This window comes from Notamacropus eugenii, chromosome 3 (assembly GCF_028372415.1).
Source record: "Notamacropus eugenii isolate mMacEug1 chromosome 3, mMacEug1.pri_v2, whole genome shotgun sequence".
NCBI classification, from domain to species: Eukaryota; Metazoa; Chordata; class Mammalia; order Diprotodontia; family Macropodidae; genus Notamacropus; species Notamacropus eugenii.
In genome coordinates this window covers 455266509-455338597 of record NC_092874.1, presented here as the reverse complement: position 1 = coordinate 455338597, position 72089 = coordinate 455266509, and positions in this window count along the sequence as shown.

Genomic DNA, 72089 nt, shown 5'->3' with positions numbered 1-72089 from the left:
CAAATTCAGACCAGAATTGAATGGGAGGAAGAGAATAGCCTGGGTTACAACTGGGAAATTGTCCAGTGTGATTAATGATCCCAAGTTTCCCCTTAAAACAAATACTCATCTTTTTAATCCCAAAGTTCTCCTAGTAATGTTTTGTTATTTCAAGTCTCAGAATACCAAAATTTCTGAAAAATCAACACTGTGGGTGACCCAAAGGGCTACGAAGAAATACCCTGTGGGAATGAGTAGGCTGCAGCTGATTTCCTATGAGTAATGTATGGGATATAACTTGAAAAAGTGAGCCACACATGTAGGAAGAGATAGATGGGCACACAAGTGCTTCATTGACAACCACAAGACATAAAATTATCAAAGAAAAAAATCTCTTCCATAGAGAATAGAACCTTCATGGAGAGTCTATGGGAAAGCATAAATTGAGAAGGTCTGGTTAGGTTGGGAATCTCATTTAATGAAGGAAACACCCACATTTCATGATATATTGTATACATTGAAGTATAGCAGTACAATGAATTGTAGAGTTAATGTTGTAAAATGAGGATGAGAAGAGGACAAATGATGATATTCTTTCATTTTCTATCTTACAACATAATATTCTTATATGTAAATTTCAACGGATTTTAGATGTGTGTACATCCTGTCATCAATAATGTGATTTCTGGTGGCAGTGTGATGACAAATATATGTGTGTGTATCTATGTATACATATACAATATATATGGATAGAGAGAGAGAAAGAGAGAGAGGGAGGGACAGAGAGAGAGAGAGAGAGAGAGAGAGAGAGAGAGAGAGAGAGAGAGAGAGAGAGAGAGAGAGAGAGAGAGAATCATTATCTAGTATGTAATGCTTATCATTATCATCACAGCCCATAAAGAAGTATGTAGCACAATGGATAGAGTACTGGTCTTGAAGGCAGGAAGACCCACATTCAAGTACAATATATGACACACATTATCTCTGTGCTCCTAGGAAAGTCATTTAAACTACGAGTGTACTTGGGAATTCTGTAAGGCTCCATGCTACAGAGAAGATTTCCATCTTTATTGATGGAGGGAGTTTCCTCACCTGAGAATTCCCTATGCTGGTGAAATCACCATGGTCCTCCCTATGCCTACTGTTCTGTAGAGAAAGTGATTGGGATAAACTTCCACCATATTTGGAACTTTTGTAGGAACTGACTTGTATTGTCCCATTCCATTAAATAAGTTCATTGATGGATAGACCAATAGTAACACAAATTATTAAATATACAATTATAGATTCCTTGCTTAGTGTTCATGGCATGATAATAGAAAAGTAGTTTACATTACTTGGGATCCTTGTAAGGACAGATGCATTTTAGCTACCACAGTTCCGTTATTGTTCATAACCTGCAATAAAGCAAATCTTTCCATAACCTTCATGGGATGGGTCTTCTCTACCTGATGTCTCATGAAAAGATGTATGTAAATCTGTTGTGTTTTAACTGTTTACCTTCAAAGATTTTCTTCCCATAAACTTATCACGCACTTTCGGCCCGAGATCATGTATGCTCCAAACTCTCAGCTCCATTCTTCTGCTCCCGCTGAACACTGTCTTCCTAAACAAGATTAGAAAGAGTTCAGAGAATTCCGGATTGAGATATGGAGTATGAAAGCAATCCTGATGAACAGACTGTCATGGGATAGAGGGATACTCTGATGCAGACTCCAGCCCATAATCCCTCTTTGTGTCACATATCTCAGTGCAGAGTTGAGCTTGGACAGCTTGGTGCTTGATGTGTTAGTTAACCCCAGTTACCCCTACCTCCCCCTCACTCACTGTCCTCCAAAAGCACTCCCTCTCACTCACATGGTCATCCACTCTTTGCATCCACCCAGCTCTCAAGCACCAAACACAAATGCTCTCTCTGGCACTCAAGCCTTCTGAATACACCCCACCACATCTCTCATTCTCTCTTCAAGATTCCTTCACCAAAACACTAGCACACCATTCCCACCCCTTTCTTCCCAGCACCTGCTTCAGTCTTGCCATTCCATGACAAGCCCCAGACCCATGGCTTATTTTCCTCTCAACCCTTAATATCGATCATTCTCTTCTCTTTCCATAACTCCTACTTCCCCTGTTTTAAGCCACAAAGCAATATCTATTCTATTTTTTTCTTTAAGGTTGAAAAATGTGTTATGATGTAATGGCTGGAGGGTTGATTTTGGATCCAGGAACATCTGCGTTCATCTCTGACTTACACAAAAGCGTGACTCCCCCAAATCTCCTCAATGCATTAACTAAGACTTTGAGTCAATTTCACTTTGAGTTAATTTGTCAAATTAACTGGTGGAAGGAATTTCCATATAGTTATACATTCATACATTACCCCAAATCCTGGCCCAAAAAAAGGAGGTACAAGAGTCTGACTGCCTGTGTGACCTTAGGTAAGTCACTTCTTTTCCAGGATCTTCAGTTTCCTCTTCTGTAAAATGAGAGAATTAGACAAGAGAGACTTTGAGGTCTCTTCCAGCCCTAGTCTATGAGCCTGGGATAGATCTCTTTTCTTTCTGGGTGCCAGAAACATTTCACTATATACAGTGTATCCCAAAAATCTTAGTATGGTTTAAGACAAATTGCATACATACACACATTTGTGTTTATATGTGTTTGCATGCATGTATAAATATTCCTATGTATATATATATGCATATGTACAAATACACATCTATTCATATATACACATAGATATAGCATCTATATTATACATGTAATATACATGTATACACATGCACGTGTATATTTGCATAGATAATAGCCCTTCCTAGGATAACTTCACTTCCAGGGGACAAATAGTCTTCAATTCAGGTCACAGAATCAATAAAAGCCTACAGTAAGAAGAGCCACTCAGAGCAATTTAGTCCAAATTCTTTTTGTGACATAGGAGTGAACAGGCCCAGGCGGGCCATGTAATGGGCTCAGGGTCACTCAATGAGTGCGAGGTGGAGTTGGGGCCAGAGTTCAGGTCTCCTAACTCTCTGTGCATGACCTTTAACACATTGCATGGAGCTGTGATCCAAATAGAATACAACTAGCTCTAATTTGTCCTTATTGGATTAGAGGTCATATCAACTTATTGAAAATCTAAACTATAGAATCCCCTGAAAGAATGTGATGTGTCAATAATGCATTATCCTAAGGAAAATGGATCAAGGATGCAGAGATGGAAGAGAACTCAGGGACCATCTAATCCAACCCATTCATTTTATAAATAAGGAAACTGAGGCAATTGGAGGACAAGTGACATGACTAGCATCCTAAGATGACAAGATCATAGATTCACTAAGAGAATTCAGAATAGAAATAATGGAATGTTAGAAGCTGTAGAGCATAAGTCTCTCATTTTATAAATGAGGAAACTGAGGCTCCCCAGGGAAGTTGTGATTGGCCCCAAAGCTATAAAAGTAGTAAATATCAGAGTTACGGGGGGAATTGCAGTATTCCCGATAGAGTGTTTATTTTTGAAAATAGAAGGGGAAAATATCTGTTCTCATTTTGATGAGGAGGCTCAGCCTTGTGTGAACGATTAATTTGCTTCACACAAGTCCATATACTTTTATTTTCGTGATATGTACCAAGTGTAAAACTACCCAGCACATCTAAAATATTTCAATTTCCTAATTAATAGAATCAAACCTTAATGAGGTTTAACCATGTTGATGAAGAGCTAATCAAAAGGAAATAACAGGTGGCTAAAGCATTTTCTAACATGCTTTTTTCCCCATCAGATGCACATAACAACCCTATAGTCTGCATCATATGAGTATTTGTATTGCCATTTCACAGATAAGGGATCTGAAATTCGGAGCAGATGTGTGACTTGCTCAAGGTCACACAGCTAGGAAATATCAGAGCCAGAATTTGAAGATAAGTCCCTTGGCTCCCAATGCAAGGCTCCTTCCACTATGCTCCATCTCCTCAATGACAAAAGTTTTGATTTGCCCTAGCATCATAAAGCAGGATGGAGTCATATTTGTGGTTTGTAAAAGGCACCTTTTATGTGAAAGCAGTCCCTCAATCTACCTGAGGTCACCTCCTGTTTATAATGTGCACAGCTGTATAACTTTCAAAACATTTACAGCTATTCCTGCCCCCAGATTAATGGTTATGCATCTTTCTGTAAGGGTGAGTCAATTAAGTCAAAGGAACTGTTCGTGGTGCTAGAAGCTGAGGTTGAGTTGTTTTGATTGGGTTTTTCTTTTCAGAAAAGTCCCCACTGCTATAATGTAGCAATGTGGGAGAGGCTGGTGAGGGGGAAATGCGGATCAAACTGATTCAGCATAAGCATTAGTAGTAGAGGTGAAACTAGCTGGTTTTGCTCCAGAGTAATGTAGCAAAATCATGCTTGGGGCTAGCAGCAGGGAAGGGTGCTATAAGTGTTGCTGGGGTAGCTATAGGGGGTTAAAAGTGATTGCCACAGGGTTGGCCTCATTGGAAAAGGTTTCACCCTGGAGCGGTGGGAAGTATTAGCCTTCTGAGAACGTCCTCACTTAAGTAACTAATATTATTAACTGTCTGCTAAACCCAATTGTTTCTGTATTACTGGAAAACTATAAATACTTAACTCCAGAATCCTGGAGAAAACCCCCATCTGTGTGGTCACCTTAGCAACAGAACTGGTTTACAGTATTTTCATTATTGAGTCACCACTGATACCCGGAAGAAATCATTGGATTTAGTAGAGAGTTGGAGTTGGAAGGGAACTTAGCAATCATCAACTCCAACCACTTCCTTTAATAGATGAAATAACTGAGGTGCAGAGAAGTGACAGTCACATAGGCAACAACTGGCAAAGATGAGGTTCAAATTCACATCTCTCTAACTCCAAATCCTGAGCCTTGTTTACGGTATAAATTTCATATACAGTGTGTCCCACAAGTCTTAGTGCCATTTTAAGCTTTACTGAGAAAGTATGCCAGGTTCCAGAGGGAAAAAGGTTAAAAATAAAACAGACCTTCCTCTCAAGGAGCCAACGTTCTGCTGGATGGGTGAATGTGAGATGAGTAAACACATTTGATCTTGAGCTCAGAATCAGACCTCCTGAATCCAAGAGCCCTGTTTTCACGAGTACAGACATCTTCGAAGGGGAGAGTCCCAACCTCAGCTGTAATCTTCCCTGAGCACCATTGCCTTTCCAGGGTATCCATCCAGCCACTTTATTAGTGTCTGACTTGTTCCAAAGCTTTTTGAAATTAAAAATAGATGACCTACTTGTAGTACTAGAAGAGATTTAATGAGATAAACGGAGATGGATCACAGAAAAAGTAATGACTTCATGTGAAAAGCCTGTTACCTAGAAAGGGAAAGATAGTGTCATCTCTACACATAAAGGACAGCATGTTCTATCAGAGTATTCTTATTGGGAGGGTCATTATTTGGTCCAAACTCTACATTTCTCACCAGCTGCTCTGTTTGCTTCCCCCACCCCCACCTCCTTTCCAGCTTCCTTTTGCTTATTGTCTTCCCCATTTGATGATAAGCTTCTTGAGGACAAGTGCTGTTTTTTTTTTCTTTTTTTTTTTCTGATTATATGCATAGCACTTGACATAGTATCTGGCACATAGTGAGCATTTAATAAATGTTTGTTGACTATTTACCTTAATAGACCTGTGTTTCGTCAGTGTAGAAGTCTATCAATAACAATCAACTACTCCTACATAACTTAATCTTAGGGGGTTAGGTGGCACAGTAGATGGCACACTGGGCCTGGAATCAAAAAGACCTGGGTTCAAATCTGGCCTCAGCCACTAGCTGTGTGACTCTGGGCAAGTCATTTACCCCTCTTTGCCTCAGTTCCTCATCTGTAAAATGAGCTGGAGAAGGAAATGACAAACCACTCCAGTATCTTTGTGAAGAAAATCCCAAATGGGATCATGAAAAGTCAAATGTGACTGAAACAACTGAATGGCAAGAAGGTTAAGAGACTTGCTCTTGGTTACATTGCTGCTTTGTGCCAAAAGCAGGTCTAGGACCCGTCTTTTCAACTCCAAGGATGGGTCTCCATCCACTCTAGTGCACTGGCTACTATTGCAGTTATTTAAAGGAAAATGCTCTAGTTTTCACCTGGAGTCTATCATCAGCGACCTTGGCTTGGAGAGAATGTCTGAAATTTTTAAATAAAGGCTCATTGAGTGATTATAGTCTGGAAAACTGAGGCTCTGCCCTTGATGTGCCAACCTAGCCCAGCTCTAAGAAGTTCCTCACCTCTACCTCTCTCTCAGGTCAGTTGAGGATGCCAGAAGAGCCAGTAAAAAAATATGGTCTTTGCCATCTGCTTGTGCAAAAGGAACAGCTGGAACTGAAGAACTCCCTACATGAAAGAACCAAATCCATCTCACTCCTTCTTTGGAAGCTCATATCCATTGCCCAAATGAAATGAAGTCTGGATTCTTACCAGTTGAGGCAGATCAGTAGGTTGTGCATTCAGTAGTAAACAAAAAGAGAACTGAGAGGCACCATGCACTAACAGCCAAGAGAGCTGGATTCAAGTCCTGGTTTGGTTGGCCATGTCATCTGTCTACCTGTGCTTTCTTCATCTGTAAAATGAGCTTTTCCAGCTTTGATATCCTATCTTATAAAAAGTAATACTAACAACATTAATAAATGAGCACATTTGGGACTTAAAATGAGGCCCTAGAACAACTGCTTTGATATTTCTTGCTATTCTGCATGTCCAGATTGAGATCTTGTTTTCCAGAATAGCTGATCCTAGGATGCACTGAGAAGCATCTGTGGTTGTTGTTAATTCATTTCGGTCCTACCCCACTCTTCATGACTCCATTTGGGCTTTTCTTGACCAAGATACAGGAGTGGTTTGTCATCTCCTTCCATATTTCATTGTACAAATGAGGAAACTGAGGCCAAAAGGATGAAGGGACTTGCCCAGGGTCACACAGCTAGTGATTGTCTGAGGCTAGATCTGAACTCCGGAAGATGATTCTTCCTGACTCCATGCCTGGTACTCTATCCATTGCTCCACCTCTCTGTTCTACTGACAGCCACTGCTTCTAGAAATAAGATGATAGATAGTGCCACTGTCTTCCACCCCAATCAGAATATATCTAGAGCACTGCATTCCCCTGATTATACATTTCAGGAATAATATTTATAAGATGGAGAGGATCCAGACAAGGGCAACCCAAGATGTCAAAGACATAAAGTTTATGCTACATGATGACTGTTTGAAGGAAGTGAGGTTGTTTATCCTGAAGAAGGGAAGACTCATGGGAAACAAAGAGGACAGAATCCTTCTTGAAGCTGAAAGTAATCTTGGAGGCCTCATTTTGTAGATAAGGAAACACAACTCAGAGACTAGCTCAAGATCATACACAGTAGTTAAGAGACAACTGGAATCTAAATCTCTGTCCTTTGTCTCCAAACCCAGTGCTCTTTCTAACATGCCATGACAATATTTTGAAGTATTTGGGAAAGGGATTCAACTAATGCTGCTTGGCCCTAGAGGGAAGAACCAGGAGTAGTGGACAAAAATATTTCAGAGGCAAACTGAGGCTTGAGGACAAAAATCTTCCTAGCTTTGTGATCAGGGTACCCATGTATATTTTATATGTACATAATTAATCGTGTGTTGTGTTTCTCATCAGAATATGTGCTCCTTGAGGGCAGAGACCATGTTTTTGGCTCTCCCTGTCACCCCAATGTTTAGTCACTGCCTGACCTATAGTAAACATTTAATAATTGCTCATTGACTGAGTGATATAGGAGTTAGTTGGTTCTCTCCCACCATACAGGGACTTCAAGCAAGGGTTGACTGATGACTTGTTGTATCTGGGTTGGATCAGATCTCCCCTGAGGCCCCTTTGCATCTTGAGATTTGATAATTCAGTGACCTGGGTGGGTTTAGGATTTAATGAATGGCATGCTTCTCCAAGAAATATCAGTTTGTGAAGGGAGTTTTGTGTTGGCCAGGCTAACCAAGTAGAAGCCGGAAAGTTGTGGGCTCATGAGGTTGTGATCACAGCTCTATTGCATGGAGGACAGGCTTCTCCCTGTTCTCAATCCATCACCTGAGAACTTGGAGAAGCTCCTCTGATTGCTGTGTTTCTCTCCCTGTCTGTGGTTCTGCCTCTGACCTGGTTGGTTCTCCTTTCATTTGCAGTGCGGCCCATTTGGATTTTCATTTCCTTCCCTGTGCATAGCAATCACAGTGAGAGGAAAGTGATGGTCCCCCTCTCCTCTCTTTGTTTTCCAGAGACATTCAATGCTGCTTTTGCCCTTTTTTTCTAAATAAAAGAACAAGCTAACCACGAAGCCTGGAAAACCATCCTCTCATGCTGTTCTGAGTAAGGAATTTGTCTCTATCAGACTTTCATTCAAAATGGTTTTAAAAGTGCCTCCTAGTGTTTCGTTATACATGTTAAATGTTTTAAAAATGGTATGGGGGAAGGGTAGGAAATGACTTTAATAGAAGACATTCTAGGCCAGTGTAGCTGGCTATGTAAACTTTCAATTAAGACTATTTATCCCTGCCCCTTCTGTACCTGGAAGAGAGCCCGGTCATGAAATCCAATTACGCCGGCTTATTAGATGGCAATGAAAGACACTTTGAGACCTTTCACTCGGCAGGCTGCTGATGTCTGGAGTTTTTCCTTCCCCTCTGAGGACCCTGAAGCCATCTGAGTTCCTATTGCTACCAATTCTCCTCCTATGATATCCAAGGGTCAGTAGCGATTGATTACCTTGCAACTCCAGAGTGGCATAGTGGAGAGAGGCCATGATCAGAGCCAGGAAGACTTGGGTTTGGAAGTGCACCTCACACACTTCCTGGCTGTGTGACTCAGGTTTAGTCGCTCACCCTCTTGGAGATGTGAAATAGAATAAGAATGAACACCTACAGTACAGATTTCATGATGTTATTTGGCTAGAGAGAGATGATGCACATAAAGCATTTTGCAAACCTTAAAAGGCTATGCAAATATAACTTGCTATTGTCAACCTCTCTGAACCTTAGACAACTCTGAGAGCATAAGACCTGAAGGCAGAAGTGGTGGTGGTGGTGTTCAGTCTTTTCAGTCATGTTCACCTCTCTGTGACCCCATTTAAGGTTCTCTTGGCAAAGATACTGGAGTGGTTTGTCATTTCTTTCTCCAGCTCAATTTATAGCTGAGAAACTGAGGCAAACAGGGTTAATTGACTTGCCCAGGGTCACATAGCTAATAAGTGTCTAAGGACAGATTAGAACTCAGGTCTTCCTGACTCCAGGGCCAACAGTTCTGTCCACTGCACCACCTAGGTGCCCCATAGATCAGGAAGACCTGAGTTCAAATCTAACATCAGACACTTACTGGTTGTGTGATCTGGAGCAAGTCACTCCGTCTGTTTGCTGCAATTTCCCCACCCATAAAATGATAATAATCTCACCTAAATGAAATGAAACACCAGAGTTATTGTGAGGAGCAAATGAGATGGCCATTTTAAGCACCTAACACAGCGCCTGGAGCACAGGAAGTGCTACAGAAATGTTAGTTTACTACTACTGCTGCTGCTGCTGCTGCTGCTGCTGCTGCTACAACTAACTACTTTCATGGAAGGAGACCCCAGACTTTCCAAATCTCTTCTTTTATCCTTCTTCATTCAGTGAACATTTTTAAATGATTGCGATGAGCCAGGCACTATGCTAATTGTGGATAATAAGAAGAAAAAAGTGAAACAGTTCCTACCCTCAAGTCCCCTTAGCAAGTCACTTAATGTCTCAGTTCCTCAGTGTCCTCATCTGTAAAATGAGGTCTTTAAGCTCTATCTTCTAAGCTCAACAATCTCATCCTTGGTTCCTCATGTGTATAAAAGTGAATGTTCAAATACAGGATAATGGAGGGGGGTCAGGAAAGGCTCCATGGGGAAGGGAAGGCTTCAGTTGAGTTTTGAGGGAAGTTAGGAATTCTACAAGGAGAAAGTAGAAGGAAAAGTCATAAGAAAATAATTAATAATAATAAGTCACATTCTCTAGTGGTTTTACCTTACATATATTATCTCACATGATCCTCACAACAACTTTATGAGGTTACATGATTATGTGATGACTATTTTCTCCATTTACAAATGAGGAAAGCTGAGGCTGAGGGAGGTTACCATTGTTACAAATTCAAGGTCAGGTGGCTGATAACAGTCAGGGGCAGGATTTGAACTCAGGTCTTCCTCATGCTGATTGCTTCCCTCTGTTTACTGTACCACACCACCTTCCTCTGTCTCCTTCCTTGGTTCTTGAGGTCCTTGCTCCGCGAATTTCCACTGCCTTTCTTTCCATCCATGGATTCCATAGCTCTATCATCATCTCTAATCCACAGCTCACAAAGGTAGAAACAGAGGCAGGAAAAAGTCTCTCCTTAAGAAGTGTGTGTGTGAGAGAGAGACACACAGACACACAGAGACAGGCACACAGAAAGAGACATAGGAGGGAGAGGGGAGGGGAGGGAAATTGAGTGGGGGAGACAGAAAGATGAAAGGAAAGAAAGGAAGGAAGGAAGGAAGGAAGGAAGGAAGGAAGGAAGGAAGGAAGGAAGGAAGGAAGGAAGGAAGGAAGGAAGGAAGGAGAAACAGGTAAAGGAAGAGAGATGGAAGGAAGAGGGAGAGAAAGAGGAAGAGAGAGAGAGAGAGAGTAAAGAAAAAGAGAGATGCCAGTTCCGTAACTATCTCCAGCATATGCTCCTGCTCACTTCTCTCCATGTGAAGATAATTGTGGTTGGAGGCACACAACACAGTCCCTTACATTGCCATAGGCACCGAATGAGCATTTTTCATTTGAGCAGCTTTTGCTGAGCCATAGCTACCCTTGGGCTCCTGTTTCTGTTGAAGCCAGAGGGAGTGAGGGAAGCAAAAGCCAGACATAAACGAGGTAGGCTAACTTGAATGAGGCATTGGATTTGTTGGCTCTACTAATTGGCATCCACAATCAGAAGGTTTGCCACTGTTTGTGGAAGAGGAAAATGGCTTTTTTTCTGGTCTTTCCTAGGCCGCATGTTTAATAAGGCTGCTTTCCCACTGTTCATCATGGCTAGGATGGAGTTGTGCCCCATCTGGTCTGTGTCATTCACATCTAGACCCAAGGTTTTAGGAAAAGGACTAGTATATTACCTTCCAATGAACTTCCATTCATTCTATATGTGCTTTTATGCGCACATGTTATCTCCCCCATAGAATATAAGATCTCTGAGGCCAAAGCATGTTTTACTTTTGTCTTTGTATATCCAATGCCTACTAGCACAGTTGGTGGACAATAGGTACTTAATAAATCCTTTTACTTGACCAATGAATGGATTGGAATGGATCAACTCTGACTGATAAGCTGGGAAGCATCTAGAGAAAGTTGACTGTAATAATGAAGGTCCTCAGGATCATACAAGTCATAAAGGAAAGAATGATAGACTTGGAATCAGAAAGATGAGTTCGAACCTCTGCCTCAAATACTTGCTAGCTGTGTGCCCTTGGGCAAGTCATTTAACTTCAGTTTCCTTATCTGTAAAGTGAGAGGAATAGCAGCACTTACCTCACAAGGTTGTTGTTTGGATCAGATGATATGATATATGTAAAATACTTCATGAACCTTAAAGTTCCATGCAAATATTAGCTATCATCATTATACTGTATGAGGAATAAAGAAAGGAACTAGAGATTTTTAGCATATGGGAGGGATAAAAAGACTTTGACCACAGAAGGTGGGATTATGAAGGACTGGGGGAGGTGGGGAGCTGTATGAAGAGGATGGGAACTTGATATGTCTTTAAAATTTTGAAATTTACATCAAAGAGGGCTTAGATTTCTTCCGTTGGTTCCAGCAGGCCAAATCCAGTTGTTATGGAGTTACAACTGCCAAGAGACAAATTTAGGCTTCTTATCAGGAAAAACTCCATAACACTTAGAACTGTCCCAAAGTAGAATGAACCATCTCTGAAAGCTGCAGATTTTCCCTCAAAGAAGGTCTTAAGTATGATGGATAACCATTTGCTACGCATGCTACAGAGGGCATGGGATAGGGGAAAGGTGATTTTCTTTTCAAGTACTGCTTGAACTAATAGGGTGAGGTCATTTCCAACTATTATTCACTGAGTATTTTTTTCTTCTTGTCTTTCTTAGATGCTTATTTCTTTTCACAATTTTTTAAATCAAATGAAATATGCTACTTAGAATATTAATGCTACTAGTTCTTTAATAGTTGTTTATTTATCTTGTGTAGAGTGTGATAGTGAACCCTCCATCCAGATCAATTACCCACTGTATGGACAAATTCAATGACTTATTAATGAGTACTTGGTGTTAATTGAGAGTATAGGATTAGATAATTCTCCAGCCTTTGCTCTAAAATTTCCTATTCATCATCGCCTACAAGGATATAAATGAAATATATTCTGCATAATGAGTACCTTATGTTAGGAGAAAACTTGCCTATCTGTAAAAATTAGACATGGAATGAGATGATTTTTAAGGTCATTTTCAACTTTAAATCAAAGGATACCATTAGCCAAGATTGTATCTTTCATTCTCAAAAAATAGAGCCATAACTGGAAGCTTTGGTGCCTGGGGAAATCATGAAACATTCCCTAAAGTTAATTCTTAAAGATAAATTTAGTTGGAATGGGAGGGAGATAGGTGTTAGAACCCAAGGTTCTGTTAGGGAGATACCCTGAGCCACAAGGTCCCACTGATAGAAAAGGTACGTGTCTTCTTACAGTTCTTCCTCGGAATAAACCTTGATGATTTACATTTGACCACATTCAGTTTTGATTATTTTGCATTTACATCATTAATGATTGCTTAGTTCTGCTTACTTCACTTTGCATCTGTTCATATAAGTCTTTCCATGCTTGTCGCTATTTATCATGCTCATCAGTTCTTACAGCACGACAATATTCTACTGCATTCCAGTACCATAATTTATTTAGCCAATCCCCAGTTGATAAGTATCTATGTTATTTCCAGTTCTTTGCTACCACAAAAATGCACCTATGAATAATTTGGTGTCTGCCACATAGTAAAGCTGTCAATTAATATTTAACTTAATAATGGGACACTTTTTGTCATTGATATCCTTGGGGTATATTCCAAGAGGTGGAATCTGTGGTTCATAATGTATGGACATTTCAGTCGCACTTTGCAATAAATTGAAATTGCTTTCCACAATGGATAAATCAATTCACAGTTCCACCAACAACACATTAGCACACCCATCTTTCCATACTCCCTCCAATATTAACCATAGTGGATCATCTTTGCCAGTTTGCTGGGGGTGAGGTGAAACCTGAGGAAATGATTTGGCATGTTCTTTCATGTGCTTATTAACAACTTGCAATTGTTCTGAAAACAATTTGGTTCCTGTCCATTGACCACTTGTTGACTGGGGGAATGACTTTTGACTTTATGTATATTGCTCATGTATTTCTGTGCTTCTGAAGTAATATAAGTATTGCCAGTGCCCTCTAAATTTCAGTTTCCTGGTCCAAAACCCTAGCCATTTAGCCCTCGGATGCCATCTATTTCAAAAATAAGAGGTTCTGGGTGTCAGCTAGTGAGCATTGGCTCTTCTAGGCAAGACTGGCAGAAATATCCACCCCAAGGGATGGGTTAAGTTGGCATTGAACTTATTAATTCATTAATGCCATAGAATGGCATGGGATCATAAAGTTAGAGCTATGGTTAGAGAAGACTTAAACAATCCCTCTAATCCACTCCTCTCCTGTCCATTCCACCAAGATTTAATCCCAATGGGGGGAAAATTCAGCAGGCAACCAGTGGACAGAAATCAGGGGGCCCCAGGGGTTCAAGGTCAGTTAGAGATGGAGTACTATCTGAGATATCTGTTAAGGTAAATTTAATAAAATGAAGTTGAAGTGTGTCCATAGGTCTAAGTTAGGATCAGTGAGGGAAGAGGCAGAGGCAGCTGCATGGTGTAGCATTTAGAGTACTAAATATGGGCTGGAAGAATTCAGTTCAAATCCTATCTTAGACATTTCCAAACTGTATGATCTTAGGGCAAGTCACTTAACTTATCATTTTATTCATCTATAAAATGAAGAGATTGGATTTCATTGTTTCCAAAATCCCATCTAGCTCTGGATCTATACTCTTTGGAAATGTAACAGAGAAAAAGTCAATTATTTGTTCCAGGCCAATAGGAACACTTCACGTGGCTCCCTTCTCCTGTTCACCCTCTCTCCTCCCAGTAGAATATAAGCTCCCTAAATTGGAACACTAATGCATTGTTGGTGGCCAATCATTGTGGAAATCAATTTGGAACTATGCCCAAAGGGCTATAAAATGGTGTCTACCTTCCATCTACCAATACCGCTACTAGGTCTACATCCCAAAGAGATCATCAAAAAAGGAAAAGGACCCACATGCACAAAAGCATTTATAGTAGATCTTTTTTTGTGGTGGCAAAGAATTAGAAACTGAGGGGATGCCCATGAATTGGGGAGTAGATGAACAAGTTGTGGCATATGAATGTAATGGGATACTATCATGCTATAACAAAGGATGAGCAGGTAGACTTCAGAAAAACCTAGAAAGACTCACATGAACTGATGTCGAGTGAAGTGAGAAGAAAGGAGAACATTGTACACAGTAAGAGCCACACTGTGCAACAGAGCAACTCAGACTTACCTCTTCTGAACAATGCAATGATCTAAGATAATTCTTAAAGATTCATGTGGAAAATGCTACCCACCTCAAAAGAAAGAACTATAGAGTTTGAATGCAAATTGGAGCACACTATTTTCTCCTTTTTTTCTTTTTCTTTTTCTTGGTTTTTCCTTTTGTTCTGGTTCTTTTTTCACAATATGACTAATGTGGAAATAGGTTGAATATGGTTGTACATGTATAGCCTACGTCCAATTGCTTGCCATCTTAGGAAGGGGGAAAGGGAAGAGAAAAGGAAATTTTAGAACTCAAAATCATATAAAAATGAATGTTGAAAACTATCTTTGCATGTAATTGGAAAATATAAAATACTATTGGGGCAGCGGGGGTGGGGGGGGGGGGAGAATATAAGCTCCCAGAGGGCAGAGACTGGTTTGTGGTCAACAAGTAAATAAATAATCACCGATTGCTTGCTGTACGCATCTGTGACCAACTAAAGAGCTAAATGATTTGTCCCATGTTCTATCAGCATCTGACACCATGTCATTACCACGAACATTGGCTGGTCGCACCAGGTGACATTTTTATATTTCCTTGCCCTGGAAGGATTGCACCCAGCACCTAAATCAGCAAACATTATTTTTGCTCAGACTCTTTATTTCTCCAGACTTCTGTGAAGCCACAAGGTCTTTTATCTGCCCTTTCTCAAGGGCAATTCCCCAGTGCCATAATAATTGAAAATTAAGAATTTACAGTGTCATAATTAAGTTGTCCCCTTTGAACCTTTGTCGACTGAAGCTGCATATTAACCACAGCCCATTCAGACCAGGAATAGCAAGGAATATTCTCAACACCAACTGCTATGAGATAACATAACAGGCTTTGACAGCTTCCTAATTACCCTGCTAGTCAGTAGTTAAAAGCTCTTTAATATTAAAGCAATTCTCTCCTTTGCACATAAGTCAAAAGGTATAACTAATTTGTTATTTAATTGATATCTATATTGCTGTTATTTTTTTAAAGACTGAACACTCCCTTAATTTGTTTAACTATGAATTTATAACCTTTGTTCTCTGCGTGGGAAATTATTAGAAAAAAGGATTAGTCATCTTATCAACTGCTGTGATGGCAAGAATGGCTAAATGAAAAAATGGTTACTTTGACTGTGATTTAACCTTTATCATTTTCTACTCATTCTTTAGTGTCTAACTTTAATCCTACTTTTGTCTTTGTGGTTCTTTCCTTGAATGTCGCTACAAACTTCATCCTTTTCTTTCCCAACTCCTCTAGCACCATGCTCCACATAAAGCAACTAAAGGGAGAGCAGGAGGATTTGATGCTAGCAGATATGCATAATAAAGGCATATGTGTGGTAGGAGAGGTGAGAGGTGAGATCTGAGGGTGAGAGGACTATGTCCTGGTTTTTGCTCGGTCAAGTGGTTTCATTTGCATCCTAATCAAATATCTTAAGAGTGAGGTCAACCTCTAACTCAGGTCCTATATTTTCCTCCTTTCTTTCCTCCTCTCCTTCCCCCTTTTCCTCCTTTTTCTTCTTTCCTCTCTCCATTCCTTCTTCTTTCCTTCCCTCTTTCTTTCTTCCCCTCATTTCTTCCTTCCCTTATTCCTTTCTTACTTCCCTCATTCCTTCCTCCTTTCCTTCATTTCCTCCTTTTTCCATGAATAGAGTGTCCAGCCTGGAGTCAAGTCTTCCTTAGTTCGAATCTGTCCTCAAATACTTAATAGCTACATGACTCTGAGCAAGTCACTTAACTCTGTTTGCCTCAGTTCCTTTATCTGCAAAATGACCTGGAGAAGGAAACAGCAAACTGTTCCAGTGTCTTTGTCAAGAAAACCCCAAATGGGGTCACAAAGAGTTGGATACAACTGAAATGACTGGACAACAGTTTAGTCTAACGTCTCATGTTACAAAAGAAGAAAGTAAAGAGATTAAATGACTTTCTAAAATGAGTGGGAGAGGAGGAGGAAGAAGAGGAGGAGGAGGAGAGAGAGAGAGACAGAGACAAAGAGACAGAGAGAGAGACAGAGACAGAAGGAGAGAGAGAGAGGAGAGAGAGAGAGAGAGAGAGAGAGAGAGAGGAGAAAGAGAGAGACAGAGACAGAGAGACAGAGACAGAGATGGAGAGAGAGAGGAGAGAAAGAGAAGAGAGAGAGAGAGAGAGAGAGAGAGAGAGAGAGAGAGAGAGAGAGAGGGAGAGAATATTTAGTTAGCATTTACTATGTTCCAGACACTGTCCTAGACACAGGAGGAAGAGGGCACACAAAGGTGAGATGGAAGGGATTGGGGAGGAAAGAAGAAGTCTAACATAGCAGGCAAAGAGGAGAAACGTTGCAGAGGTACAGAGATAATGCACATATGAGTGAAATAAAGCATGACTGGGGTCCTTAACAAAATGGTAGAAGGGACTCAAACCTAGCTCCTCAATTCCAAGTCTAAAAGGCAACATAAGTAGAAAGAATCAGAGCGATGCAGGAGACAACATGGAGGCAAGTAAGGTAAGACAATGCCTGATTATTAATAGGTGGGCTGGGAAGAGGAAGGCAAAGGAAAATGCCTGGGAAGAGTCTGAAACTATAAACCTTGGTCACTGGCAGAATGGACCGACTGCCTTGGAGACGTTTCATGCCCTTCCTTCATTTGCAGCTTTGTAAGAGCAATTCTAACCATCATTCTCACAAGAATTTCAAGGAGGGGGATTACCCTTTTAAGTCCTTAGATATACTTTCTATATATTCAAACAAATGTCATTTTGATTTTCACTTGTGTTGGGTGCTTGGAGAGTTTCTCTGCAATCTTAGTAACATTATCTGTCTCATCCAAAATCAACTGAAGGCTGGGTTTTTTCACATAGTGAATTAAATTAAGTGTTCTGTTCTTTAAATATCTAATTAAACACATTTAGACCACATTTACTTTGTCTATGAATATATAATCCTCGCTAGCTACATTGCAATCAGTCAGAATTCTCCCTACCCAAGGACTTGAAGACAAGCACATCTGTCTAAGTTTTCTTTTCCCACATCTCTTATGATTTTGTTTGTTTGTATTTCCAGTCCCTTTTTTCTCGTTCACTAGAATCTGAGGGAAAGCTTTGTGACATGGAAGTCTAAGAGTAGTCTTTTCCCCCCAAAATTCTTGTGGAAATGATAGTTAGGAGCAAGCTGTGTTTCTGAACCTTTAAGAATCTAAGTCAGATTTAGTCGGCACCATTGAAATAGTCTCACTGGTTTTCTCTCTCAGTCCAGCCTTGCCAGGACTACCCTAGAATTTAAATCCATGTTCTCATCAGATAGTTGCCAAAGGAGGCAATTGGTTCTTTCTCCTTAGCTCCTACCTGAATCCTTCAGTAACATGTGAATTTCATGTACCCCTTCTATATTCTTTTGTCTTTTCAAAACCCCTCAAATGGAAAATGACCAGAAAATACCAGAACACCTGAAGAATCTCTAATTTGGTTGAGGATTCTCGACGTAGGAACTCCCTCCTTCAAAGAAGAATGACCTCTGTCTTTGACAAGCAGATAAATACTAGGGAACGTACTGGGGTAAAGAGAGTTTAAGCAACGAAAAGACTCATATAGCTAGAAAGTCTTACAAGTGTGATTTGAACCCAATATTCCTGACTTCAAGCCCAGTACTCAATCCTGTATCATTATGCCACAGTGACTCCTATCATGAGAAATTAAATGTCAAATGGGTCTGAAAATGTGTTAATAGTCTCATACTCCATACAGTTACATTGACATAATGGTACGGGTGGGGGGAATAATGATATTTCATGTAACAGTTGCATCATCATTAGCTACCCGTTCAGCAACCACATGAAACCATTACCAGATTGTCAGCGTACAATGACATGTTTCTTTGAGTAGGGGGAGAAAGACATGTGTACACACACACACACACACACACACACATACACACATACACACACACACACATACACACGTATATATTTATGTGTGTATATATGTATATATATACACACGTATATATTTATGTGTGTATATATGTATATATAATCACCCAACCTTGTTTCCCCTCTGTTTCCCCATCTGTAATATGAGGGATTGGCACTGTGGCCTCTAAATTTAGTTGCAGCTCTAAATCTGTGAAGCTTGCTCTTTCAATTTTTAGTAAAAATCTGCAGCATTTAAAAATGGCTGCTAGAGTTCTTCTGAAGATGATTTTCTCTCCAGTCCTAACTCTCCCCCTCTTTATCTTGATCTAGTCATTCAGGTTTCTTTAGTGAGACTATGTTTTCCTAGGTGAGGTTTGGGAATTCTGAATTGTTCAAAGGAGATGGAATAGAGAACTAAGAAACAGGCCTGTATAAGGGCTCCTTAGGGATTTCAAGAGCAAGGTGAAGGTCAAGGGACTCTGCTGGAGAGAGGGCATTGGCTTGCTTCCCATCCGTCAGCTCTCATGGGAGTGCTCCCAGCTGGCCTTTTATGCATGAGGTCAGGGAGGAAAGAAACCCCTGTCAAATAATACAGAGAAGGAAGGCATGATCAAAGCTTAGGAAATCTTCCTAGAAAAGACAGCGATTAAGCTGTAAGATTTTCCCCCTCTATTTCTCTTAAAGTACCAAAAGAAATATTGCTGAGGTGCAATCTTATCAGGAGAGAGCAGGTCTTTGGTTTGCTTCTGTCTCAGGTCTACAGGACCTTGAGCAAGTATCTTACCCTCCCTCAGCTTCAGTTTCTTCCTCTATAAAATTGGGGGTGACTAGCTTATAGCCAAGTTCCCTTTCCTGGTAATTATTTTTGGCCATTAAATTTAATGAAGTAGTCCTTGTTTGAAGGATCTGGCAGGCCAGAAATTTTGGTGACCTTCAGGAGACATGTTGTATAGATAAGATTTTGGTCAACCTTATTTCTCTAGCCCCAGGTCTGACCTTCCCAAATGAAAGAGGAGAGGACTTGTAGGACCACTGTCCTTCATGCATTCACAAAAGTACATTATTAAGACTTTTGTATTCAAAAGTGGCAAATACAAGCTGACGATTAGTGGTGGATAAAAATGGCAAAAAAAAAAAAAAGTCCTCTCTTCCACATACTGACCAAACTACTGAGATGAGGTCCCTTCTAGTTCTAAATTCACAGTCCTAAGATGCTGGGAAAGAGATGGACTGTCATCTCCTACAGGTGAACGTGGGAAGGAAAGAGGTGCTCATTAGCTCCCTGGACATCTCCACTGAGACACGATAGCAACGTTCTGGCAGTGATCTGGCAGTGCTCTAGTAATGTTCTAGTGATGTACTGGCAATGTTCTGATGGGGGTCTGGGAGTGATCTGGGAATGTTCTGGCAGGGATCTGGTGATGTTATGGAAGATATTTTGGCAATGTTCTAGGGAACTGGAATAAAATTCAAAGTACAGAAAAGTGGTTCCCTTGCTGGCTTTTGATCCCACAATGGCAAATCTTTTTTTTTTTCAATTACTAAAAGAACTAGCTACCTTCTTGGCTCTACTTAATAACTACTGTTCTAATAAACTAAAAGTTCTTTAATAGACATGGAGATGTATATACACATGTATCCATATAAACATGCATATGGATGATAGTTATATACATACACATATGCATATATGTGTATATACATACATACATATATATATACTGCCAAAATGCTTGAAAATATTAGTAGGAAAGTGAAATTCACCACAATAATGAACACTATAAATTGTCAGGCAAAGCTATTGCAAGTGGCAGAAATTTGTGAAATATGAAAAAGTGGAAATGTCCACAAATACCCAGAAGTATTATCACAATGGTTCCATGATTATAGCATTTAGTGTGTACTTAGATAGAGAAGAGTGCTCAAGATAAGTGACTGAAGTTGAAATACTTCCTTGAACTCATCAATGTCATATTTCTTCCATGTTGAAGATCATCACTCATCACCCATACTTTGTTAACCTATGCATTCCTTATCTACTTTCTCATTACTCATCCACAACAACCTTCTTATCCATGGTGGTCTTCCCCAGTGCATTCTCTGGAAGGCATCTGCTAGGCATTTGAAGATTTTTTGAAGCACAGGGCAACAGTGGAGCTGTCTCTTTACTTAAGTTGATAAAAAATAACTTTCTGTTATAAATTTGAAGTTCTCATTTTGAGGATCGGGGTGTACTGAAATACACAGCATGGTCCTGATTATACTCTTACCTTCTTAATTTTTGAAGTGTTTTAGTTTTGACTTTTAAAATTTTGAGTTTTTTGTAGTTTTATAAATATATTACTACATTATTATATTTGAGGTACATGATGTCTCTGTGTGATTATTACTCCTAGTAGTATTATTAACCCCATTTTCCAGATGAGGAAAGAGCCTTTCAGAAAAGTTAAATAATTTGCTCAGTGTGAAACAGCCAGTGACTCCCCCAGACCAAATACAAATCTTTGTCCCTTGCTTACTAATACTTCAAACTGTCTTGAGGAAAAACTGCTATATTCTTAAGTCATACCCATGACCTTGAAAAACAACATGGCCTAGTAGATAGGGAACTAATCCTGAAATCATAAAGACTTGGGTTCAGATCCTGCCCCTGATCTCCACTGACTGTATGACTTTGAGAAAGTAATTCAGCCCTTTCAGTACCTCTAAGCAATTCTCTGAGATTCAGCACTTAACAGTATACATTGATGTAAGGAATTTTCACACAGGAAGATCCCAATACTAATGAAATCAGAGATCTGAACTTTAAAACAAAAGAAATGAGAAAGTTTTTCAATGAGTAGTCTATATTGTATCACTTGGGAGTATACGTTATTTGGGGACTGATGTTCTACACAGCTAGAATTTTGGGGATACTAGGTTGTCTTTCCAGGCTCATTTTTCTTATTGCACTTCATGTGTTCTATGTTACAGCCAGCCTGAGCTATGTACTTTCCAACCTTTGCATTTCCGTTCATACTCATTTTACCTGGAAGGTCTTCCCCATTGTCACTAGCTTCCAATATGTGGTTTATCCTTCAAGGCACCAATACAATGCCACTTTACCAAATCAAAGAAATTCTGAGTTTTTGGACTAGATGACCTCTATGGTCATACCTAAATAAGGCTCTTCTGGACAACATTCCCAATAAGAATTCATCCAACCTTGGCATGGAAATCTCTAATAATAGGGAGCCCACAACCTCCTGAGGTGGCCCATTCAATTTTGGAATAGCTCTGTTAAAAAGCTTTTGCCATATGGCAAGCCAAAATCTCTTGCTTGGCAAATGTTACACATTTTTCCAAATTTTGCCTTCTGCCCATTTGCACCTCTAACTCATTTTGAACTTCCTTTTCTACTAAGTCCCCCAAAATGCTTTTTTTTCTTTGTTTTGATTTCTGGAGACAATCAAGGTTAAATGATTTGCCCAGGGTCACACAGCTGCTAAGTGTCTGAGTCTCCATTTGAGCTCAAGTCCTTCTGACTCCAGTGTTCTATCCACTGCGCCACCTAGTTGCCCATCCCCCAAATACTTTTTAGACAATCTAAATGCCTCCTTCAGTTTGTAGTGTGGATATTCAGAATCTTAGATAATGCCTCAGTTTTATATATCTATAGCACATTGCATTTTATTAGAATAAGTTCAACATTCTGTTTAAAGCCTTTTGGATTCTGAATCTGTCATCTCACATGTTAACTATCCTCAGTTTTGTGGTATCTGCACATTTGATAAGCATGTCTTGTAGAATGGAATAAAAACTACTTATTCAATTGAACAGGTAAGATTTTCCCAGAGTTTTATTTAACAGTTGGTCAACTGAGGAAAAACTACATTCTTTATGAAATAGTTTCCACCCTTTCAATGACTCAAAGTAGCTTTTATACCTCAGTGAGCAGGGAGAGGGAGTTTTCTGAACTAGAACACTCAGGATATTTGCTATTATATCTGCATTTAAATATCCTGTCATAAAATGCCAAATGATGAAACTCATAAATTTAAGGGTTATCTATATTCATTTAAATTGGGCTAGTTTTAGCAGCTGGACAATTTCTTCCTGGTCACTAGAGTGTATAAAGGAAAAAGGCGAGAGAACAGATGACTAGGTTTTTTTTTTTTTCTCCTGACCTCATCACATAAAAAATATAGTTTTCTAATACTAGAGCCAAGCAGGCTTCCGCACATATATGCCTTTAACTATGTCATTGATAAAAAAAAAAGTAACATCAGAGCACCAAAGAAATGTTTCCTTAAATTCCACTAGACGTCCCCTTTTGGGTTTAAATGGAATCACTAAGGACTATTTAAGGGGATCTATCCAGCCCACCAATTTGAAATTCACCCAATGCCAATGTCCCCTTTTTAATTTTCATATCCCCCTCCTATCAGAAAGAATAGTACTAGACTTGGACAACTACTTTGATTTCTGCCACGAAATCTTTTTTGATCACTCCAATGGACTTCAATCTTTCTTTCCTCTCTCTCTGACGGCTTTGAAATCTGAATCTACATGCTGGGGCACTTTGACTAAGTTCAGTTTAAATCAACAGACATTTATTGAATTCACCAAAACAATTAGTTTACTGGGTGTGTTTTTTCTTCTTTTTTTTCATCTGTGGGATGTCAAATACTGAGTTTCAAAGATTTTTTTTTAGGTTTGGCATTGTCTAATCACAACTGGAAGGGTATTGGCATGAACTGTCAGACTATGACTGTGTGTGAAACGGGCAGATGGGAGCCTCATTTATATAGGAGAACCAAATGAATTTAGAGTGTTTGTTCAATACTGGAGTTTCCAGTCTGGATGAATGTGCTTGATGGAAGCCACAGATACTTCTGGGTATGTTGTCTCCCCTGAAACAGATCTATCACTTGGGAGCTTCATTGCCCCATTGATGGGCTGTCACCTAGAAGAAGCAAATATTCTTATCCTCCAGGGCTGCAGAAAGTAGAAATAGAAGCAATGGGAATAAATTGTAAATAAGCAAATTTAGGCTTAATGTGTGAAAACCACCTTCTTAACAATCAACTACCCAAGAATGAAATGGGTTGCTTTGGAAAGAAGTGGGTCCCCCTCACTCCTTATCGCAAGTCTCCTGGTAAAACTGAATAATGCTTATTAGATATATTATAGAGGGGTTATCACTCAAGCACAAGTTGAACTAGGTGGTTATTGGGGCTCCTTCCAACTCTGGTGTTTTCTGATTCTATGATTCCTCATTCAGTCTTTTTCTGTTGAATATTTTCGTTCTTTTACGTCAAATATTTCAGGCTAATCTATTTCATTTTCTCCCTCTCCATTGTATAATTGCCACAGCCAAATCACAATTATGAAAACAAGCATGAATAACAGTGGTTAACGATTGGATGGTTTGGTTAATGATGGTTAGGGCTTTTGTTGTTTTGTTGTGCTTTGGTCCCCCATGATTAATAGTAAAAGGGGCCATTAGTGAGACACAATCACAGCCTCTCAGACCTGAAAAAAAGCAAAATAAGGTGGTCCATTGAGAATATTTATCTCCCACTTCCAAGTCGGGTGAACAACTCAGCATGAAGTCAACCAGAGGAGAAGGAAAGAATATTTGCAAGCACGTTAAAGTCACTTCTGCAGAGCAGCTCATACACAGCCCAGCTGGGGATGAAATTTGAGTTTCAGAATTTGTCAGGTGGCTATATTCATTCCTTAGACTTGTACTGCTTTATTCCTGAGTAGAACATTTTATCACATTCCATCCTCTCCAGATGTATGCCTGGCCTATTTCATATCAGCCTTTTTTATAATAAACTTTCTTTTGGTTCTCCTTGAAACAGTTCAAATCATTTAGCTCTCTTCTGTGACCAGTACTTTTCCTTCACTGAATAGAATGGCGTCTCATACTAAGAGGGAGGAATCAAAGATGGGAATTGTTTCCCCAACCTGAGAACAGGATTGTACACAGATACTTTAAAGATGCATGATCGAGAAGTCTGAGAGACTGAACGATCTAAAGAGGTGATGACCTCGTTGTGAGAGGGAGAGCCTATATTGGGTCAGAGTTAATTATATATTAAAAATCATAATAAGGAGTTAATCCTCACCTTCCCCCCCCAAAAAAACATACAGTTATCACTTACTTAGCTCTATATCTACCTTAACTCTACTTGCAAATACTCTTCAATATTTTTCCTCAAAAAAAATGAGATCCATTTCTATTTCTACTGCATCCATTCTTCAGAAGCCTGCATTCACACTCTCCTAATCTGCCCATTTGAATAAAGACTAGATGATAAAAGAGTAAACTCTCATTTTGGAAGACAACCAGCAAAAGAGTGGAAATTCATTCATTCAGCAAACATTTATTAGAATCCTTCCATGGATCAGGCACCGTGCTACAGTCTGGGATGCACAAACCAAAAATAAAATAAAAGTTCCAAGAGCTTTTATTGTATCAGGGGTAAACAAGTACATCCAAGATGTATGCAAAATAAACACAAATAATGTTGGCAGGAGAAGAATATCAGCCACCCAAAGAGTCAAGAAAGGCTTCATGTAGGAGGTAGTACTTAGATACAGCTGTGAAGGAAGTAGATATTCTATGAGGTAGAGCAGAAGAGGGAGGGCATTCCAGGCAGGTGACTAAAGTCCTGGAGGTAAAGAGTAAGCAAACATCTAGGTGGTATAAGAGAAAGAAGGTAAGCTCCAGGAGGGCAATCACTGCTTCATGTTTGTGTTTATTTTCTTCTGTTTTTTCCCCCCTTGTCTAAATCAGTACACACCACATAATATGTGCCTAACAAATGCATGTTGATTCATTGACCAAAAAGTCCCTTGCACAATAAAATTCTCTCTCACCCCATGATACACATTATTAACACTTAATTTCTTTAGTTTAAAGTTTTGATGCCTGTTGAAATAGGAGAGGATTGGCTAGTGTATTTAGAGGCAACTAGATGGCTCAGTGCATAGAGTGCTGGACCTGGAGTTAGGATGACCTGAATTCAAATGTGGGCTCCTACACGTACGAGCTATGTGACCCAGGGCAAGTCACTTAACTTCTGTTTGCTTTAGTCCACTGGAGAAGGAAAAGACAAACCACTCCAGTATCTTTGTCATGAAAATCCAGCGGTTAACCTTGGTGTGCTATGGTCCACAGGACCCCAAAAAGTCAGACACAACTGAGTGACTAAACCACAACAAAGCTAGCATGTTAAGCTTCTGTTGGCTTGTGAATCTGTGTGAATGAAGCATATGGCCACGTTTCCCAAGTGACTATAACGTGGACTTTTATCAAAGGGAGGCAAGACCAAACAAGGCCATTGAATCCCTACTGCAATAATGGTATCTCTTTACAGATATTCTCTCATTTGATTGTCACAAGAACCTGCGATAGATATCCTTGGATTGTTCTCATTTCTCAGATGAGAAAACAAGATACAGTAATGAAAGGCTCCCACTAGTAAAGTCCCAGATTTCCTTGTCTCAAAGTTCAACACTAAGTCCACAACAATACACCTTTAGCACACTGGGAGGTTAAAAATGTCACAGACTAAGGAAGCAGGGGGCTCCAAAGATGTCCTTCCCTTATTTCCTAGTTTTCTGTCTCGATATCTAAACATAACACTGACTAGCAGAGGATTCATTTTACTCATAGTGAGTTTAATTAAAAAGAGATATTTAATTATTTAAGTGGAATTTAATCAAATTTTTGTCAAAAGTATTTCACAGAATCAAAGAACTGGAGAGGTTTCAGCAGCCATTTAATTCAACATCTACACATGAAAGGAATCCTCTGGATACCACAGGGATAGTCTTCTAGTTCCCAGGGACCTGACCAAGAATCCCTCCTACAACATAATCATCAAAGACTTCCAGCCTTTGCTCCAAGACATCCAGTGATATCTACAAACCTACTTCCACCTGGAGCAGCCTATCCGACTTTTGGACAGATCTCATTGTTACAAAAATTGTTTCCCCTGACATCAAACCTCTTTGCAACCCAGGGTTGTAACTCAGCTTTCCCAAACTTGTTTCTCCAATACCTGGACCTTCTTGGAGCCCAATAGAACAAATCTAACCCTTATTCCATAGGAAATCCCTCCAAATATTTGAATGCAGTCCTCATGTCCTCTCCTAAATCCCCTGTTTCCTTCTGCCAGCTAAGCTTCCACAACTTTGTCCTGAACCATCACATTTTCAGATCGGACATCTTGGTTGAAGAAAACATGGCAGCAACCCATGCACAAAGAATCACATAACTCATCACAGTGGTGAATCACATTTACATGCTACTTTAGAATTCTAAACTGTGAAGAACTTCCGGACAACCCTAGAATGCTTCAGCAAGTCCATGTTATGGATGCAGGAGAACAGGGCTCAGAGAGCTTAGGAAATTTGGCCCAGGATCACAAAGCTAATATCTAGCATTTATACAGGACTTCAGAGTGTGGAAAGCATTTTCCATATGCTATATTATTGAATCCTTAGAGAAACCATATGATACAATATGATACAATACATATGATGTAATAATTCTCCCCATTTTACAGATGAGAAAACTAAAGCTGAAAAGTTATATCAAGGGTCACACAACTAAGAAGTGTCTAAGGTAGGATTAGACCTCAGGTCTTCCTAATTCCAAGTCCAACATTTAATCACTTGTGCCACCTACCTACCAAAGTGACTTAGTATCAGGTATGGTTCTCAAACCAGGTGCTTTTCCCATCAGGCCATACTTGTAAAGGTTGTTTCCTGAGGTATCCTGTGAAAGATTTCTGGTTTTATGCCTTCCTTTTGAATACATGACTCTAAAAGACACAGTACAGGATTAGATGGTGATTGTTGACACATAGGTGAGTAGGCAAGTGCCTTTTCCTTTACAACATTCAAATGAGGAACATCTGTGCCTGCCTACAGAGCAGGGGAGGAGTTCCTATGTTCACAGCTGGCCTTTACTTGGGTATTTATTTTAAAATAAATACAGATTTTGCAGCATGATTATAGCTAAGTTCAGAGGATTGACTCATGATCATCTTGGACACATTCTCCATGCTCAGCATTCCCATCTTCCTCTATTAATGTCCCATCAGTGCTTGTCTACAAATATATCTTCCTACAACCAAAAACACATGGTTTAATGAAATGAAAATATTGGGCAAATATTTCCTTGGAAAGGAGTTCTCTTGAAAGAGACAACATTTTGAATCTTAAAGGAAAATCACTCCTCTGTGCAGTGATGGTTGCTCAATTAAAATAAAGGAGGAACACATTTATTGATCTCCTACTATGTGCCAGGGCCTGGGGATACAAACACAGAAATCAGAGTCTGTGTATTTAAGGAGCTTATGTTTTGTGTGTCTACTGGGTGTCCCAACATCTTTGGTTCAAGTTTAAGCTGAATTTTAAATTGAATTAATTTTACTTTATTTTACTTTAAATAAATACAAAATAATTTGAAGAGAGAGAGAGAGATCACTAATGAGTGAGAGTGTCAAGAGAACCCTTGTATAGGTAGTGCCTGAACTGTGTTTTGAAGGGAAACTATGAGACAGAAGTGGGGAGGTGTTATATTTTTAGGTTCCTAGATCTAGAGAAGCAAAAGATACCATTGAGTGCAGCTCCCTCAATTTATAGATAAAGAACTGAGACCCAAGATCACAGGGCAACTGAGGTAGTAGATGAACCCTGGCCTTCTGAGTCTAGATCCAGGGTTCCTTCCACCATACTAGGTACAAAAAGTCTCAGAGACAGAGGATAGAAAGTCACACCAAGGTGGCCAGTGGGCCAGTCTGATCAGAACAAAGAGTACAGGGGAGTCACATGGGACAAGACCAGAAAGCTAAGTGACAGCCAGCTTATGAAGAGTGTTAAAATACTTGGGATGGTAAAACTATGGAGGAAGAATGAAATTATCTGCCTGTGACAGACTTAGGCAATCATCACATTCCTGAACCCTTTTTTGGCTCCATTGGACAGCTAGGTGGCACCATAGTGGGTAGAATCTCATGCCTGGAGTTGGAAAGACTTATTTTCTTCAGTTCAAATCTGGCCTCAGAAACTTACTAGCTGTGTGACCCTGAACAAGTCACTTAGCCCCGTCTACTTCAGCTTCCTCATCTGTAAAATGAACTGGAGAAGGCAACGGCAAACCACGCCAGTATCTCTGCCAAGAAAATCCCAAATGGGGTCATGAAGAGTCAGACATGACCAATCAACTAACCAACAACAATAGTTGGCTCCATTGTCACATTCCTTAACCTGCATCCTGGCCCTCATCTCCCTACATCTCAATGAGCGTGAAGTCGATGTGGCACTTTTCCCTGGATAAGTTCAGCTGAGTCTGAAGAGCGTTCGGTCTTTGAAGCAGCTGTTTCCTTGAACAGCCAGCTAACGTCTCTACAGGAAATGTGTTGAAACTTGGGTAAACATAACTTCATTCTGAACCATCCCAACAACATCTCTTTTTCCCAAAGATGGATTGCTATGACCACCTTATTCACCATCCCCAATGGGTGTCTTGCTCTTAAATTTTTCTATTTCATCACATCCCCATTTCCTTGTGCTTGCTACCAACTTCTAGCTAGCTATCAGAGGATCTGACAAATCAGATCACTTTAATGAAGCACAGTCAACAGCCCATGTTGAAACAGCTGTAAGCCCAATATGCAAATCTTGTTTACTGGTAGCTTATGCTCCAGAGAAATAATCTTTCTATGACTGCTTTATTATTTACAGTAGCTTTGAAATTTAATTTTTGTCAACATTGACAGATGCCATCCATGTTAATGCCTGGACTTGCTGTACATGGAAAATGCAAAACATATGCAGCGATCTCATGTCAGTGAGCTGATAATGTGCTTGACAAATGGGTCGAACAATATCCACTCACTCCAAACAGTCAGCTGAAATGCACCTGAGGTCCGTGGCAACAGAATAGGGAAGAAGGTCAGAGGAATGTGAATGAAGAAGAAAGAAAGGGATGACTCTGGAGAGCAGTGGGTATAATAAAAGCATGACAGAGAATGATTAATTATATTTCTGAGTCAGATAATTCCCACAGAATACATAGGCATGATAAAAGTTTCTAACCTTTCCACTTGTAATTAAATGAGAGACGTATTAATGTAAGAAGAGTAAAGACTATTTTCTTCCTAAAACAAGACTAATGCACACATTTGAATGGGTCCATTTTCTACATGGTTTTTGCTACATGGCAGAAAAACACAGGAGAATTGAATAATGCACAATGCAAAAAAAAAGAAAGAAAGAAAGAAAGAAAGAAAGAAGGTAGTTTTCAGTCCACTAGAGAAAACTCCCTCACTGAGAAGTGATTAAAATGGTAAAATAAAATTATTGTAGGCTGGCGAATTCACTTGCCCTAAAATATCTAGGGATGTGCCCACGGGGGAGAAAGAAATAGAACTTTTCCTGGAACAATGCCATTCTGTGTAGTCTCAGATTTAAATCTTCCAGTGACTAATGTGTTTATAATGGTGTTTGCTGTCTGGCTGGATGGGATTTTTGATAATGGCCACTGCTGCAGGTTACTGAATTTTAATAATATGGGCTCTGTGGCCTGACCATTTGTTTCTTTTCAAAGAATGCATTCCCACTCTTAATTTTCCTCATCCCATAAGAAATACAAACAGGACAAAGTATGTGGGGGGGGGGAGAGAAAGATGTTGAAAATCCTACAGTTATTAAGTAGTGGTTTGAGTGTTATTGATATTGGCCCACAGTGGATCCATTAAATTCCCATTAGAAACCATTTGAATGGCACTCAGATCAGTACTTAATTAATCAGAGGTTGGTGAATAATATTATAGAACCCCTAATCCAGTGGCTACAGTTGAAATGATATGGAGCCTTTATCATCTGGAATGGATCCAGCTTGTGGTATGATCTGTGGCCTTGGGGAAGTAGAGGGAAAGGAAAGTCCCCGAGGCAACCAGGTGATAGAGATATGAGTGAGTCAATGAAATCAACGAGGTGTTTTCTACTCAACCAATTGTTCTTTGTTCGTTAGATAGCCTACAGCACAATCTATGGCATATTATCCCATTTGATTCCTCACCTAAGAATTAGTCCTGAACAAATTGTTGAGACAGAATGTTGCATCATTGTGTTTCTGGTTCCATGACAATGCGAGAGCTTAGGTGGATCATGGTCTACAGACAGTAGAGGGACATCTAAAGTTTTCATTTGGACAGACACAATTGAATCAGCAGTGGATCAGTATACAAACTGGGACTCCAAGAGTAGATCTCGATCTACTCTTCTGGGCATCATTTCACTGGATTTCAGAACCAAATCTCATTCAAAATGCATAAGACTCTTTCACTGAAGTCTGACCACAATATTTGCTTTTTACAAACATGCATATGATTAGAAGTACACCTCTGAGCCTGCCATTTTAGAGTCTATCTCAGAACTACATCTCAAGCTTTATCTCACTTTATTCCTTTTCATACACACACACACACACACACACACACACACACACACACACACACACACTATGTTCTAACCAAACTGTCATCTAGATCTTCTCCAATATCATCCTATACTTTCCCACCTCAACACATTTTTATTGACCATCCATAGCCTGTATGCCCTCCCTCCCCATCTCAACTCATTGAAATCCTCTTTTTTCAAGAACAGAAACAGAATGCTGTGAAATCTTCCAAATGTGGGTTCAGACCCCATCTTTGAAGTTTAGTAACAGCTTAACCTTAAAGAAGTTACATGATGTCTGTAAATGAACAGTAATGCCTGTAACACTGACCTCACACAGGTGTTATAAGATCCTTGGGAGAAAAGGAGGCCAAATTGGAATCAGCCTTGAATCAAGTCCTTCCCTGTAAGATTATCAATTTTAAACAATTACTTTTACATGTTGACAGAGAGTATCTCTCTACAGAGGGCTCCCTACAAACAACAGATGAATGAATGGCAAATTTGGTATTTTAAGTCCAAGTTCAAGTACTATCTTTTCTAGAACCTTCACTGATTCTCCCTGCTGAAAACCAACTCTCCCACCTTAGATTTTCCCAGAGTATTTTGTCTTGGTCACTCCTTTGCCCATATCACATGTGATCTTTCAGACTATAGATATATAAATAGATGAAGAGATAGATATTCACATACATATTTTTATCACTCCTATTATACCCATAAGCTCTTTGAGAATAGTAATTGGGCCAAATGTCTATCTTTTAGACCCAAGCCCTAGCCCAATGCCTTATACCTACTCAATGTTTCATGAATGTCTGGTGGAAGAACAGATACCTACATTAATGGGAAATACAGATATATGTATCTGAATCTATGTTTGTGTTTATCCATGTATACACGTGTACATGTACCTATATGTCCACACACATATATACATATGTGTGTGTGTGCATGTATATACATACACATACATACATATTCTGTGAGTGTATTTCACACATAGATAGGATATACATACATGTTTGTGTGTGTGTTTGTGCTTATGTATGTATGCATATATGTATATATGATGATTTTCACAATTTTCCATATCCTAATTATGTACAATATGAGGTTCACTGCTTTTTGTCTACCTTTCCTTCAAGAATAGATAAAATAATGAATCAGCCACACATATCCAGCAGAATTAGGCAGAGTGCTAAGGTGTTCAATCTAAGCCTATATTCCAATCATGAGTCCATGAGGCCTCTAATGCTACCTAAATATTCCTTGTTAGAGTTCTCCACTAAAATTTAGCTTTAATTAAATAAAGTTTCATTTGCAGTATTAAATCTAATGCATCATAGGTAGCTCCACATTCTGGACTTTGTTAAAACTCGGTGCTGTCTGGAAAGACTGCTTAACAGAAAACATAAAGTGAAACATGCTGATCAATAAAGGAAATGTATTAGAAACAACAAAGAACTTTTTCCTTTTCTTTTCCATTTGCTCTGGTCTAATAGCTAGAGAGCCTCTTCCCAAGCTAATAAGACCTACTTTAAAGAACCCCTGCCATCCCATACAGGCTGAGTGACCTTGATCACATTATATAACCCCTCAGTGCCCTAGGCAAACCCTGTAAAACTAATAACTTGTAGAAAATGTTGATGACCTGCATGGGTAGGCAGTTTCCTTAAATGGGAATTCCTCATACCCATAAAATTATAGATTCAGTCCCTATGCCGACCAATTTTATAAATTAATATTCAAAGGACCAATGATTATTTCAGCTTAGGAATTTCCCAGTACTGGGATTCCCTCCACCAAGGAATATTTCAATAGTTCATGAAGATAAATCCTAGGAAGTTTCCTGGGACACTGAGTTGTTCAGTATGAGTAAGATTAAACATGGTAAGACAAGATAAACATAAATTTATATATATATATATATATATATATATATATATATATATATATATATATATATATATATATATATATACGCGTGTATATATGAATATAAATAGGTAGATGGACAGACAGACAGACACATTTATAATTGAGTACATGCCTGAGATGCAGCCTGATATAATAGATGCAGGGTTGCCTTTGGATTCATCATGGGCTCGGTTCTCTCACCATTCAGTGTTCCAGGAGTAACTTTAAGACAATAAACTACCAAGGAGTTTGCTGACCTATGTCAGTGGAAGGAATTTCCCTACCTAGGTTTTCCTACCACGATGAAAGCATTGGTCTGTCTGAATCACATATATATCTTAATTGATATATATTTTAATCTAACACAGAGATGTGATGGAGTCAGGGGGATAGCATAATTTATAGAGCCATGATCTTAGCATCATGAAAACTTGGGTTCTAATCCTGCCTCTGTAGCAGCAAGCACCCTGACCCGTCCAGGATGACCTGTTAGCACAGGTTCTTAGATCTGCTTTTCTAAAAGGAAAGCAACTTTGGAGGGGTCACAGTCTTCTATATCTATATGTGTGTTATATATATGTGTTATATACATATACACACATACATCTATATATGTGTGTGTGTGTGAATACGTATACCAACACAGAAAACACAAGTAGAGAAATAAAAGCAACAGACAGGGTTTCTGTCTGACCATCAGCAATACATACATAGATACAGATCAACAGACAGATCCAGCTGTCTGACCATTACATACATACATACATAGTCACCAGAGAAAGAAGCACCAACATGTGGGTTTTCAAAGCCAGAGGGCTCCTTAAAGGCTACCCAGAGTCTCATCTGGCACATGAACCTTTTCCAAAGAGTAAGCCTCAAAGCAAAACTTCATCTCAGAGTATGTATATGCACACACATACACACATATGTATGTATATATGTATCTATATGTGTACATAGATATAGATAGATGATAGATAGATAGATAGATAGATAGATAGATAGATAGGTAGGTAGATAGATAGATAGATAGATAGATAGATAGATAGATAGATAGATAGATAGATAGATAGATAGATAGATCCCTAAGTAAGCTTCCCTTAATGGCCTCCACCTGAAGCCTACTAATGGACAGGGAAGATCTCTAACTCTAATTACCTGTGACCCAGGGAACAAGCCACTCAATCTCTCAAAGCCCCAGGAAAACTTCTGAGGCTATATTATAGATGAGTTGCTACTCTGTATTGGTGGAGAGAGTTTCCATGTAAGAGATTCCCTACATACATGAAATCATGTGTCTGGAGCATATATACCCAAGTATCCAAATGGATTTGCAATATCATTGCATTTGTTTGGATCTTCCCCTGATTCAGATCGCAATCCATCCATGATTGATCATCTTACATGACTCCTATCTGTCTTCGTAAAGGACTGCCATGAGAATTCACTTAATATATGAGGTTTTTCTTGTTTTCTTCTGAATATATGTGCATATACATAAATATGTGTGAAAACACATATGTATATAACTATCATAGATGTTGTTTATTCATATATAGCACAGCACCAAAAAAATGGTTTCTCTGAAAAGCATCCAGAAATGTTGATGTAAAATCATCAACAAAATGCTAAGTATCTATCACTAGTCCTTTTCAGGAAGCTGAGGGCTTTCAAAGGACAGATATTTTGCTTCCACCCCACCTGACTTCCTCTTCCCCCAATCACTGACCCATTCCTACCACATCCTCCCCTCTTTCCCTCAGGGTTTGAACACCTATCTCAACAAACCTCTAGCTTCACCAGTCAAATTCTTTGGCCTCAAAAATAACTAGCAGGCACCACAGGAAGACAGTTTACCACTATTTCAGAAGGCAGGAGGGGGAACTACATTCTTCAAGGTTTCCTGAAAGGCACTAATTGTGAATTTGTAATTGCTTCTGACTCTATCTGCTCATTGTCATGTAAAGATACTTCTCAACGTAGAAAAAAAAACTTCCCCTTCATTTAAACTCCATCCATTTCTGGCTGCAGAAATCAGTCTGCCCAAGGTCTCCCCGTGCATCCTGGTCCATCTCCAGCCATCCTGATGAATATCTGGTCACTGATTCAGATGGCACTGGAGGAGAAGTGAGGCTGGTGACCTGCACAGCCCTCCCTCACTCAAAACAAAGTCAAGTGCAAGTTGTCATTATTTTTCTGATGGCATGGTCTTCTTCGGCAACAAAGGACAAACACAAGACTCTAGGACACCAAAAAGTCTCTGTAGTCTTCTCAATCAGACATTATTGTAGAGGGGCAGTTGAATTGCAAATCTTCAATCTCACACTTACATATTTTTAAACAAAATATCTGAGATTAAAGTAGTAGTTTGCATCTACTCACAGACGTTGTGAACATGCCTAGTATTTTATTTATATGGCCCTCTCCCTCCATAGCTGGCTAGGTCTTTCCCATTTAACTAAGATCTCAAAATACTTCCAGTGTGTATTGCTTCAGTGCCCATTCCCCAGATTCCAACTCAGTGATTTGAGGGAAAGCACCTGGCTCTTTTATGTCACTGTTATTCAGTTATTTTAGTTGTGTCCGACTCTTTATGATCCCATTTGGGTTTTTCTTGGCAAAGCTACTAGAGTGGCTTGACATTTTCTTCTCCAACTCACTTTACAGATAAAGAAACTGAGACAAACGGTGTTAAGTGAATTCCCTAGGGTCACACAGGTAGGAAGGGTCTGAGGTCAAATTTGAAGTCAGGAAGAGGAATCTTCCTGATTCCAGGGTTAGCATTCCATCCATTGCACCACCTAACTGCCCACCCCTTTTTTTTAATAACCTTAAGTTATAAATCTCTCCTTTGTCCTTCCAGTGAGAAAGAAAGCATCTAAAACTGGATCCCAGTGGGAAGAGTCATCATATTGAGACTAAACAAAGTGACTTCTAAAACTCTAGGTTTTTGTTGTAAAAGTTCAGAAACTTGTTAATGTTGCCTTTGGTTTATTCATTTTTGTCCTGTAAAAGTCCCCTGGTTTGATAAATCACCTCAACAGTAGGGTTCTTTCCATAACCAGTAAGAATTCTGTAGAATTTGTAAGTATTTTTCACTTTAAAAACTAGAGGGAAACAACGCAAACAAGGAAAGTCAATATACTGGTGTTCCCTTCTCAGCCTCATTCTACATTATTCCTCTTCTCCTACGGTAGAGTAAAGCCAAAATGGCCTTCTGGCCATCTCTCATATAGAAATTCCATTTCCCATTTCTGAAAGCTGTTTTTAATGTAGCCTCTCTTCACCTCTGCCTTTTAGAATTCCCAGTTTCCTTTGAATCTGGGCTAAACAGTTATGTTCATCAAATAGTCTTTGCTGCTAATGCCTCGCCCACAAAAATGATCCCTTATTTATTTTGTGTATACTGTGCCTTCCCTTAGACAGTGTCCCAAAAGTCTCAACACACTTACAAGCTTTAATAGTTTAAAATGCACCAAGGCTTTTGGGACATTCTGTGTCCTAATGGAACATAAGCCCCTTGAGTGGAGGAACCATCCTGTTTTTGTATCCTAGTGACTAGCACCCTGACAATCATCAAGCATTTGATCATCCTTTGTTAATTGATGGATGGGTTAGAGAAGCAGCATTATGTAGTGGAGAATGCTCTGGACTTAGATCAGAAAGACCTGCAATCAACTCCTACCTTAATTGGTCAATAAACACTTATTAGTTGCCAATTCTTCACCATACACTAAGAAAACAAAGATGAAATTGAAATGAAGCCTGCCCTTAAAGAGCTTACATTCTATCAGGGAAGATGCTTCTGAGCCTATATAAGCTTGGCCAACTCAACATGATCCCTCTGAAATTCCCTCACCTCTAAATTAGGAGTAATATTATTAGACACCTTTAGAACTGAGGGTCGAAATGTGGAAAAGCACGTTGTAAATCTTAAAGCACCGTATCTATTGTTATAGGAAATTATGATTGCAATTCTCCCCTAAGGGGCCTTGGCACTACATATTTAAAGTATGTTTTTAGGCAATACCCACACAAGACCCCAATGTCATTAGAGTTGAGCATCTCACAGCTTAGCATTTGGTTTAGGACTGGCAATAGCCTTCTGTCCAGGATCCTGAGCTCACACAGGGGAAAAAGTAAACAAGTGAATGAAAACCCCAACTCAGGTCCCAGTGAGATTTGTAATCAAACTGTTATATAATATTATCATTAAATAAATCAGAATTTATTCAGCCACCTGTGTAATGCACTAGCTGCCACCTGCTGACCTACCCAGCTGTGTCAAATGCATTGAAATAAATAGACCAGAGCACTGAGGATCCAGGGACAGTCTGGTCAGTCAAAAAATAAAAGTTGACACAGTAGGCAAAGTCAAATGGGATGGGTGAGAGTAGGAGTTGATAAAAGAACAACAATGCTTAGAAATGCCAAGAAGGAAAAAAAAATCTGAGCTCTAGGGGGTCATCGTCCAGAGATTCATTACTTATAAAATCATAGAATTTAAATGGATAATGTTCTGTTGAATCAATCAACAAATTGGGCTATTGGTAACAGACTATAACAGTTAGTCTTGTGTTTAAAGGAAATTAGAAAGATGGAAATTATGGAGAGGAAAAGAAGGGTATATGACTAACAGAGAAGCAGACAGAAATGTAGGGAAGGGAAGTCAAGTAATCTAATGCTATCTGTACTTTATTTGTTTGAGTAGGGAGGGGAAGGGGATATTTGGCCTCCTATTCAAATAATTCTAGTTATTCAACTCAGATAACTTGATTAATAATTCTACTTAGGGTAATTCTGTCATGTAATCACCTACTACTATCCATCAGGTTTCCACTTTGAAGAGAGGGTCCAGACTTTGATCTTCTCCTAGAGTTGATGTTTCATAATTTTAATGATGACTGATAGGAAATTTGGGTTGACAGGACACACCACTCATGCAAAACCACCAGAAGTTATCCTTATCTCCCAGGGGAAAATCCCCAAGAAATTCAGAGACACATTTGGGATGGAAGAATGCTGCTCCCAGGTCACATCCTGTTGGCTGGAAAGCCTTTCTATTCATATAGTGTCATGGGCACAGTGGAAACATGTATATGTTTGTTTAGTTGCACATTTAAGAAAAAATTTGAAGAAAAACTTGTAGACCACTTTGTACCTGGAAGACATGAAATACCATAGAAATAGCCTATCTAGGATAAAATCAACCAATAAACAAGTCTTTATTAAACATATCTGAGATGTCAAGCACTATGGTAGAAAATGAGAAGACCAAGATAAAAAATAAACTGTCTGTGCCCTACAAGAACTCAAATAATGGAGGGAAGAGAAAGAGAATGGGAAGAAGGGAGAAGACCTAACTGGACTTATGACTATAGTGGAGTTTAATGTACTTCTGAATCAATAGACCCCCACACCTTTTCCCCTGCAGCCACTTTGTTCATACTTATATGTGGATAGATAGATAATTGATAGATCAGTTGATCGATTTCTCACACTCAGGAGTATTCTAGAGTCATTTCCAACCAACTCATGTGAGCTGATTATTGCATTTTCAATGTGAACATTTATACCCTGGAAATTGGCAAATGCTACAAACTGTTGCTTGCTCTATTGTTTTGTTGGTTGTGTGTATGTGTGTGTGTGTGTGTGTGTGTAAACATACATATATACACACACATAAGTAAATATACACATATGTATACATATCTGATATATAACAGAGCATATAATATGGGTGTACATTCATGTGTGTATATATGCATACACATATCTATTTCATTAGTATGGAAGCTCCATTAATATAGATTAAGCACTCTAACCTATAGTGTTAAGAAAGCTCCCTACAATACTGAGCCATTAAGTGACCTGTCCATGGTCCTGCAGCTGATATGTGCCAGAAGCAGGGTTTGAACCAAAGTTCTCCTGACTCCTAGGTTGCTCTTCTATTCACTATGCCACTTGAAAATTATGTTTGTGGTATGTGTGTATATGCATATGTATATACACACATACATACACATCCTTTATAACAGGAGCCAGAGGTCCAAATGGCAGTATGTGAGGGCTTTGGGGATACTTCTACAAATATTCACTTTTCACATGGAGTTGTGTGGTTATGGTCTTTAAGTCTACAGGAGATATTTTGATGCTCCCTTGGAAAATGTTGTCCTTCTCAACCTAATAGGATAAAAATGGTTATTTCTTAAGACTGTGAAAAGGTCCTCATTTTTCCCATCTAGGGTAACTGGAAAGCTAGTGTCAACTTTTATATTTTCTGCCTGGTGAGTTCCCATGAATCAGCTGGCAGATGACAAACAGAGACATTTCACTATTTTCGCACACATTCCCCAGTGCCTGGGCCTGGGCTACTTGAGAGTGTTAAAATTACCAATTTTATAAAATTGCCTTTAATGCCAGGTAAGATGCTGCCTCTTTATTGAGCACAGCAATTGGCAGACCCACTTCGGGAGGACAGTCTCTTCCTCTTGATGATCCTATTTAGCTTTAGATTTGTGTTTGGGGAAAGTGGTTATTACTGAGCTTGAAACCTTTGAGCTGAAATTGCTGAGAGAGGCTTCTATCGGGCCACTGAGTTGCTTGTGACATTTAGGGTTTTCCAGGGTCATTAACAGGGCTGGTGTGAGAGCACAGAGCTTACCTTAGCCCCTGTGGATACAGTAAGAGGCTTGTCGGGTTTCCTAGGCTGACATGGCATGACAGACATCTTCACATGTTTTATTGTGGAGCTTACTTGGGAAATCATCATTCCTGAACAATTTGCAGTTAAGATTGACTCCTGCTGGCTCTGCAGTAGCATGTTACAAAACTATGCCTTCCTTTCTCTCTTACTCCTTTTATATAATAAATGCCTTTGCAGGCTTGAAAGCTCTTCAAGAAAAGAAACAAAACAAAACATAGCCTGAAAATGAGGGATTAAAAAGGATAGAGAGCAGATAAGGAGATAAAAGGTAAATAAGCATTTATTAAGTACCTACTATGTGTCAAACAATGTACTAAATGCTAGGAAAACAAATTTAAGAAAGAAAGGCAGTCTCAAGCAAAGTCAAGGAGTTTATAGCTAAAGGAAGGGGAGGACAGGAAAGGAGAAGAGAGGAGAGGAGAGGAGAGGAGAGGAGAGGAGGAAGGATGGGAGGGAGGGAGGTGTCTCTGGCTCAAATCTCTCTCCATTCTATTCCTATCTTCCTGTAGCCATTAGACTGCTCCAGTGATTTTCCAAAAGCTCAAATCTATCATTCCTGATTCAGTAACCTCCAGCAAGTCCTCATTACCTCTAGGACAAAAAACTAAATTCCTCTCTATATGTCTAAAGTCCTTCCAGCCTGGCCCCAAGCTACTTTTCCACCATTATTACATATTACACCCTTCAATGCATATCAAGGTTCAGCCATATTGATCTCATTGCTGTCATTCATAAATGATCCCCCAGCCCACTACCTAACTCTAGGTAGAGAGAGCACCAGACTTGGAGTCAGGAAGACCTGAGCTCTAATCCAACCTCAGATCTTGGGCAGCTCATTTAACCTTTGCCTCAATTTCTTCATATGTAAAATGAAAATAATAATAGCACCTATCTCCCAGGATTGCTGTGAGGATCAAATGAAATGACAATTTTAAATTATTTACCACAGTGCCTAGCACATAGTTAGCTCGCTAGAAATGCTAGCTACTATTATTATCTCCTACTTCCATGCCTTTGCACTGGTTGTCCTGGATGCCTAGAATGCCCATGCCCCTGATTATCTTCTCTCAGAATCCCTATATCTCCTTTAATGCTCAGATCAAATGCTACTGTCTACACAAGGCCCCACAAGTGCTCCTGCTCCCCTCCCCCAAATCTCTTAATGTGTTTTAGCTCGACTTTCATTCGTATGCTTTCTTCCCTACTTATATTGCATACTCCTTGATAGCAGAGCATGCAGTCACTTTTATCTTTCTCTCTCAGGACCTAGCACAGTGACTGACACATAGTAGGTACTTTATAAATCCTACTAAGTGATTTATGGACCTTCCGTTAGGACATCTGCAAACGTTCAGAATTAGGATTCTGAGGGCAGAAGTACTTTAATCAGTGATAGGACTTAAGCAAATTTGGGGGTAGATCTATTTTTTTAAGGTTTTTTTTCCCCTATCGATTGCCTTCACCCCATCTAAGAAAGAGTTTATTCTGTTATAAAATTGATCGTAAAGATATCCTTCACAAGGCTTTTAATTCAGTGCCAGAGTAGGCAGGACTTTACATTTGTTTCAGCTCTCATCATGCTGAGATTTGCAAGATGACTTCAGGTCATATTTGTCCATTAAAAGTTTTTCAATGGCTTCTTTTTCAAAAGAAAAAGATCACCTCAGCAGTTCACTATTGTTGATGGGCTAGACATTTTCAAAGAAAATTCTGCATTGGGAAGAATTCCTCAAATAATACCAAGGTATGGGCATGATCAGTTCATTTTAACACATCTGTTGTTGACAGACTTTGACAGATAGTACCTCATGCACAGAATTTTTAGACAGGGCAATTTATTAAAGTCTTGCATTGAAAGGCACTTGATAGATCAGGTTCTGGAATCACTAACACTAGAAGCTATGGGGGCAATTAGCAGTCTTTGTTTGACCCACTCTAAAATCTGGAAGGACTTTCAGAATTCCTCTGCAGATTTAATTATGTTTCATGTAGTTTTCATATGGAGTAGATTCTTATTTCAGTCCTAATTCTTTCCAAACTAGTCACATGAATATGTCGTGGGTGAGTGTGGGTGAAGGTGCTTTCCTAGCACCTGTGATTCTATCACTTTAGAGAGCTTTTAGTGGGGAACTTCTTCTGTCCATACAAATCAGTGCCTGTTCCGCAGCTTATGATTGTAAAAGTTGTGGGAACACTACAGAATTAGATGAGTCACCCAGGAATATCACAGAACCAGGATGGATATGGAAGAGGTAGGATTTGAATCTAGATTGTCCTGATGCCAAGAGTAACCCTCCCTGTCCACTACACTGCCTGTCTGACTCTTCCTACATTCATACATACATGCATATGTATATTTATAGTACATGTATATAGGTCATTGTTGTTGTTCAGTCATTCAGTGGTATCTGACTCTTCATGACCAATGGATCATAACATCCATGGAGTGGTGTATTTTACCATTTCCTTTTCCAGTAGATTAAGGCAAACAGAGGTTAAGTGACTTGCCCAGGGTCACACATCTAATAAGTGTTTGAGGCTTGATTTGTATTCAGGTCTTCCTGACTCCGAGCCCAGAACTCTTAACTGCTGAACTACTTCCCCATATGTATGTGTGTGTATGTATGTATGTATATATATATATATATATATATATGTATATATATGTATGTATATCTATGTATATACATATATATATGTATATATATGTATGTATATCTATGTATATGTGTATATATGTATACCTATATATACACTGACAAATATTGTATATATGTCCATTATGTACATATGCTTACATGTGTACATATACAGACTTAAATCTATATATGTGTGTGTATGTAGCCATATCGAATTTGATATAAATTATATAGAAGAAAATGTATGTAGTTATAGGTAAAAGACATATAGATGTATCTTAGAATCCCTTCTTTCCTTCCAAACTCAAGTATTCCTTTCAACATGGAGGAAGGAAGGAGACAAGCAATCATTCAATTAATCAATCAACATTAGGAGGCTACTATGGGCCAAGCATCATGTTAAGGGCTTTGCAAATACTTACTCATTTGATCCTCACAAAGACCCTGGGAGGTAGATGCTATTATCCTCATTTTACAGATGAGGAAACTGAGGCAGAGAAAAGTTAAATGACTTGCCCAAAGTCAAAAAACTAATAGGTGCTGGAGTCCAGATTCATTGTTTTATCCACTGAACTATCTAACTGCCAATGAGGTTTTTCTTGATTCTCCAAGCCTCCAGGGCCCTCACCCCCATAATAAATTTACTTTTTATGTCTGTTGTACTTAATTACATGCATGTTGTTTCCCCTGGTGGAAGGTAAGCTCCTCAAGGACAGGAATTGTTTCATTTAGGTCTTTCTATCCAATGCACCTAGCCGTGCACAGAGTAGGATCTTAAAAATGCACATTTATAGACAGCAATATTCACAGCACACCAATAAAGAGTATCCCCAAAAATCTCAGTGCTGTTTTAAAGTGCTGAATCTTAAAAGTTGCACTAAGATTTTGGGGACACCTTATAGATGTAGATGTGAGTATGGGTTCAGATATAGTTGTAGATGTAATTATAGATGTAAATGCATACACATCCATAGATGGCGCAGTGGCTAGAGTGCCAGACAGAAGGACCTGAGTTCACACCCGGTCTCAGACACATATTATTAGTTGTATAAGCCTGGGCTAGTCATTTAACCTTGTTTGCCTCAGTTTCTTTATCTGTAAAATTAGCTGAAGAAGGAAATGGCAAACCGCTCCACTATTTTTGCCAAGAAAACCCCAAAAGGGGTAACAAAGAGTCTGACATGACTGAAAAAATTAATTACAGCAATATATCATCATGTGTCTGCATGTATAGACATCCATGTAAAATAGATGTTTTAAAAATACATGTATCTGGAGAGATAGACAGACAGAAAGACAGAAAAAGGTAGAAAAAGTAAGAGAGAGAAGGGGGAAAGGAGACAGAAAGAAAAAGAGGGAGGGGAAAATGAAGGAGAAAGGGAGAGAGTCAAAATTGTTTCTGGATATTACCAGGAGGCTTAGGTGTGTTCATTTGGGGACTGATCTATCACCTAAGTTGCAGCATTGGCCCTGGAGACACCTAAGCCTGATGAAGCTGACATTTTTGGCAACAAGCCAGCTTATTTCAGCTTTTTAAATGACTTTGTCAAGTCTTGATTAGTTTTTTTCAAATCCCTCTGAGATGTCAGAAGCCCCGACCGTTTCATTTCTACCTTTGCTTTGTCCTTCCTTCACTTCTCATTAAAATTATTGTACCAGGTACTATTGTGTTCTCTGACTTGGTTCAAGCTGTCTGCAGATTCACCACTGTGCCCCATCAGACATTTCTTTCTGACTTCTCATTCGGACTGTCTGAGACCTTTCAAACCAACTTCCCAGCATCCTTCCCTCCCTTTTTGGCTCCTTGCTTCAGAATGTCTCCAGTCTTCTTCACAAGAATTTTCTTCCATTTGCCTTCTATCTGCTCCAACTGGCTTCATACTTGTTACTTCTTTCTGGCCTTCCTGAATGCTGGTTCAGAGATCCCAGATTTTATCTTTTAGCTCTTCTCAGAATTTCTGCCACCTCAGAAGGTGGACTTTGGTTTATAAATCTTTAGTTCAATCCCATTTGACTTATTTTTTAATTGAACGCCTACTACCAAGAGAGATAAAAGATTGAATTATTTTATCCAAATAGCTACTAGTTGAGTAGGCAGAAATAAGATATACATTCTAATAAATAGAATAAATTCATTCTTTAGTGAAGCAACATTGTATAGTGGATACAGTGCTGAATTTAGAGACTGAGAGAATGTAGTTCAAATCCTGCCTTGAATACTTAATAGTCGTATGACCATGGACAAATTAATTATTCTCTCTGAGCCTCAGGCAATTTTCTAAAACTATAATTTACAGACAGGTTGAAATATGCAAAGGGAGTTTCCACACTGAAGAGATCGTAGGTTTATGACACATTGATAAATGTACCAAACAAATGTAAAAATATTTATACTTTGGTAGACTGGTGATCCTGTCAACATGGGGACTCCCACCAATAATGAAGCTTACAACCTAGCCATACCTTCTCATTGGGTGCAATTGTAGTTCATCTTCTTATAGATCAAATAAAATGCTGTATCTGACAAATAAAGGGCTATGGAACCTCCATACATACTTTAAATATGAGCTGCAATTATGTCCTTCATTTGGCATCCTTATCTAGTTTAGCTTTTCATATAATAAATGGCATAAAGTCAAAATATCTTGCAAAATAAAAGGGGATATCATGAAAGATTTTGTGAAAAATATATCCCAATATTCTAATGGCTCGATGATGATACCAACTAGTGAGGATACCAACTAGTATTTCCCTTCATTCTTGTGTTTGAAAGTCAAATTCTCTTTTCAGCTCTGGTCTTTTCATCAAGAATGCTTGAAAGTCCTCTATTTCATTGAAAGACCATTTTTTCCCCTGAAGTATTATACTCAGTTTTGCTGGGTGGGTGATTCTTGGTTTTAGTCCTAGTTCCTTTGACTTCTGGAATATCATATTCCACGCCCTTCAATCCCTTAATGTAGAAACTGCTAGATCTTGTGTTATCCTGATTATATTTCCATAATACTTGAATTGTGTCTTTCTAGCTGCTTGCAATATTTTCTCCTTGACCAGGGAACTCTGGAATTTGGCCACAATGTTCCTAGGAGTTTCTCTTTTTGGATCTCTTTCAGGCGGTGATCTGTGGATTCCTTGGATACTTATTTTGCCCTCTGGTTCTAGAATATCAGGGCAGTTTTCCTTGAAAATTTCATGAAAGATGATGTCTAGGCTCTTTTTTTGATCATGGCTTTCAGGCAGTCCCATAATTTTTAAGTTGTCTCTCCTGGATCTATTTTCCAGGTCAGTTGTTTTTCCAATGAGATAGTTCACATTATCTTCCATTTCTTCATTCTTTTGGTTTTGTTTTGTGATTTCTTGGTTTCTCATAAAGTCATTAGCCTCCATCTGCTCCATTCTAATTTTGAAAGAACTATTTTCTTCAGTGAGCTTTTGAACCCCCTTTTCCATTTGGCTAATTCTGCTTTTGAAAGCATTCTTCTCCTTATTGGCTTTTTGAACCTCTTTTACCAATTGACTTAGCCTATTTTTCAAGGTGTTATTTTCTTCAGCACTGTTTTGGGTCTCCTTTAGCAAGGTGTGGACCTGCTTTTCCTGCTTTTCTTGCATCTCTCTCATTTCTCTTCCCAGTTTTTCCTCCACCTCTCTAACTTGATTTTCAAAATCCTTTTTGAGCTCTTCCATGGCCTGAGCCCATGGAATATTTATTCTGGATGTTTGGGATACAGAAGCCTTGACTTCTGTGTCTTTCCCTGATGGTAAGCATTGTTCTTCCTCATCAGAAAGGAAGGGAGGAAATGCCTGTTCACCAAGAAAGTAGCCTTCTATGGTCTTATTTTTTTCCCTTTTCTGGCCATTTTCCCAGCCAATGACTTGACTTCTGAGTGTCCTCTCCACCCCAACCTCACCTCAGATCCACCCAGCCAGCACTTGGGATCTGAGATTCAAATGCTGCTTCCCAGCCTCAGGGCTGTCGGCAGTGTGGGGCTGCTATTCAGTGTGAGATTAAGTTCAGGTGCTCAGGTGGGGGCAGGGCAGCCACTCGGGGCTCAGTTCCCTCAGGGGGTTTATGTGGAGACCTTCAACAATGGATCCAAGCTCCTGCCTGCTTTGGGAGCCCCTGTCCCTTGCTGCCTCTGCTGCTGCCTCCCAAGGGGGCCTGAGTTATGGGGACCCCCCACTCCCCTCTCGACTAGCCAAAGAGACCCTCTCACCAACCTTTGGCACCTGTGGGTGGAGGGACCTGTGCTGCTGCTGGAGATTCCATCCCTCAAGCCTGCTCGGATCTGCTCCTCTCACGGACCTTTTGCTTCAGTTTTTCAGTGCTCTCTGGAACAGAAATCTCCTTCACTCCATTGTTCTGTGGCTTCTGCTGCTCCCAAATTTGTTGGGAGTTCTTCTTTACAGGTATTTTATGGGCTGTGGGTTTCGGAGCTAGCATATGTGTGTCTTTCTACTCTGCCATCTTGGCTCCTCCCCACCAACTAGTATTTCCAAGGACACAACTGGCAACTCAGTCATGACTACCCCTTGTGGCTACTCCTTTGCAATGATGCTCTTTTTCCAAAGCCAGTCTACTAAACGTGTTGAACCTCCTCTATCATTGTCTTGACATTTCATGAATATAAATGGAACCCATTGTCTATAAGATAGTCTTTATTCTCATGTAACTGACCCATCTTTTTTTTTTCCTTCAGTACATTCATTTTTCTAATGATATTCTTTATATACCTTATCCCGTGAAATTCCTTATTTATAATGGTCCCATCCACTTACATATATACATATATGTGTGTGTACATACATATGCATATGTACGTACATATATATATACATGTGTGTGTTGTGAACTGGATCTATAAGTAGATAAACACATACTATATGTGTATATATATATATATATATATATATATATATATATATATATTTTCCTATCTATACACACAGGTAGATACATAGATGAATATATAAAAATATCTATAGATCTCCAGTCTTTGGGATGGGGGAATTGATCCTCACCTTCTGTTTTTTGGATATTGTGGTGTTCCATGACTTTAACCGTAAACAATCAATGGAAGAATGTTAATACAAAAAAAATGAGCCTTTGTTTCAAGAAGAAGCTTAGGAAAATTGAAAGAATTATGTAACTTCCCAAGGGCAATCTGGTCTGCTTTCCTACTCCCTTTTAATGCTGGACCCAACTTGTTGTCATTTATAGTATCTGTCCAAGGTATGTTTAGTGAAGATCAAGGTCCATAGGTTTTCCTCCCAACTGCATATCATACCTTACTTAGACAATGGGTATTCTTCATCTTTTTTTCTGTGAAGATAGTTAAGCCAAATTCTTCTCAGTGATTAAAGATCTCATTTAGCAGGCTCTGAAATGTTCCAGGGCTTGATGTGATGCCATTCACAAACAGAAGCATTTGGAGGATAGCACCATATACCAGCCACCCTTCTTTGACAGAGACTCTGTGTAGGACTTCCTATATGGTAATAGTAAAGAAATGTGGCCAACAACTATCCATTTTTTATGTCTCAGTTGATATTAATAGTCAGAGGATCTTCAAATAAAATGATCTGCTAGATCTTTCAGGGGATCTCATGCGATTTTTATCATTACATGGGATATAGCTTGATAGAGGAGATCCTTTAAGCAGTATTGTTGTCTATATAATCAAATGCTTTTTAAAGTCAGTATCCAATAAGCACAACAAACGTACTCTCTACACATTTCAGCAAATTATGTAATTAGAAAGTTGTGGACTTCTGTGGAATATTGCTCATGATAGCCTATCTCTTCCCTTCAAGTATAGCAATTGGCATATAAAAACTTAATAATTTTTTCATTCATTCACTTATTTATTCATTCATTCACTTAACCCTCCATTCATCCATCCATTCATTTCTTATTCCCAAACCATTTGCCATCCTAACATATGTTCACTTTTTCCATAGTCACTGTCCAGCAAAATGTTTGGAATTTGAAGGGCTTTTTTAGTTCATTCTTCTTGGAAATAGACAATAAATGATCATTGTAAAACATAAGCGAGGGTTAATTTCAGGTAGTGTCAACATGTAAAATGATCTGTGTCCTTTGCCTAGAGGCAACTAGGTGGTAGGCTGTACCTGTATTCAAGAAGTTCAAATCTGGCCACAGACACTTAGAAGCTTACCCTTATCAAGTCATTTCAACTCTTTCTGCCTCAGTTTCCTCATCTACAAAATGAAAGGAATAATAATAATACCTACCACCTGGGTTGTTGTGAGGATCAGATGAGATTATATTTGTAAAACATTTAGCACGGTGTCTGGCTTATAGTAGGTGCTTTTTAAATACTTAAATTTTCCCCTTTTTACTATTTTTTTCTACCTGTCTACCTTCTCTCTTCTAGATTCTTCTTTCTAAAAAAGGGTAAGCTTCTTGAGAGTAAGCTCTGTCATTCTGTTTTTGTATCCCTAACCCTGAGTACAGTGCCTTGAACATAGTAAGAACTTAATGCATGTTTATTGAATTAAATCGAAAGAAGAGGGTTTGAAAAAAGCAGTGCAGACTGACTAAGATTTGGAATCCCCAACCAACTTCCTCAGCCCTCCATAGTCCTTATGGTTGATTGTCTAATTATTTAGTGGTTTTCTATCAAATGAAATTAGCCTGTGTTCAAGTGTTAATAAGCATGAGGTTCTTTGTCAAGTCATTCATTTAATGAAGTAGGCATTTGGTTTTTTTCCCTTCCTAGTCCACAGTGAAAGACCTCCTCCCTAGTGACCCATGTGCTACCTGTTATCAATCTTTAGCTGTCTTATTAATGACACCTGGATAAGGATACACCATCATATTCACTTTAATTAATGGAAATCATCCATCAAACTTTACAGACTTTAGCATATATTCTGTATTTACTTTTCAGAGCACCCAAAGTAAATTTCTGTTTCAAACAGTATATTCTGGTTTCCAAAAAAAATTGACAGTGGATATCTGGATGGCAGCTCTCTGGTCAATATCAAATGTCTTACTTTATAAGAGGATTTTATTGGTGCTTGTTGCTTTTGAAGAATGACGCAAAAAAAATTTACAAATGGTTTCTGCTTGGTTCTTTCATTCCTCTATTTCAATGAGATGCATTGCAGAATGATTCAAGGCATTTACAAGATTATTTAGACTTTGTAACCCATCCCATATGGACAAGTGTGCCGCTGAGCAGTTATGACAACATGGGCACATGAGTCACCATAAAAAGAAAATTCACAATTGGTCATAGATGGTTGTTGTTTTTTAATCATTATGGTGTAGAATTTTTCATATGACGGAATTTATTCTAAAGATGAATTGAAACAGATCGTTAGTGACAGAGGCTCAAAATAGAACCAAGCATAATAATGATTTATCTAATTAGAATGAAGTTAATGTGCAACCATGGTCAAAACAGAAGGAATCAAGGGTTTGCCTTCAAAGTCTCATCCATCTTGGCACTTTGAAGTTTAAATGCTTTCCAGAAAACATTTTGTTTTTTCCTTAACTCTCCATAGAGCAAATTTCTTTCGTGTGAAGAGTGGTGAAGGGACTGCCCCTCCCCACAATCGTGGCAGAAATAGCCAATCCCATGGTAAAAAAAAATACATGCCCTTACTAGGAGAGCCTGAGCTTGTGTCTGAGGATACTTCTTCCATGTTTGAGAGGCTTGCCTGATCCAACTGAACATGGATCTAGAACAGGATATGCCTAGGATTGTGAGTTCAAAGTCTGGTAGTCCTGGTCCATTGGGTAGAGTTGACTGGGGGGAGTAGAAGTTTCTGCATAGAGAAGACAGCCAGAAATGAAAGGAAGAGTCAAAGCCCTGTCCTGACTGGCCAGTACACGCAGACTTTGAAGGGACAGTGCAGAGCTAAGGTGCAATATGAAATTACCAAATCAACAGGTTCACAAATCACACAATTGTTCTGACACAGTTCAAATCTCAATCTTCATGCAGAGTATAATGGTAATTATTACTGCCACTTGTTCAGTTAGCTGTTTTAAGTTTCTCCAGCAAAAGCTTTGGAAGGCTTTATGTTTAGTGTTACTTTTGTATGTGGGAAAGAAATCCCTGTCCCAAAACTCATAAGAAGAAAATATGTGTGTGTGTGTGTGTGTGTGTTTCAGCTACTCAACAGAGTGGAAAAAGTGTATTCATTCCTTTAAAAATTCTTTCATTCAATCATGAAACAAGCTTTTATTAATTTTACTATATGCACAATTGTTAAAGAAGACATAAGATTTGGATAAATATGATCTCTGCCATCCAGGAACTTGCCATTTTTCTAAGTTCTCATACCTAATTTCATAGTAGTTGTATCTGAAGTGCATTTTGAGATTTTTAAAAGCATTCTCAATACTGTTTAAAAATACGAAGTATTTTCCATGAACAATTGTCACTACTATTCTTTACACAATTATAGAAAAATGAATACATATCACTTAAAAAATTTCAGACAACACCCTAGTTTTTATAAGTTGTATTTACACTAGTTTCTAAAATTATAAGGTTCAAAAGCTGCACTTTCTAATAGAGGGTTAGTATGTGGGCCATCTTATACACCCCTTTAGCAGACTGCATTTTCTTTCACTGATAGTTTGGTGAATGGAGATGAGGGGGATGGAGAGAGGTACTTTGAATGGGAAGCCATGGATGGAGTGAAATGTGAATCGCTGAAGAGGGCTCCTACATAGGTGAAGTTACAGATCCAAATAAGTGCCCTGGAAAATCCCTCCACCTCTGCAGCCTGGACTCCCTCTCATTAGAATGTGAGATCCTTGAGAATGGGGATTGTCTTTCACATAGTATATCCCCTGGCAGATAAATACTTAATAAATGATTGCTAATTTGACTACTAAGTAATAGTTCCATCTTAAAAGTCATTATGTTTACGTAAAAGGACCAAGGACGAAATTCATATGGATTCAAAACTATGTGAAAATATAGCAGTTTTGCAAAAGCTCTAATATAAATATGTTACCTGTGCTAATCATAGACAGTGAGACTGTCCATAAAGACTCATGACTTCAGTAGTAAAAAGATAAGGGCACCAGGTGGCCCTTATCATCTGTTAGCTCCAAATATATTTCCAGGATCCTTCCCACTACAAACCACCTGAGATAAGTTCTGTCACCTAACCTACTAGGCCTCAGTCCAGTGAAAGAGAAACTTAGTGTACCTATTGCCTTAATTATTGTTCCTTAAATGGAATTGAATAATGAGAAAAATGCTATAGATGATATAGATATACTGATGGAAAATCATGGCAGGTTATAATATGAGTAATAGTCATATAAAGTCAATTTTTAAATGTCCATTTAAATGTCCACCTTTTTGTCAAAGTTCATTGATATTTTGGCTGTACTTTATTTTATTTTTAATTTTCTTCTATTTTTTAAGTTTTGAGTTAATTCAGAAATATCAAATTCCAAACATAAAGGGTTTGCATTTTGTCCTGAAAGAAATGAGAAGCCTCTGATGCTTCTTGAGCTGGGGAGGTGCACCATCAGAGCTGTGCTTTAGAAATATCAACCTGGCAATTATGTGAAGGTTTGGAAGCTGTTGTAATAGACTAGGCAGTAGTGATGGCCTGAACTATAGTGGTAACTGTATGAGGGGAGAAATGTGGTAGATTCAAAAGATTCTGTGGAGATAGAATTCATAATAATTAGAAATGATTGGATAAGGAGAGGTGAGAGAGAACAAAGAGAGTGGGAGTAACAATAACGATGATGATGATGACAGTGGTGGTGGTGATGATGACAGCGTTTATATAGAACCTAAGAGGTTACCAAGCACTTCACAAGTATTATCTCATTTTATCCTCATAACTCTAGGATATGTGCCAGTATTATTCCCATTTTACAGATGAGAAAACTGAGAGAGCTAGTGATTAAGAGACTTGTCCAGGTCACACAGCTAGTAAGTATCTAATATCAGATTTTAATTCAGGGATTCCTGACTCTTCAGAAGTCAGTAACTTCTAACTCTGAAATTCTGGCAGATCCTACAGCCTTGCAGCTGCTCAACTTGTATTCATCTGTAAAGTGAAGATGTTGAATTATATGGTATCCCAACTTCCTAGATCCAGTGTTCTACCCACTGCGCAACCTCAACTTTAGGTCTTATGATTTCAATTTTTTAAATTTAGAGAAACATCATCCTAAGGTGTCAACCTTTATGACTGGAAGAGTGGTGGGGCCCTTGATGGAAATGGATCACTTTGAAAGCGAGGTGGGTTTAAGAGAAAAAATAATGAATTCAGTCATGGACTTGTTGAGGTTGAATAAGGTTCAAACTCATATATATAGCTTCTGCCTATATAATACTCTAACCAAATCCCTGGAGCAAAACACTATCATGTCTCTTGCTGGCTTCTAATCCTCATACTACTATATTTTAAGAGCTATAAGCAACTTCAGATGCCATATAATTCAATTCCTTCACTTTACATATGAGCGCACCAAGCTGACTGACTGCAAAATCACAGGATCATATTACTTTTTAAAGTCACTTCAGAAATCTTTCCCAATTATGTCAGCGGTTGATGCTCCCCCAAACCTTGAAATCTCTTTGTACTTATTTTTTGTGCACATCTTGGGTTATTCTATTTACATGCCATTCTCTGTCCCTCCCCACCCCCAAACTAAGCTGCCTGAAAGCAAAGTTTGTTTCATCTTTATGTTTGTATCTTCAGGCCTCTGCGCAGTGCTTGGCACAGAGGAAGTGCGTAATACATGTTTATTGAATTAATTGAATGGGCTAGAAATCACATGTCAGATTCCTAGGTTAGTATTCAACCATTTCTGGCCATAGGAAATTAAACTTCTACATTAAAAGAGGTAAGTGGAAAGGAAAGAAGAAAGGGAGAGAGGGGAAAAAAAGAAACAAGGAAGGAAGATGCACAGATAATAGATGATAGACATATAGATACATAGATGATAGGTGCATAATAGATATAAAGATACAGCGATGAAATAGATCAAAGATATATAAATAGAGATGATAGGATACTTAAGTGTTTACTACACGCCGACCACCGTACTATCTCTTAAGGATTAAGAATTTTGTCATTATAACCCAGATATGATCATGGTGTTTAAGTGTATACAAAGAGGTTACCTATGCACATCTCCTTGCATGTACTACCACTAGATGAGATGAGATCACTACCACTTAAGGGGCAATCTTTAAGGGAAACAGGGGTTGGGAGAGAGGGAAGGGTTACATTGAAATACAAGCTATTTATAGTCTCTCTGTTGAGATGCCATATATGAGAATTGCTTTCTAATGGGTTGTGGGGAAACTCTAGAAGATTTCAGTCCCAAACAAGATGAGTTGCCTTCATCCTGTTCCCTCAGGTAATCAACCCATACATTCTCCCCACACCCACCTTGCCACACACCTAGCAATTGTTACAGCAGTTGGCCTATGAGAAATTGAATTCCTTAATAGAAAAGACTTTTCTTAGTCAGGGGGGTGGAAGGGAGGAGATACACCCTTAAGTTTTAGAAGAATCTAGTATTAAATCTTAAAGGCTACACTGGCATGAAGGAAAATTATTGTTATTAAATTCTCCCCAGATTACAAGGTCTCCACCGCCTGTATTGTAAAGGACAGATTGGGCCTTTGTGGTGCTTAACTCACTGAAATCACAAGGGAAGTAGATTTTTACCGCGTGAAGGATATTTGCCTACAGCATAATACCAATAATGGAAATAATATCAGATCATATAAAGTTGAAGCTTTTATTCTCCACAGAACTGAGAAATGATGAGAAAAGCACTCTGGGAATTTTCCCTTTAGATTAAATATCTGAGTCATGAATGTCGGAGACAATCATATTCAGCTCCAAAATTACTTTGCTATCTCAAGCATGTTAAGAATAAAAGACACTTTCTGTGTCACAATTAAGACATGAAAATCTTATTTTTCAGCTGGGTTTTATATATAAGAAAAGGGGGAGGGATTACTTGAAGGCCCATCGGTGTTTTAGCTCAGTTTAACCCAAAGACTCCTGCTTCAGGTAATGGATAATGAACAATCTCATAATCGTTGAGCTGTGATGGAGGCCTTTTCTTTTCCCCCTCACCCCGAGCCTTCAGCAGTGGGCACTGGATCTGAGAGACCCAACAAAGGCACCAACTTCTTTCTGACATCGCAGCTTGGGTTGACGTGATGGGGAGCACACTGGTGCTCACCGCCAGATGCTGGTTTCAACTTCATAGACCTTGGCCCTGTGAATAGGTTTGTCATAATGCCCTTGGCTCTAGGGATGGGGGGTGGTGAAGGGAAGGAAATTGTTTCTGAGTCTTTTCCCTGTGTAATTTTAGCACTAGATCAACCAACAAGCATTTATTAAGTGCCTACTATATGCTAGCTAATGATTGGGAGTACAAAGACCAACACAAACACTGTTTACATTCTGTCAGAAGAAACAACATGTGCATATGGCAGCTAAGTTATACAGTGTAGCTAGTGCGCTGCCTGGAGTCAAGACTGGAATTCAGATCTTGCCTCAGATATTTTCCAGTCATGTGATCCTGGGAAAGTCACTTAACTTCTTTGTGTTTCTGTTTCTTCATCGATAAAATATTGATAATAATAGCATGTGCTTTGCTAGGCTGTTGTAAGGATCCAATGTAATTATATATACATATGTATATTTGTTGTTGATATTGAGTAATTTCGATCATAACTGACTCTTCATGACCACATTTGAGGTTTTCTTGGCAAAGACACTTGAGTGGTTTGCGCTTTCCTTCTCCAGCTCATTTTACAGATGAGGAAACTAAGGCACACAGGGTAAAGGGACTTACCTAGGGTCGCACAACGAGTAAATATCTGAGACCAGATTTGAACTCAGGAAGAGGAATCTTCCTGACTCTAGGCCCAACACTCTATCTACTGCACCACCTAACTACCTCTATGTGTATGGGGGCTAGGGAGTGCATTTAGATACAATAATAAATATCCAAATAATATTTGTAGCAGTAAAGTCCTTTGTATACCTTACAGTGCCATGTATGTTGTTATTATACAAATTATTAAGAGGCAGACGTGAAGAAGGAATACATTCTAAGCATGGAAAACAGTCTGCATAGGTGAGGAAAAGAGAGATGGAAAGTCACATGTGTAAGAGAGCAGTTAATGCTGAAATACTTTTCACCAAGTCCTCCTATTCATAGCCATTTCTCCACTTTCTCATACTTCCACTTCTCCCCGCAACAAAATTCTTAAAATTCTTCCCCTGCTTGTAAGAACATGTATTTGGAATTGGAATGCACCTTAGAGGTCTCCTAACCCAACTCACTCATCTTACAGATGATGAAACTGAGGCCCACAGAGGCTATTGGCACAGATAGCGAATTAGAGAGTTAGGACTGAAGGGCAAAAGTTGTGACTCCCAAACCATCTTTCTCACTAGAGCATGCTGCTTCCATAGTGAATTGTGGCTCAGATAAAATGTATTGGCTTGATAGAAATATGTTGATCCTGTTGCAGTTACTCAGTCAAAAGACTATGGGTGACGTCTCCTTGGCTGGAGGCATCACATCTTGAGGGGTGGGGTGGCACTGATAGGCTGAAGAGTAACCAAAGGAGGGCATCTAGGATGGTGAAGGGACTCAAATTCTTGCTATGTGAAAACTAATTAAAATAACAGAGGGGGTAAAGTCTTACAAAGAGAGCCTTAGGGGAAACAAAAACTGTCTTCAAGCATCTGAAGAGTCAACGATTGAAAGAAAAATTAGGCTTATTCTATTTGGCCTTGGCTTAATTAATTAATCAATTAACTAAGTTTGGATTAATGTTGGGGTTTGGAAGGTAGAAATAACTAATCATTGAAGTTATCCAAAAGTAGAAGGGCCAGCTCTGGACGTGGTGAGTTTCGCTTCGTTTGGGGATCTTCAAGTGAAGACTGGATGATCAATTACTGAGCTTGTTATAAGGAGGATTCTTTATTCAGATACAGGTTGAACTTGATATCTTCTGGGGTCTCTTCCCACCCAGAAGTTCTATGGCTGTTTAGCCAGAGTACAGTACTGAACACTATGTTGAGAAAAAGATTTTAGGACCACAGATATAGAGTGTTGTCTCTGCGGGCAACTCATCCAGTGCTCTTGTTTTATAGATGGGAAAAAATGAGGGCTGAAGAGGTGAAATAATTTCCCCATGGTCACATGGGTAGTCAATGGAGAAGTTGGGACTTAAACTTGGGTTCTCTCTTTCTAAGCCCAGTCCTCATTCTACTCTATTACCTTGAAGAACAAGTTGTAGAGTATTTAGCAGTACTTGGCATAACAATTTTTTTCACTTACTGTAATCTCATGTCCCAATAGTGGGAACCAAACTAAATACCAGTAGTCTGTCATTTATTTTTTTCTGATCATGTGATAGAAGTGATTCCATATCAGTATTTTAGAACAATGTTAGAACAACTTCATCCTTTTATGGATTTTAAGTGAAGATTATTTTTGAAATCAGTATTTTTCATGTTTTTGTCTCTGTATCCCTTTACACCGTGCAAATTCTGTTGATGACCTCAAAGAGCTCTGGCTTTTGTAGGTTATATTTATAGATATTCACTGTACTGGAAATTAAAGCATTTTAGTATTACTATGAAAATAGCTTTGATGTCCTAGAACTCCTGAAAGTGTATTGGGGACTCCCAGGGATCCCTAGATCACATTTTCAGAACCCTGGCTCTAAGATGTCTCTAAGATCTAATGAAGAGGCAGAATGGAATAATGTCCTGAGAGCTGTGACCTGGATTCCAAATCTAGCTCAGTTATTCCCTGTCTGCATGGACCTGGACAAATCACTCCCCACCTCTGGACTTTAGGTTGCCCATCTGAAAAATACCAGATTGAACTGGGTCATCTCTAAGCTGCTTGAACCTGACACTTTGTGATTCTAAGTAAAAGATTCCCTATCTGAAGGCAAGAACTATTAACTTTAGAATAAATAATGGCAAATTTTGTTGTATTTGTTGGTGAGAATGAAGAATAAAGAGAAGCTTTACTCCTTGTAGACCTATTATCAGTGAGTATAGCCTTGGGCAATTCCCTTAACTTCTTTGTGACTTCATTCGCTCATCTGCAAAATGAAGATGGCAATATCTGTGCTACTGACTGCCCAGATTTTTATAAGGATGGTGCTTTCTAAATTGTAATGACAGTATGAACGTCAGGGACTCCTGATTACTGCTACCCCTAATAACAGCATTTAGACAACACTCAGAAGTTTTCAAGGTGATTTACACTCATCTCATTTTATCTTTACACTACCCCTGTGAATCAAAGGCTATTATTTTCATCTTTGTTTATTGATGAGGATACTGAGAGCTGGAGAGGGTGAATGACTTAGCTGGAGTCACACAACTAACAAGTGTCTGAGTAAGATCTGAAACTAGGTCTTTCTTCTTCCTTGTCTAACATGCTATCAACTATTCTCTGCTGCCATCTTTCCACATGGAAAATAACGTTTTCTGAATTAAAAGACAAACTAAACATGGTCAGAAATGTTGTAATTCCAAGAGATAAACTTTCTACTCCTGGTTGACTTAGTCCTGGTAGATTAAGATTAAAGAATACTTGTTCAATTGTGATGCCTACAATTATCATTTACCCCTAATCTTTCTTTTCTTTGGTTTTTATCTGATTTTTAGGATTCATTCTAAACACACCACACACACACACACACACACACACACAGAGAAAGAGGAGAGAGAGAGAGAGAGAGAGAGAGAGAGAGAGAGAGAGAGAGAGAGAGAGAGAGAGAGAATTGTCCAAGCGTGAGGCTTCTAATTATCCCTTCCTAGGGCCCTAACCACTATGAATATGGCACACTGTGAATGTGGACTGGCCTCCTAGGATTTAGCGGAAAGTAGACAAATCCCATTATCTGTCCACTGAACAATCACCTTATCTCTTCTCTTTTCTCCATTGCACAAGCATATCATGCTAATAGAGTCTATTGTGGCCCAAGATTCTGTGTAATAATTCCACTTTGGTGCTTTGAAAAGTGTTTGATGCTTTAATGGAAATGGTGTTTCTGAAATAGGCTTATGGGTAAGTCTATCAGTTTGCATTCATAGCTATTGCTTGTTGTATAATCTGGCTTTTTCATGGAATGATGACTCCTGGGGAGTCAAACAATGGCAGGAAAACCCTCAAATTCAGAGCAAAGAAATGAAGCAAAAGAAGTGGACTTCAAGCTCAGTGTGAGTGAACAGTGTGATATGCCAGCCAAAAAAGCAATTTCAATGTTAGGCTTCACTGAGCAACATAGATAGCATCCAGAAATAAGGAGAGCACAGTCCCACTACACTTTACCCTGGTAAGATTACATCTGGAATATTTGGCTCTGGTCACCAAATTTGATAATGATAACCTGGACTATTTCCAAAGCAAGGTAACCAAAATAATGAGGGGCTGAGGCCATCGTTCATCCTTCATTTTTGAAGAGGACCAGTGACATCGCAGATTGATGTCTTGACTTGTGTGTGAATTGGAATTAAGTGAGGCAGAATTGCACAGTCATCAGCCTTACTCTCTCTTCCAGAATCATCAAAGTCCAGTGGCAAGACAGAAGTCGAGATGACTGGTAATGGCCCAGGATGCAGTGGATGACCTTGGCATCTTTGATATCTGACAAAGCTCTCTAGTGCTCCATAGTGCCTGCTTTATTACTTTCATGGCCTTTAAAATAAATTGTTCTCATCCACCCACCCTAGTGGAGGGAAGTCTTCTCATGCTTGGGATATATATCCCCTAACTCACTGACAAGTTTGAGGTCTGTCACCTGATTTAGAAAATCTTCTAAGACGGTTTTACCAGGGTGTGGCCACTGTGCATACTGCAGCTTCTTGGAGCCACAGGTGAGAGTTGAGTGCCAGGTGGACACCAAAGGTGGATGAGCAGCCCTAAAAAGGGCTCAGTAACCCTTCACACCAGTGGTGCTAATCCTCCCTGAATACCCAAGACCTGGTTGAAGCAATTGGAGTTGTTTATTCTGAATAAGAGAGAAATCTTGGGGCAAACAATTGCAGTCTTCAAGTATTTAAAGGGTTGTCTAGCATAAGACAGATAAAACTTGTCCTGCTGACCCCAGAGAAGCAATGGGGGAAGCTCCAGAGAGGAGCCTACTTCCATTTTGATGGAAGGAAAAAATTTCCTGACTTTTGGAGCTGCCGAAGGTGGATATAGACTGCATCAGGAGGCAGTATGTTCTCTACTTTTAGTAGGAACCAAGATGCTTGTTTGTCAGTCACACCACAAAGGGAATCTTTGCTTGGGCCCAAATGAGACTAGGTGGCTAGTACCAACTGAGCTTTACTGATTCTGAGAAGAAAGGAAGGAGGGTTACTGTGGAAAGGAAGAGAGAATGTGTATAATTAAGTAACTCCCTCACTGTAGAACCCTCCTCTACTTCTACCTTCTAGACCTCACTGAAAGGTACCTTCTGCTGGATAACGCTGCATCCTGGACTTCTCTTCCCAATACTGCCTACAACTTTTCTTGGGGCATCTGATTCACTCATTTAGAAAGTTCGATTAATTCTTGCTTCCCATTGCCGCTTTTAGAATCTCCCTCTACCACCACCTCTCCTTCCTCCTTTGAAAGTGCCTCCTTCCCAGTTTTAGATTACTATTAGATTATTTTTGCTGACCCAGGTCATATCGACAAATTTCCAAGATATTCTTTCCTTTCTCAATAAGTTCAGTGACTAGCTCAATTCCATAAAACTTACCATCATAATAGGAGATGTCAGCATACATGTTAATATTCCCTCAAATACCTAACCTCCCGGTTCCTCAGTCTGCTCAGTTCCCATGGCCTGTTACTGCTCTCCACCTTAGTTACACACAAACCTACTTACAAAGATTGTCACCTTGATTGTGCCACCAATATATGTGCCTCAGTTTCACCATCATGAGCTCTCTTGAAGTTTCTTTATCTGGTCACAATCTCTTATCATTTCAAGTACTCCTTTGCCTTGCTTCCTGATATCATCATCTGCATCATCATCATCATCATCACCATCATCGTCATCATCATGAAAGCAAGAATTTATTAAGTGCTTTCTTTGTGCCAGGCACTGGGCTAAGTACATGATTTCCAGTCCTGACTGTGACCTCATTTGGGGTTTTCTTGGCAAAGATATTAGAGTGGTTTGCCATTTCCTTCCCCATCTCATTTTAGAGATAAGGAAACTGAAACAAACAGCGTTAAGTGACTGATGCAGGTTACGTAGCCAGTAAGTGTCTGAAGCCAGATTTGAATTCAGAGAGATGAGTCTTCCTGATTTTAGGTCTGGTACTCTATCCACTGTGCCACTTAGCTAGCCCTATTATCTCGTAACTGTCATTTTTACAGCACTTGGGTTGGGATAGCATCTTACAAATATTATTTCTAACAACAAAATTAGAAAGTAGCTGCTTTATTATTCCCATTTTACAGATGAGGGAGCTGAAATAGACAGAGGTTAAATGACTTGTCTAGGGTGAAATAGCTAGTTAAATAGGAGGAGATGGGATCCAAGTTCAGGTCTTCCTGACTCTAGGCCCAGTAATATTCACTGAAACACTTAGTTACTTGTAGCATTGAATAATTGTATGACTTTCAACAAGTCACTTACCCATTGTGGACCTCAGTTTTCTCCTCCATAAAATGAAAGAGCTGGACTAAATGACTTGAAGACCCCTTCAATCATTCAATTCAATTAAAAAACTTTTATTAAGCTCCTGCTGTATGCAAGGCACTGACCAGTAGCATACTTTTGCTCTATAAGGTTTGAAAGAGGTTTGGGTTTTTTTATGGATTTATTTTTTATGGATTTATTTTAACGGAATTTTGAGGGCGTTATTAGAAGCCCAAGAGCTTTTTTTAAACCTCCTTTCTCTCTGTACTTTCTCCATAACTCTGACACTGCTCACTTATTTAATTCTGCTAACAGCCTCTCTGCATTAAATCATCCACTCATGTTATGTGGTCAAAAGCACTTACTTTAGAAGGATCTAGAAAGGATTCCTTTCCATCTCAGAGCTATTATTGGGCACCTTGAAGCATACATGGGCAAGCTGAAGTTTCTTTTGGCATTCCACATTGAATCTAAGGTAACCAGAGTAGGTGATCTATAGGACCACAAGTAAACAGTCCTAAAGGCTACTACAACTTCCTCCCTCCCCTAAGACTGTCTTCAGGTAACAGATAAAGGAAGACTGAAGGAGAAATTCTAAGCTGGTTAGTCCATTGGTTAACCCATTCAAAAACAGTCTTGTTATGTGGAAGAGTACAGAAAGTGAGGCAAGTGAGACTAGACTATATGGTGCAGAGGAATCCATGTCACAGAGGATCTGTGAGAAGTTGTAGCTGAATATCATTACCTGAACTTTTCATTTCTGAGAAAATTGGACCCTTATAGGCAAGGGTGATGGGATCCTGACAGAATCACCACTATCTATTCATAAACATTACCTACAATGTCATTCCATAAGTAAAAGGCCCTCTTTATGGTATATCTTCCCACATTTCCTTCACTTCTGGGTAACTTTGAACACAGAACAGAGATGATAGCATTGGCTATTGTATGAAGGAACTGAAATTGATCTCAAAGGTCTTATTGGAAACATTAGAAGAAAACCTTGGTGTATAAGAATTCCTTATTGGTAACTACTTTCTTTTCCTTTATTGCTAGGATTATCCGACTGAGAGGTTAGGGGAATGATTTAGGTATACAGTTATCCTTTCATTATCACGGGGGTTAGGGTTCTGGCACCCCTGCCATCCGGAAAATCTACATGAAAATTTTTGGCCTTTCCTTTGTAGCACAGAACAAGTCTGATTTTTTTTTCTTTTTCTTTCATGGGATGTTCACAATACTTTATTGTAAAATTTGAGAGATGCATTTGGTCATAGGCTCTGCTAGTCTTTGCATGTTATCTGTGGCTTCCCCAAAACTCCCAAGAAGTTCCCACTTAATTGATTTTGCCAACCCATGATATATTGAATCCATGATGGGGAAAGTGTAATATGAAAGAGATAATTAGTTTGAGGACAGCTAGGTGGCTCAGTGGATAAAGTGGTGGGCCTGAAATCAGGAAGATCTGAATTTAGACACATTGGATACGTGCAAGTTGCTTAATCCTGTTGGCCTCAGTTTCTTCATCTGTAAAAGCAGCTGGAGAAGGAAATGGCAAACCACTCCAGTATCTCTGTCGAGAAAATTCTACATGGGGTTATAATGAATTGGACATGACTAAAAATGACTAAACAAAATGGATATAGTTCATCTTAAGTTTTAGTGTGATGTTGAACAGATTCCTGTAACATCTTTCTGAACAAGTTGGAGAAATGTAAGTATTTCATTTAATGTGTGTTGATTCACGTCAGGCTTTTCACTGTACCAGTCACATCATTCCTGGAATATTGTCTTTAGCACTGTAAGTGACATTTTAAAAGGGACATTTTAAAAAATGAAGTATTTCTGATGATTGAAAACAAGATGTACTAAGGAAAGTTACCTGAGGGCTGGGCCTTGATATTCTCAGAGACATAAACAATGTCTACATAGAGTAGGTGTTTAATTAATGCTTGTTGCTTGATTGATTTATGAAGGATTGAGGAAGCATGTCATGGAGGACGTGGTTGATGGGATAGGCTATTTTTATGACAAACAAAAAGAAGACAGGCATCCCATGATCAGTTCGTAAATTTTAAAAGCTATCCTGCCACAGCGTCAATATATCTGGTGTGGTTTTAAAAAACAGAACTAAGGCCAATTGTGGGACGGTACAGGGAGTCATTGTCTGGCCTAATTTAAAGCAGAATTTCCTAACTCTTAGAATGATTCAATGATAAAAGAGATTGTTTCAAAAAATGAGCCCCCATCACTGGGATTATTCAAGAAAAGAGCAGAGATGCCATCTTCGGAGGATCATAGATTAGTGCCAGAAAGGACTTTTGAAGCTATCGAATGTATTGTATGGGTGATAAAACTGAAGTGATAACACTGAGGCCAAGGTCTCAGTTACTAACTAGAAGAGTTAATGTTTGAACTATGGTTGGTTAGCTTTAAATTCAATGCTTTTTTTAGCACACAATGGTATGCCTGTCAATGGAATAGAAGAAAGAGTTACTAGAATGGATAGGAAGTCATCAAGTCAAAAAGCATTTATCAGATGTCTGCTATGTGCCAGACTGTGTGCTAAGTACTGGGAAAACGAAGAAAAATGAAGTACCTTCCAGTGAGGAGCTCCCATTGTAATGAGGGAGGCAACAGGTAAAGAACCTTAGATATACAAGATGTATACCTGGTAAATGGAGGTCATCTTAGAGGGAAGGCACTGAGGTTGGGGACTGGGGAGGGCTAAGGAAAGGCCTCTATCAGAAGGTGAAATTTGAGCTGAATCTTGAAGGAATCCATGGGATTCAGGAAGCAGAGAGAGAGGAGAGTGCATTCCAGACATGGGAGACAACTAGGGAAAAGATTCTTTAGTTGTCTAACGCTAGTATTTGCAGATAGTAGCTGGAGAATGTATTAATTATGATGACGATAATTAGCATTTATATAGCACCAGCTGCATGCCAGACACTGTGCTAAGCAATCTACAAATATGATCTCATTTGATCCTTACCATAACCGTGAGAGGTCAATGCTCCTATTACCCTAGTTTTACATATGAGGAAACAGGCAAATGGAGATCACATAATTAAGAAGTATCTGCATCTGAATTTAAACATGTCTTCCTGACTGCAAGGCTCACTCCTCTGCCCAATGTGCCACCTAGTTGCCTCATCATTATTGGTGTAGCAGTTTCTTTTGCAGATAAGTAGCAGAAGTTGCTTTTCTTCTGCAAAGTTCTACTTAAAAGGAAGCAGCTCCTGGCTACATACCTTGCTTGGGGAAGTACTTGGGCTATTTATAATGTTAAGTTTACTGAAGGTAGGGTCAGTTTCATCAGTCCTTAGCACAGTGCCTGACAAACAGTAGGTGGTTAATAAATACTTTTTGATTGATTGCAAAAAGATCTGTTCTCAAAATCTGCCTTTCATGATTATTTTATACTTACTGAGCAAGTACTGATCTTTGGTATGTTTGGTGCCTCATTCCCAGGAGACCATAAGCTTCTTGAAGACTGGCATTCCTCCTTTCTTGGCTTATTCAGAATATGATATGACACATTCCCTTGCACATAGTAGGTGCTTAACAAATGTTTGTTGAATTAAACTCCATTATGTGTCAGTACTTTCCATTTCAATTCATGGATAGCAGATATCTTTTGCTGAGAGAAAAATTCTACTTGTTCAGAATTTTGGAATAGAAGTGAGGCTGTTGGGTATGGGAAGAAAGGGTGAGGACTTTGAAAGTGGGTGGTCTGCCAGTAGCCTTTATTGTTTTATACAGAATCAAATGTTCTGTTTACATTTTAGGCAATTTCCACCCCTTCTGTTGCTAGGATAATTTTCCCTACTCTAATCAATATGCCGATTCCCTGTTAAATCAGCCATGTAGAAAACACCAGCCGGCCAAACAATTGTTTAGTTAAAGAGATTTTATTGAGACTAAACACAGGAAGGAAATGACTATAGGCCTCTGTAATCTACCCCAGTGCTTTGTAGGCTCCTAAGGAGTCCCTAAAGGGGATGGGTGGAAAACCAGGCCATGTTAGGGGTATGCGAAAGAGCTAAGGTCTTTGGAATAATAGGATTTATCCCTTTTGTTCCAGTATCCCAATATGCACAAAAGAGATTCCATAGTTCACCACTGCCTACCAGACATTATCTTTTTTGTCTATTTAGTACAGACTTGTGATTTCACATGGCACAGAGAATTGCTGGTGTGAAAAATCCCTCCACTAATTCAGGTCAGCAACTAGTTGATAACTTAGAGTCTTAAAGAATTGCCTTGAGTGGTGAAGTGACCTACCTCCTGTTCACATAGCCTGTATATGCTCCAGAAAAAATGGCTTTCCCCTCCAATAACTACAGCATAGCGGTGCTCTCTCTCCAGCCATCTTATATTAGTTTGTTTTGGGGAAAAGGGAGAAAGAAAGTAGGTTTTGACTTAGTCTTTTGAAAAGGAAAGTATTCAAAAGAGAGCAGGAAGTAGAAATTCCAGGTTCCCAAATGCATTCACTAGGGCCAGTTTGATCAGATGTAGCAAATATGTAAAAGGAGAATCTCATCTGAAATATAAGAAAGCATGAAATCTAGTGGTGCCTGAAGCTTAATGATTTTCTTTGGAGTTTTGAATGAATCTTTTCTTTAACAGTAATATCATGAAAAAAATGTTGACTCTGGAATGGGATTCATGAGTTGATCAACAATCCCTCGAACACATAATTTGTGTTAGACAGTATGGCAAGTATAGTAATAGTTGTAGTAATAATAACTAAATTTATGCACTACAATTATAATAGTACACATTTATCAATTGCTTCAAAGTTTCTAAAGAACTTCTTAATACTCTATGAAGTGAGTAGTATTAGCATCATGATGCCGTGTAACAGATGAGGAAACTGAGGCTCTTGGAGTTAAAATGATTTGCCCATGATAACTGTTAGTAAGTGCCAGAGGCATGACTGGAAGTCAGGACGCTTAATCCCAAGTACTTCTTGTTTCTTTCATTGGGAGGGTTTGCTGTTTGTTTTATTTATTGGTTCATTGTTTGTCTCTAGACACATAAAGATGTCATTCCTGTCCTGGAGTATTTTAGAATCAAGACACACACACAGACAGAGAGAGAAACGACAGAGACAGAAATAGAGAGAGACAAACAGAGAGACAGAGGAGAGATACAGAGAGACAGAGACAGAGAAACAAAGAGACAGAGAGAGACAGAGAAGAGATAGAGAAACACAGCACAGAGAAACAGAGAGAGAATAGATTTACTAAATAACTAGAAAAAGTCTGAATCACTGTGTTAATCAGATATATAATCACTTAATGACCAATCTTCAGGTGAAGAAATCTTTGCAAACTAAATGAAGAGGGTCCTCAGGTAATGAATACAGAGTCCATCATGGAGCCTACTTATCCAGGTTGGGACCATCTGCCAAAATTTGGCTTCACTGAGATGCTTGTTCTGATTTGAGTTGGACTAAGTTGTCCCTGGGATCTTTTCTCACTGAGATACTGTGGAAATCTGTGACAATGGAAAGCCAACTTGTTGTTCAGTCACGTCTGACTCTTTGTGGACCCATGGACCGCAGAACTCTATGCCCTCTATCGTTCACTCTCTCCTGAAGTCTGTCCAAACTCATGTTCATCTCATCCCCCACCATCCTTTTACCTTTTGCCATCCTCATCTCCTTTTCTTTTATTCTTTCCCAACATCAGGGTCTTTTCCAATGAGTCCTATCTTCTTATTGTGTGGCTAAAATATTTAAGCTCCAGCTTCAGTATTTGACCTACTAGTAAATAGCCTGAATTAATTTCTTTAAATATTGGCTACTTTGATCTCCTTGCTCTCTAAGGGACTCTGAAAAGTCTTTTCCAGAACCATAATTTTAAATTATCAATTCTTCAGCACTCAACTTTCATTATAGTCCAACTCTTATAGCCCTTCTTTGCTATTGGAAAACAATAGCTTTAACCATATAAACCTTTGTGGACAAAGTGATGTCTCTACTTTTAAATATTCTGTCCAAAATTTGTCATCACTTTTCTCTCAAGGAGCAAGTGTCTTAACTGCAGTCACCATCTGCAGTGATCTTTGAACCCAAGAATATAAAATCTGGTACTGTTTCCATTTCTTCTCCCTCTATTTGCAGGAAGTGATGAGACCAGTTGCCAAGATCTTAGGGTTTTTTAAATATATATTAAGCTTCAAGCCAGCTTTTACACTCTCCTCTTTCATCCTCATCAAGAGACTTATTAATTCCTCTTCAACTTCTGCCACCAGAGTGGTTTTGTCTACACATCTGAGACTGTTGAGATTTCTGTCAGCAACCTTAATTCTGGCTCTTGATTCATCCTGCCTAGCATTTCACATGATGCACTCTACAAATAAGTTAAAATAAATAAGGTGATAATATACAACCTTTCTGAACTTCTTTTCTAATCTTAAACCACTCAGTTGTTCCATGTTCAGTTCTAACTGTTGTTTCTTGACACACATATGGGTTCCTCAGGAGACAAGAAATATGATCTGGTACTCCCATCTCTTTGAGGACTTGCCACATTTTATTGTAATACACACAAACAAAGGCTGTAGTGAAGTCAACAAAACAGAAGTAGGTGTTTGTTACTGTTGTTGTTATTTTCCTGTATCTCCCCTGTTTTCTCTGTAACATGGTGAATGTTAGCAATTTGGTCTCTAATTCCTCTGCCTCTTTGAAAACCAGCCTGCTTTTCTGGTGATTCTTTGTTTACATATTGCTGAAGCCTACCTTGCAGAATCTTAAGTATAACCTTGCTGATGAGTGAAATGAGTACAGTTGTTTGGTCATTTGAACATTCTTGGTATTGTCCTTCTTGAGGATGTGAATGTAAACTTGTCTTTTCCAATTCAGTGGCCACTGAGAGTTTTTCAAATTTGCTGACGTATTGAATGTGCATTACATAAACAGCATCATGTTTTAGATTTCAACTAGCTTAGTTGGAATTCCATTATTTTCACTAGCCTTATTGTTAGCAATGCTTCTTAAGGCCCACCTGACTTTAATCTCCAGGATGCCTAGATCTAAATCAGTAACCACACTACTACGGTTATAGGTGATGCTAAGATTTTTTTTATGTGTGTATTCTTTTCTTAAGTTAGTTTATTTGTTTTTAGTTTTCAGCATTCATTTCTATAAGTTTTAAATTTCTCCCCTTCCCTCCCTTTCCCCCTCACCAAGATGGCATGTAATCTGATATAGACTCTACATATACATACATATTAAGCATATTTTCACATTAGTCATGTTGTATAGGAAGATTAGAATGAATAGGAGGAACCATGAGAAGGGGAAAAAACAAAACAAAATAAAAAAGAAAATAGTCTGCTTCCCTCTGTATTCAAACTCCCTAGTTCTTTCTCTGGATGTGGTGGGCATTTTTCGTCATGAGTCCTTTGGAATTGTTTTAGGTCCTTGCTTTGCTGAGAAGGGCTAAGTCTATCAAAGTCAGTCATCACATTATGTGTGTATTTTTTACCACTTCTTCTTAATCTCTCTTCTGTTTCTGTTAAATCCCAACCATTTTTGTGTCTTATAACACCCATTTTTCATGAAACATTCATTTGATATCTTGAATTTTCTTGAAGAGATCTCTCATCTTTCCCATTCTGCTATTTTCTTCTATTTCTTTGCATTACTCATTTAAGAAACCTTTCTTACCTCTCCTTGCTATTCTCTGGAATCATGCATTCAGTTCAGTGTATCTTTCCCTTTCTCCTTTATCTTTCACTTTCCTTATTTCTTTCAATAAATGCTTATTGAATCCAATATATCTCCAGAGTTAATAGATCAAATAGAGCCATTATTCACAAGTTAGTGTTTGCAGAGGATAGGACCCGGGTCTGTGACTTCACTAGCTTGATGAAATCCCAGATGAGGAAACTCCCTCTGTTGCTATAGCTCAGTACCTTCTGTACAACTTCTAATCTTAGAGAGTCACCTATAGTGCTTGGAACTTCAGTGCTCCAGGTCAAAAGCCAATATATTTCATGGGTAGGACTTAACCATAAGATCTACTTTCACTTTACTATGCAATGCCCTCAAATTCCTCCTAAATCTAATGAGTTGTTTGGAAAGAATAAGAATTTTGATAGTCAAGAGAAGAGGGCTCATTCTGAATTAGGGGACGCTGCCATGGTTAGACAAGCTTGGCTGGGGCACCAAAATAACTGGCTCTGAAATGACCAGCATAAGTAGGCAGTAGGCAGCGTAAGGGACCTCAGGAACTTTAGAAAGCAAGAGGCACTTGTTTTGAGAAGCTGGAGAAAAAGACACTTCAAGAGATGTGTAAAGGGGCCATGACTAACTCAGCCTATTTCTTTCCTCCACCCCACACATACTTTGATTTGAATCATTTACTTACTGGTTAAAAGTGGTCTGAGTTTATAAAATATACATAAAAGAAGCCTCCAGGATGGTATACTGGAGAAAATAATGATAATTAATTCCATACGTTGATTTTTCAACTACCAGAAATTGTTGAGGAATATGACTTCACTTCTTGTCTACTGACCTCAGTTTACCTGTCAGAAACTGGAGTAACCCCTTTAAGTGGAAGTGGCCTCCTTTTTCTTGTTGTTCAAGATTCAGCTCCCTTCAAAAATTAGCTTAGAGGTGACCTCCTACATAAGACTTCCTCAGGCCAAAAATTACTTTATTGTCTTATCTGAGGACATGGTGTTTCTCCCAGGAGAATATAAGCACCTGGAGGGCATGAGGCTGTTGCTTTTGTCACTTTCTTTCCCCATGTTCTAAGACAGGCCTGACTCAAGCCAGTCTGGTGGTTCAGGTTTAAGATCAGCCCTAAAGGAGATACTCTGACCATCTAATTTGGCCATTCAGCCGGCTCTGAATGACCCAACTGTAAACTTGACATCTCTCTAACTTGTACAGAATGAAATTGTGAGACATTTAAGCAAACAGCATTAGACCAGTGGCTCTTTAGCTGAGGTCTATAAACTGAAAAAAATTGATGACCATATTTCAAAGCAATTGATTTCCTTGGTAATTCTATACATTTTATTTTACTTATGGTAAATATTATTACTGTAGTTGTTCATATAAATTGTTTACTATCTGTTATTCAAAACATTATTCTGAAAATATCCTCATAGGCTTCACCAGACTGTCAAAGAGCTCCATGGCACTTAGTTTCAATCAGTCAATCAATTAGTAAACATTTATTAAGCACCTACTATGTGGTAGTCATTGTGCTAAGTGCTAGAAATGCATAAAGATGCAAAAGATTACTCCTAAGGAGTTGACAGTCTAATGGGAGAGACAACTTGCAAGCAAATCTATACAAAGCAAACCATCTCCAATATAATTAGGAGATAATTAACTGAGGGAAGGCACTGGAATTAAGAGGGGTTGGGAAAGGTAAGTGTTAACAAAAGGACATTCATATAGCCATAACATGGAAAGGAGATTCATCAAATACACAGCATTGATTGAGTTAGACACAGTTTCCCTGCATCTCCATTTGCCATGGTAGTACTAAGCATCCTGACCTGGATTTTGTTCTTAGGAGAAACCAGTAAGTCAAATCAATCTTTGAGTCTTAATACCATGGACCAATTAGATGTCAATATTTTTAGAGAAAAACTAGTCAAGTTCACATGGGGCATTTATGGTTCCTATGATATCCCAGCACCCAGCACAGAGCCTGTGGCATGAAAGATGCTTAATACGGGCTTCGTGAATTGTAGTATCAGCTCCAAGTAGGTCTTGCTCACCCCCAAAATGTATCTGCTTCTTCCCCTCAGACACAAAACCAACCTATCACATGAATGCAAAAATCTTTATTTTGCCTATACCTTTTTACCATGGCTGGTTCACCAGATTGCCTATGACTATTAGGGTGATTCTCTTTGGAAATAATGGTGTGTTTTTTTAACAGACATAGGAAGAGCTGTCTGCTATATGCAAGATGCATTCCCCATATGTTTCACTATGAGAGGACTGGTTTGTAGAAATGCACTTCACAAAAGGCAATGCTGTTTCTACTTTTACCAGGATTTCAAAGGATCATCAAGCACAGTGCTTGGAATGCAAGAGGTTCTCAATAAAGTTTTTTTAATTGGTTATTAATCTAGTCCATCCCCCTTGTGCTACAAATAAGGGATCTAAATCCTCTGGCAGGTAAAGAGCTTATCCAAAGTCACTGGATGATCAGTGGGGTTTGTCACTGGGAAACTCTCATTGATAAATCTCAAACTCATGAAATAGGATTTTAATTTAGGTGTGGCACTGGAACAGTACAAACCATGCAGATGAGGAAACTGAGGCACCAAGAGATTAAGGGACTTGTTCAAAGTTCTTAGTATCTGAGTCAGGATTTGAACCCAAGTCTTCCTGACTCCACCTCCAACCACACCGCCTCTATATTTCATAGAGTACATTGACCTTATAAAAAATTACTACATGGTGTAGTAGGAAAAGGGCAGATTTGCAAGCCAGGAAGCCTTGAAGTCTAGTCCCACGTCTGGTTCATATTTGAAGGGTATTGGCTTGATTTCTGCAGTTTCAGTAAGAATAATCTTAGGGGTTGCACCTGGGATTTTTGTTGGCATAGGGAACTCCCACATGAAGAAGCTTACTCCCCCATGGCAGGTCAATATATTGCCTTGGAGCGCTAAAGGTTAACTGACTTGTCATATAAATAATATGAGCCAAACATGGGACTAGATATCTTGGATGGTAGGCAACTAGCAAACATTCTAATGAGTCTTCAGTGTTCTTCATCAGGATTCCAACCCCGCCTGCCTATTATTCACTGAGGTGATAACAAACTGATTCCAAATTTTCCCCTTGAACAATAAAGAAATAGCCAGCTTCCAGTACTTGTCAATTCTCTGCCCTCTCTTGCTAAATGTCATGGTGCTTTGGTGTACTTGTATCATCATGGAAGTCACTAAGAACCCTTTAACAGGAAAGTTAATAACAGTGCATTGTGAGTATTCACTTGAATAATGCCAAGCTTTTACAGATAACAATCTAAATGGTTAGCCAAGCAGATACTGGGCACACAACTTCTAGACATGTGCTTTTGTCTCCTTCTTACAGCCCATCATGGAGTCCCAGTGACATCACCACCCAGGCTAATGCTACCGCCTTTACATGACAGGTTGCTAGCTTCTGTGGGCAC